Source organism: Podarcis muralis, chromosome 8, assembly GCF_964188315.1.
Source record: "Podarcis muralis chromosome 8, rPodMur119.hap1.1, whole genome shotgun sequence".
NCBI lineage: Eukaryota > Metazoa > Chordata > Lepidosauria > Squamata > Lacertidae > Podarcis > Podarcis muralis.
The window spans coordinates 90,136,374-90,208,221 of NC_135662.1; the positions used below are offsets into that span (position 1 = coordinate 90,136,374).

The window sequence follows — 71,848 nt, forward strand, 5'->3', positions numbered from 1 at the left end:
TTGCAATTTCTTAATTTGTCTGCCCCAAATCTCAAATCAGCCACAGTCAAAGCAGCCAGAGCAGAGTTAAGCCTCAGGCCCAACATTATCTTCAAATGCTGGGAGAAGAGAATTGTTTTTATGAAACAGCTGCCTAAAATTGGGCAATGTAGGTACTTGGTGGGCCCTTTGGGGGATGGTGTTCTGAAACTAACGCCAAAGCAGCATTATTCTGATCCCCAAAAGCTCCGATTCCCCAAAAGACCAGAACCCTGAGCAAGGCGTCTGTTGCCGGTAGATGCCAAAGTTCTATGAGGTTCCAATGGGAGAATGACATTGCAACAGAATTGCTCAGGGGGGCTGGCCATTTAGGACTATATAGTTAATGAAGCTTGCATTTTGTAAATATAATTGAATGAAGTTTGGGTCGCTGAAGGAAATTAAGCATCCTTGATGAGTTCAGTGGGGGGGATGAGTGAGATTTCCCCACTTGCACTCCAGTCTCAGACTCATGGCAGGGGCTGAAACACTTTGGACTCAGAGACTCAGTGCATCTCAAACCCATTGGAATTAATGGGCCTCTGAGTATGACTACCATTGGATACAGCCAAGAGAACGAATGTGGCATTCCGGGTTAACCACTAAGCCAAAAACAATGATGGTCTTGTACAAAAGGGAAGGGAAAACAAATTCACCCACAGTGCGATGTAGGGGTCAGATGAGGGAATTCAAAGGAAACCTTGTGCTACATCCTCACCCCCCCCCCCCCAGGTGTGGAATTCCTAAGGGCCAGGAGGTGGGGGATGAATTTCTTCCTCTTCTCTCTGCCCCACAAGTTCCCCATAGCTTCCAACTTGTTTTATATACTTTCTCTCTGTAGGGGATTTTTATTTTTATGAGTTTTGGAGACATGGTCTGGTTTTACTGCTCTCGTTTTTGTTTTTAAAATCTGTAAACTGCTGTGATATATCTGATGAACAGCTGCACATAAATAATTTTAAAGAATAATAGATAAACAAAATAGAGCATTGTTGCCATTGAAAAGCAACTTTTATTCTTTTATCTTTTCCTTCTGCTGTTTCTTAGTGTTTTACTGTTATATTATATTTTTTTTCAGAAAAAGATATTGTTAGTTGCCTTGCTCTGTTGAGGAAATATGAAATATAAATGTCTGTTGATAATAATAATGTGCAAAAAGTGTAATTTGCTTGGGCTATGCTTTTCTGACTGTTGTCAACCTTTCACTCCACTCTTTAGGGAAGACAGCCCACAGAGCATAGCTCTCTGCTGCTCTTGGTTCTTTCTTCGCTTGACCCAGAGCTGCCCGGCTATCTCAGCTGTATAACATGCGTCTTTGCAGTGTCCTAGCATGCAAAGGCACAGATTTAGCCATTGCATCCAGGGAGACTGCCATAACTTTATTAACAATAATGATCTAGATTGGAAAAAATGAATCATTTGACTCTGGCATTTCAATAACTTCTTGTTAACATGAATATTCAAATGCCATCTGTATTTTGTCCTTATTTGCTTCCCCTCCAGTTTTAATTTCATATTATGAAAGAGTCCCATTGCAGCCATACAGACAAACACAGAATTCACACCCCCTATAAAAAAAGTTTTCCCAGCATTAAACCATTACAGAAGAGGACATTCAAAGTAATAAGCCTTCTTTTAACAATGATACAGTGCCTCATCTCAGATTAATATTTCAGATAAGTAGATAGAGACTCGCTGAAGGAGGACGTGGTTTAAACAAAGGTTTCTGTTGAGCAGGAAAAGGTGAAAGACAGATGGGTTGTTAAACATTGCCAGCATACTTTACGGGTGCCATTCAGCGGTCATTGCTAATGTTAACAACTCCATTTGCTAATTTCTAGGACTGAGCCAAAACAGGGGGAAGCATGTTTCTCCCCCATGAAAAGTGCTCATTTTAGGCATTTGAGAAGACAGAGAAAGCAGATAAATATTCTCATTGCAACACCACTGGCTGTACTCCTCTGCACTTTCTCTGAGGTGACAGCAAGACTCCAAAGTGATCCTTTTCTCAGCTCTGATCTACTGCCACTTTGACACCATTACTTTGTTCAACTCTGTTTTCTTCTTCGGAACAGTAGTGCCATCACAGGGCCAAGGGAGGGGGACCATAGACAGTCACATTTGGCTACATAGACAGATGTGTCACTGACCGCAGTGGCCTCACGCTGAATGAACTTTATTTCACCTACCCAAATCTGAATGGCTGCATAACAATATCAGTGTCTGCAGGAAGACCATTTTGAAATTTAAAAATGGCACCTGGCTGGGTGTTGAGATCTTCCAAAGAGGCAATTCTCTGTCTCCATCAACATCTGGTATGTGTTTTGTGCACCCAGACTTTAGAATTCCCTAACAAGGGATGCTGGTCTAGTCCCTGCATTGATGGCCTGCTATTCACAGGCAAAATCACTTTTATTGAAAATGGGTACTTTGCCTACCCAGTTGTTTTATTATTTTCTGCTGCTCTTTGTTTTATTTTGTACTGTATTTTTAATTTAATTAGGATTTTAACTGGCACCAATTTTGGGGGCTTTTTATCTGCTCTTATCATGTTCTGGTAGTCTTATTGTGTTGCTGCTCTTTCTGAAATGCATATTGGCTAGTTTTAATTGTGGAATTTATTCTTGTTAGCCTCACTGGGCATTTTTTTATGGGGAGGTAAGAAATAAAGGTTTAAAATGCATGTCACATCCCCATGTGATCTAGCCCCTAAATAAGCAAATGCCTTCCAGTTTTGCACAGATGAAACAGGAGCCCTCTGTGCTTCTTAACCCCTCTGTGTGCTTCTTAACTGTTCTCACACCAAGGATCATGGCCTGAGCCTCAATGCTCCCATTCTTGTACAACTCTAAGGCTGTTTACCACCTGCTGTTCATTTACTCTGCAATAGCTGTCCTGCTGCGGCTTTTGAAGCAAGCTGTGTTTGTAAACTGATCCTCACAATTAACATTGTCTTTATCACTTGTAGTTTTGACAGAATAGCTGCAACTCAGATACATTGGGCAACATTTACTAGCTGCTGGACACACAATTATAGAAGGAGATTCTATGGTATTCTGTGTTTGGATGTGTGCATCCATCTGCACTATAATCATAAGGCATTCACTGCACCATCATTCAGAGGATAAGGCACTGCATACATGCTATGAATTTGAAGCACATTCGAAGCATATCCCCCCCCCCCCAATGAATTCTGGCCGTTATAGTTTGCTAAGTTTGATGAGAATTGTACCTTTGTGACGGGTAAACTACGGTGTCCGGAATGTTCTTTAAAGGTATTGTGCGCACAAAGTATTAGAGTTCAATCCTGTATCCACTTACTGAAGTGTAAGCCACAGTGATAACAATAGGACTCACTTTTGGGTATACATGGATAGGATTTTGCTGTAAATTTCCATATACACAGAGGCTGGGGGGGGGGCCCTCTAGTACATAAAGTGGTACCTCAGGTTACATACACTTCAGGTCACAGACTCCACTAACCCAGAAATAGAACCTCGGGTTAAGAACTTTGCTTCAGGATGAGAACAGAAATCGTGCTCTGGCGGCGCGGCAGCAGCGGGAGGCCCCATTAGCTAAAGTGGTGCTTCAGGTTAAGAACAGTTGCAGGTTAAGAATGGACCTCTGGAATGAATTATGTATTTAGCCCAAGGTACTACTGTACATGAGGGACGCGGGTGGTGCAGTGGGTTAAACCACAGAGCCTAGGACTTGCCGATCAGAAGGTCGGAGGTTCGAATCCCCACGACAGGGTGAGCTCCCGTTGCTCGGTCCCTGCTCCTGCCAACCTAGCAGTTCAGAAGCACGTCAAAGTGCAAGTAGATAAATAGGTACCGCTCCAGCGGGAAGGTAAACAGCGTTTCCGTGCGCTGCTCTGGTTTGCCAGAAGCGGCTCAGTCCTGCTGGCCACATGACCCAGAAGCTGTACGCCAGCTTCCTCTGCCTATAGAGCGAGATGAGCGCTGCAACCCCAGAGTCGACCACGACTGGACCTAATGGTCAGGGGTCCCTTTACCTTTACCACTGTACATGAAATATAATATTCTCTCTCTTTCTCTTCAAAGTGTTCATATCTCAGTATGGAGATATGAATTAAATAATCCTTATAGCAACCTTGTAAAATAGGTTGGGATTATTCTTCCCATACAGGAGCTTGTCTGCCAGGGCTCAAAGTAGATGTTATATGGAGTTCTGATGTTTCCTCTCCTCTTTAAACCCAAAACAATCTGGGCAAATGGTAGCAGAGCTGAAAAATGGCAGTCAGGGAGAAGCTGCTCTTTCTCCTCTGATCATTTTGCAGCTCAAAATCACCTTGTCCCAGCTATTCTTTGTTTTTCCTTTTACATATGGTGGAAAGGCGGTGGAGGAAATACCAGGATACTGCAACACACACACACACACCGCCTTAGGGTGCAGAGGATAATTTTGAGCTGAAAAGGAACAGGAGAGGAAAGGGTTAAGAGCCATGGGACTTTCATGGCTCAAAGTGCTTTGAGTTAAACACATATGTACGTATATGCACATGTACACACATGCAGCCACACACAGGGAGGCAGAGAGGAAGATTCCCAGAAATTTGTGTAATGTGTAGTTTTGAGGCTAAGATATAAACTCCTAGCCCAAAGTTTAGTCTCTTAGCCACAGTGCTATATCAACTTTTAATGCAAAATAAATGCATTATCGGGGGGGGGGGGATAGTTGTTTCAGATTAATTAATACAGAATGAAGAGGTGTGACCTGGTGGACAAGCCCTTGTGACAGCTGCCATTTAATGATAAGGGGAGTGGTGGACATGTGCAATTAGGTCTGGGATGAGAACTGTCACTCAGTAATGCAGGAAATGGCCAGAAGATGGATTATTTGTAGCGTTCAGAGTGGCGGCGACGGCTGCCCACCATTCCCTCTCCTTGCTCGCTGCTTCCAGGAGAGATGAAGGAGGAAGAGCTTGAAAATCTGAAACAGCATTTCAGAAAAGCTTGAATCCAAAGCTGGTTGCTCTTCTTTATTACACTGGTATTTATTTATAGGACGTAAGGACAGATTTTCTCCAAGTCTCTCAACTGCCTCTCCACTGAAGGCCAAACTTCATGTGGCATTAAATTATCAATTAAAAATAAAAATTGTGAATCCTTTTTTGAAATGGTGGCCATCATCCATGGCAGGAGACAATGAGGACCAGGACCACCCTTTCTTTACAGTCCATGATCGCAATGGAAATCTCTCTCACACGTCCACACATCCTTTGGACCACACCAGCGAGGCTGAGAGGTGGGTCTGGTCATCTGCACAGCCCTGGGCATGCCTACACACTGCCCAGGCTTGTGCCCCAGGGAGGTCACTTTGGTGCTGCTAACACGGAGGTTTGACTTCCACCCCAGAGGCCCACTCCATTGTCTCTCAAGATAAACAAATGCCAACAACAAGACTTACAAGCTGCTATTGGGCACAGGATGGAAACTGCCAGTCAGATTGGCAATATTTAGGAAAGAATTAATAGTTTGGATGTATACACCCTTCTAAGCAGGAAAATGGCCAGAAAGACATCTCATTCATGCCCGAATGATTAGACATTATTCAGGCACAGGGATCTTACAGGGTTCCCACTGTTTGGACATGCATCCGCCCAGCCACTTTGTCCCCAGTCAAGACAAGACAAGACACAAATGGGGAAAAGTAATGCCCACAGTAGTCCTAGGTCAGAGGTCCTCTGTCCTAGGTATGTTGCAAGAGGCTGGCTTATATTTGGATGCTATGGGTGCTGTAAATTCTTGCACTGAGCAAGGAGCTGGATTAAAAAACAAAAGATCCCTCCCAACTCTAAAACTTTAAAGGTTGGATCCAGTCTAAGTGAGCTTAACTTGGGTCATCATGAAATTAATGGGAGTTAAGTTATGACTAACTACTTCCAGTGATGTAAGTCCAACTCCTTTGGAACAGAGTTTGGAATAGTATGGTGGTATTCAACTAAGTTTTACTCAGAGTCAGAGGCACCAACTTCTCAAGATGACTGAGGGGCCCCAACACGACGTCCTGACGTCACACGTGTGCTGTCACAAGGAGCCAGGGGCAGATCTGGACACCCTCTAAACATTGAGGGGGCCTGGCCCCCTAAAAAAATCATGGGGGTGGGCAAAAGGCACATTTAAATTAATGAACATGACTAAGTTTCAGTAATTTCAATGGGTCTGTTCAGAGCTGGCTTAATCACTAGGCAAACTAGGCAACTGCCTACAGTGGCAAATTTTCAGGGGTGCCAAAAAGGGGCAGTAAAATTCAAAATTTGGCAAGCAATGCGAGGGAGGGGGGCCACTGCCAATCCCAGTCTTTTCCATTAACTGAAATGAGGAGCTGCCACCAGGCTGACTCAAAACAGATTTGGGGGAAGTGAAGTCAATACCCCTCTCTCAGTGCCCAATATAGGCTCAGTACCCAATACAGTCATGGAGGACCCAGTACTGGCACCTTAGACCTAAAATCGATGGGGCAGGGGAGATGAGGTGGAGTCTGGCGTGGCAGCTCAGGGTGGGGACTTGCATCCCCCCCCCCCCCAAAGCAATGGTCTCCCCTCCATTTCCAAGTTTGAGCAATTCATGCTATTTCCATGTTCTAAGGGTAGTGGGCAAATTGCTCTAGAATAAACAGAAGAACTATTCATAAGAGAAGAGTGGGGTAGAAACTCAGAGATCACCTAAGGCCCTTATGGGAGCACTGGGTCTACTCTGAGTAAAACTGCTGAATATGACCTGGGTAAGTTACACTGGCTCTCTGTAGTCAAGATTGCTCTTATTGCTTGGTTCCAGCTTCATGATTCAGTGCTCATCAGTCAATGACTGCAGCATCAGGTGGTAACTTGCACAGGTGAATGAGCCACCGCAGAGCAAACATCATCTCACATCACACCCAGCTTTTCTATGGAGTCAGATCACACTTTCAAGGGAGGGTCAGCAAATAAGCACTCAAGCAATCCCCCGGGGTTAAGGAGTCCCATTTTCATTTTAAAATTATGGTGGTGTAAAGGCTTATTCTATCTATCACAGTTAATCTGTGGTTCTTGAACAAGACTCTTTTGTTGTTTTCTCAACAATGGGAGTAATAGAATGACTCCTTGCAAGTTTTATTTGTGGCAACCAATCCAAAACTAGAAGATAAAAACATCGATGAGGTGCGCTGCATGTGTGAATAAGCCAACACAGATCATACTTCAAGTAAAGAACAAACTCTGAACAATAATTAGTCTGAAATATGAATATATAAGAGGGGTGTGCATTGATGGGGGGGGCAAATAACGAGGTGAATCATGGTGATTCAGGTGTCTATCCCCTCCTGAGTCAAAGTGCAAAATGCAATTTGGCCCCAAGTCAGAGCAGAGCTCCCTCAAAGCTTTGTCTTGCTTGTTCTCTGCTTGTACTTTTCTGTACCAATAGAGCTCTATGTTTCCCAAAGCTCTGAGCACATGTGCTTTGCAAGAAGTGAGGTGATCCAAAATACCACTTGTGGGCATTGAAAAGATACTTACCATTTCTGCTGAAAATTCATGAGCTGCTATTACAAACCATCTGCCCACAGGGCACCCAAGAATGACTCCCATCTTTTGAGCTGTGTTACAGCAGTCTTTGAGTGAAAGCACCATTGAACCCAATGAAACTTACTTCAGACTAAACATGCATAAGAGATTGGGTTTTGAGCCTTTGATTTGGTCTATGATTCTTTGAGGCACCTTCTGTTTTTGCTTTCTCCGGTGTTCCCACCATTTCTTAAAAGAACAGCCTCCTATTCAATATCTCCTCCCCACTTGTTCCTGATGTAGATCTTCACTCAACCCTTCTTCCCTGGGGGTGGGGGGGTGCTATTGTGTAGTTTGCCTCAGGTGCCAGCCCTACAAACAATGCTGTATTGTGTTGCTGTTCTAACAAAAGCAGATTTGTCTTTCCGTGATCAACAGTAAAATGAATAGAAATCAAATTATAATATTAGCAAATGTTTTTCTTTATTTTAAGCAAAGAAGCCATGTCACCTAAAGGGGGGGGGAGACACTTAATATTGTATTGAAGCCATAGCTATTCATATCTAGTGTGTGTGTGTGTGTGTGTGTGTGTGTGTGTGTGTGTGTGTATCTCAAATGCTTCCACCAGCATACAAAGTCATTGTGGACTATCTGAACAGTGATCAAAACATTGTTCAAACCCAATGTGTAAGGTAAAGATTTTCACCAGGAACTCCCAACCTTGCAGCCTGGGCTCAAATCAAACTTGGACACAAGCAAAGACCCTCCCCCAAGGAAGAGGTTGATATTAAACTGCTGAAACAACCTTGGGGCACTTTGGGGCTCTGCTTGTTCTGGTCATGAGCACAAAGCAGGTCACCTTTCATGGGCATTCCCATTTAGTCTCTGAAACATCATTCAGTTGCCAGGTCTGTGGTTCAAGTAGCAACTAAGAACAACACCAAACCCACACTGGGAAATGGAAGGTGAAGGATCCGCCCTGCAAGTCATGGTTCATGCCTATTGTTGCTTTGGAGGCACCTTGATTCTGCTTTGAAGTCCTTCAGGCAGACGCCTTGCCTACTTTCTACAAAGCCTGAAGGTCATGATTTAGGCACGGAACAAATTGTTCAAAAGCAGTAGAAAGGGTTTGGCAGGTGGGAAGGGAAATTAAATTGCAGAATTTATTGCAAATTGTTTTACAATGAACATTTTCAGTTGTCCTTTATTAACGTATTTGAATTGAAGAAACAATTAAAGCAAAATAGTTGCTGCCTTTGATATCAATGTGGGCTGTTCAACATAAGGTACAGTGTTTCCCAAACATCTGCTAAGTGGGGCACACTTTTTTCTGAGTTAAAATTGGAGGCATGTTTTAGTTGTACTCCTTGAGAGCATTTAAAATATGAGCTCAAATGAGCCCATTTCCATTTGGCTTCCCTATGTGCTGCAAACTGGGCAACCAATGAATCAGAGATGACTGACTGATCCAATATACGCACACCCAGAGCAGTGGCTCATACTTTCTTTGCTTTCCCCTGCTCTTCCACGTGTACTATTTTGTTATTCTGTAAATGAAGTTTCTGTAACATAAGTTTTCTACACACCTCCGTATGCAGAGGTATTTGCAATCCCATAAATTGGCAGGTGAAATATGCAGATAAAAGGAACCATCAGCTGCAATCCATGACGCATGTTCCAGGAAGAAACGCAACTTACTTCCAAGTAGACATGACTAGGGTTGCACAGTGAGTTTCTTTCCTTGATGTAACTCTTTATGCCCTGGGAAGTTGAATTGACAGAGAGGCGTGGCATGGCAAAAAAATGAAATGTGAATTTAATCATGGAAAAGAGTACCTCCAGAGAAACAGGCATCATCTATATAGCTCCACAAACAGTGAAGCCAGTCTGGACTTTGCATAGCACAGCATTTTGTTATGGATGTGCTGTGCCTCTAGGTCTTTTAGTCCCCTTTAATCCCAAAATGTTAATTGATCAGACATTCTCTCCAACCCATCAAAGGCTGGGATAAACCAAGCTTTCTCTTTATATGACAGACATCCCTAGCAGTTCAATTATAGAAGGTAACCTACAGGAGAAAAAATACTGCCAGCATAATTTCCTTGAAAAATGAGGGAGGGCTGGTTATTCATTTTAGATATAAAAACAATGACTTTGAGCTACTTGAAAAGAGGTCACGTGGGACAGATGCTTCAACAAGCACACTAATCAGAAATGCCAGATTATCTGACATTTTGGAAGGTAACTATTGCCATTTTTAGACTAGGAATTAAGTCAGACTTATTCTTGGCTGCATATTAGTGGGGTGCGGTTGTTCTGCACCACTGCATTTTTAATGAAGGTGCAGAACGGAAGGGAACTGCAGAGTGGTAAGCACAAGAAGAGGGTTTGGTGGGGTGGGGAACTGGAAGCGGGGAGGGGAGCAGAGATCAGGAGACATATGCTGGAGCAGAATAACCTCTGGGACGCAGAAAAATAAGCGGGGTAGTTGAGAAATGGTGACACAGACAGACCTGTGGAGAATTGGTGGGGTAGAGACTTGGTCCAGAGAGACACAAAGGAAAGAGGGCAAAGGCTGTGAAGCACAGAGAAGAGACCAGGCATTATGGGATGGGAAGAGAAGGAGGGATGACTAAAGGGGGCAGGCAAACATTTTGTGAAGTAGTGCAGAGAAGGAATCAAGTGTATGCTTTAGGGTGCAGAAAGATAAAGAGGGGTAGCAGAATGGTTTAAAAGAAAACACAGAGGAAACACTGCATTTTTAAAAAGGCTTTCCAGCACTTGAAATATTTTATTTGTTTCATTCACAAATGTATACCCTGCTTTCTCTCTCCACAAAGGGGTTGCTTCAACCAGTGTACAAATAAAAAGCAGGCATATAAGCTCCAATGATCCAACCAGCCCTCTCAAGTTAGCTAAAGTGCGGATGGGACTCTCTGGGTGATCTGAGCTGGGTGCTACTGCAAGTGCAATAAGCCATTCTTATGGCTCCAGAATAGGGGACGCAGGTGGCGCTGTGGGTAAAACCTCAGCGCCTAGGGCTTGCCGATCGCATGGTCGGCGGTTCGAATCCCCGCGACGGGGTGAGCTCCCGTCTTTCGGTCCCAGCTCCTGCCCACCTAGCAGTTCGAAAGCACCCCTAAGTGCAAGCTGATAAATAGGTACCGCTTTATAGCGGGAAGGTAAACGGCGTTTGCGTGCGCTGCGCTGGTGCTGGCTTGCCAGAGCAGCTTCATCACACTGGCCACGTGACCCGGAAGTGTCTCTGGACAGCGCTGGCCCCCGGCCTCTTAAGTGAGATGGGCGCACAACCCTAGAGTCAGACACAACTGGCCCGTACGGGCCGGGGTAACTTTACCTTTACCTTTTATGGCTCCAGAATATGCTTGACTATTATTCCTCCCAAGGAGGAGAGCAGGAAGCTGTCACAGAGCAATAATCTGATGATGAAATAGTAGTAGCATGATTCCTTGCGGAAAATCAGCCTTTACCACTAATGAGCCTTGCAGTCTCGCCCACAGTGGAAAAGTCCAGATCCTGCATTATATGGTCAACTGGCAGAAGCCAGAAGAGACTGTCATACACACTCCTAATACATTATCCCTTTGTGTTGAATTATAATTGCAGTGTGGTGCTTTGGGAGCTAATCTGGGCTGAACAGTGCGAGTGTAATTTAGGACTACAGCAAACACTTCACAGCTGCCTGAAGATGGCAAATTCAGGGAGCAGCCAGCTTGTTGCCTTGTCCTGGGGTATTAGGAACCCCAAACCAGTTCATGGGATGCAGAGGTGATCTCCTTAGCAGTGAGCTGCAGAAACATCTGCTTTTCTGTTTATTTAACATTTTAATGTGTGGTGGCAGGCTGCTCCTATCTCCACTCCAACACTTTGAAATGAAAGCGTGGCCATGTTTCTCCACTCCCCGTTATTTCCGCTCTCCCAGAGGATGCCGTCTGCTGCTAAGCTCATGCATCTCCCTTGTTCTACCTGAACCAGAAAATCAGTTGAGGCCAGCAGCACTTGCAATGGCCACCTACCCCTGTTTTGGAGGAGGGGGGAGTAGAGTCAAAGTTCTGCAGCAAATGCCAGCGCTTTTTTAAGTGCCCCCAACCTAAGTGTTCTCTGTAGAGAAGTATTTTCAAACTTCCCCTCTTCAGAGAACCCTTTCCATACTGACTTGCCTACTGAAGAACCCCCAACGCATCTGTCCTGTGCTGCCCAGGATTTGGGCTAACATTCTTAAGCACGATTCTTGTGAGATGTTGGCCAGGCCTGTTATCCATGATGACTGAAACCTAGAACACACCCCAATCTCCTCCAAAGCTGCAGTTTGTGAGGGCAGATTAGTAGGGGTGGGCAAGCAGTTATTAAGGGAAGATTGTCATTACAGGTCTTTTGATTTAACAGACCTCTAAAAGCTTACACAATTGATCACAAGATGCAGTGCGCAGGTCCTGGCCCACTCAAATATTTTAATGGGGGGGGGCAAAGGCACTTGGCCCCAAGGAGTTGGCTCCAATGCCCCTCAAAAACATAGTTTGGAAACCACTGCTTTATTCCACATGCTTTATTCACAAGGCTCTGTACCCCAAAGAGGCAGAAGGATGCATGAAGGTATGTCATTTTGCTTACAGTATAAAACAGAATGTCAGCCTCTGTTAAGGAAACCTTTCATGGCTCTAAATGCACAGCCTCATCCACTGGCTCTCTACCATTCTCTTCAAGGCTCACAGTTGGAGACCCTTGAAGAGTTGAGTTCCTGACCCAGAAAGGGCCACCTTGCCCAACCGTTAAGGCAGGGCAGCCTTCTGCCTGTCAGAGGTAGAAGAGAGTTGCAATGGAGGCTATAAATAACTTGCCTAAGGGTCATGTAAAGGCTTGTGCGCTGGAATTGCACTTGCATCCTCAAAGACAATGGGGCCGTTGCGGTTGATTCCATTGTGCTGGATCAAACCCAAAAGCCTGTGATCACAGACAAGCTTTGAACCTTTTATTTTCTCTGAAGTCCCAGGTGCTTCATCTGGAAGTCACGTGTCTTTTAAGAGATCTGAATGCATTTATTCCATCAACTGTGTTTGTGAATGAGCACCTAGAGCTGGCAGGAAACAGTACAGGTTTGTTTTCATGAAAGCACCAACATTTTCAATTACTTTATTCATTTTCTTCAGTATCATTGCCACCCAGTGTAAGAGGGCAATAAAGTCCACAGCACTTTTTTGTTCCTGAGGCTTCAGTAGTGGAGATGGTGTTAATTCTTTTCTTTGCATTCTCATTACAAAGCTTGTCAACAAGCCAACTACCAAAACCACAATTGTGACTGTTTGTTTGTCCCCCAGGTTAATAGAAATGGGTTAAAATGGAGCAAGAAGAATTTTAATCATATTTCATATCCACAGACTGAAGGATTCTAATGGGACAATGGTGTTGTGTCAGTAGGGGTTGCTTCACTCTCAATTAGCTTAATTCACATTTAAAAAATGATTGGGGCATAAGAAATGTTTTGAAGGAAGTGTCATTTCCACCTGCTGGATCCAGTTGATCTTTTCCCTCTCACTCTCTGCCCTCCCTCTTGATCCAGCCCTCTCATCCCATTCCCTCCAACCTTTGTCCTTTCAACCATTCCCTCTCCTGCAGCCCATCTCCCCTTGAGTTTGCCATTCTCTCTCGTTTGGATCCCCATTCCAGCCTTCTTCTTGTTTTGCAGTTTGTGTGGAAAACTCTTTTAGACTGGCCCAAAAACCAGAACATCCAGCTTGTCTTTCTAGGAGCTGCACAAACTTGTTCTATGTTGCACCATCCTAGAGAAACCAAAGAACTTTCCTTCCTGAAGAAGGGGAAGGGCTGTAACATGGAAGTGGTATTTGGTGCAGTGGAAAAGAAAAGGAAGATGGCAGGTCTTTCTGGTGATTCCTCTTCCCAGGCTGCACATAAATCTGTGCATTGACTAGGTAAAAGGTAAAGGTAAAGGACTCCTGGATAGTTAAGTCCGTCAAACTTGACTATGGGGTTGCAGCGCTCATCTCACTTCAGGCCAAGGAAGCCGGCGTTTGTCCACAGACAGATCCGGGTCATGTAGCCAGCAGGACTAAACCACTTCTGGTGGAATGGAACACCATGATGGAAGCCATGGAGACACTGTTTACCTTCCCATTACAGCAGTACCTATTTATCTACTCGCACTGCTACGTTGGCAGGAACTGGAACAGAACAACGGGAGCTCACCCCGTCACGGGGATTCGAACCCTTCTAAAACATACATAAGAGATTTGGGCTGTTCAGTGTCACAGGAGGTTTTAAGAAGGAATCACACCACTAGACATTTTGAGCATGAATTTGATGTAAAGATAGAGTAGAATTTAAAAAATAATAATATAAATTAGAAGCTTACTCTCCTCGTGCCTCAGTAAATAACCAAGTTTTGCCTTGTCATCAACTAGCTCTTTAGAATGATACGGCTGACATACCAGTCACATAATTCATGGCTTTAGTTTCTACCTAACCCTCTATCAAAAATATAAATGTGCTGATACAGGTATCCTTCCTTATATTCAGGGCTTATAAATAAGCATGATCTTGTCATGACAGGATGAGAAGGCACACAGACTTCTCATAACTTTTTACATAAGTATCTATAAGGGCTGAGGCAGAGGGGACAATTTCTATATTCCATCACAGGGTTGAAAGGCACCTCTCCTTTCAGTGATTTCTTGACGTTTACTGTGAAAGGGCAGATAAGTATTCACTTATTCCAATGATATCAGCATGGAGCAAAATATGATTGGTTATGTTGCTCTGTTTCATCATCATCATCTTCACCATGTGATCTCTCCTTTTCTAGAATGGTGACCTGAGAAATGTCAGGTGAGAATTCAACCTATGTGTTACCACCAAACTCTGACTAAAGAAATGAAGAAACTGCAAGAAGACTATCAGCCAAGGAAAATCCCCTGCATAAACAGGCCTCAGCTGGTCAGGTGATACTTCCTAACTATAAAAAAACAGCTTCCAAATCAGATTGCCCCTCCAGCCTGAGCAGAGGGGCCGACTCTAAGAGGCCCCCAATGTTGAGAGCAATCCGTTGCAGAGGAGGCCTATCGCAGAGCCAAGTGCACCAGGGAGAGCCTGGTGGCCCCTCCTCTTCCTCCTCCTGCCATGGAAGGGAAGGAGGGGAGAAGCAGCCCTGGGCTGGTGGTGGTGGCAGGAGGAGGAGGAAACTGAGCACCAGAGAAGACAAGCCGCCAACCACTGAAGCCATACTGCCCCCTGGCTTCTCCAGCACCTCTGCGTCCCTGCACCATGTGTGTGTCATCGTGCACACGCATGCCCCCCATCTTTTTCTCAAGTTGGCGTTTGTGAATTTGAGACACTAGACAAAGGGAGCCCCTTTTCAGTTTGCAACATGGAAAACAAGGGAGCCGGCCATGGAGGAAGATCACTCTTTTCTTCCATGGGAAATTTGCTGTGCTTCTGTGCTATGCACTGAGAAAGGGGTACCTTTATAATCGGGCAGCATTAAAGTCATAGAATCATAGAATCATAGAATCATAGAGTTGGAAGAGACCACAAGGGCCATCGAGTCCAACCCCCTGCCAAGCACAGGGGGTCAAATATGTGTATGCATGAGAGAGAATGTGATGTGTCTATGTATATGTTAACAGGGGGTGTAAATTGAACATTTAATAGTCATAGCAATGAGCCATTGTATGAATTCACCAAGCCTCATGGGGAATGTGCACTTAGTCTGCCCATAAAGAGGGAATCGTGCACATTTCCTGGTCAATATACATAAAGTGTTGTGGAATGTGCATAGCTTGACTGAATTTTTTACATGCTCTGGGTAATGTAGAGTGTCCATTCAGTATGTTACAGTCTCAAAGAAACATGACTTTTTTCTAGCTATAGTTCAGAATTGTGCTTTCTAGAGCAATGTGAGTTCCATCTTCATGTTAGATATACATTTTCTCACAACCACTGTGACATTTCTCATGTGTAAGGAATGCAGGTAAAGCCCTCTATGACACATGCTGCATCATCTAAAACCAAAGTCTTGCTTCAGGACTATTGTTTTTACTCATATGCAATGGTGGAAATATAACTGAGCAATCCATCAGCAAAGCCGCATTTGATTACAGTGTGCTGCAAACATTCTCTCTCAGAAATCACATTGACGTTGCATACCTTTGCTAAGTTCAAAAGTCAGGTGTGCTAAGAATGGTACTCAAGACTTCGCCTCTTGCTGCAGTCCTTGACTGTGGACTGAAGCAATGCCACTTCAGCTTACTTCCTAAAACAGAAAAGGCACATTATATCATAAGAAAGTACAGGGGAACCCTTTTTTGGCAGTACATTTGAAGAAATTGAAAATATAAATGCCCCATTAAAAAAGCAGAGAGACCCCCCACCCACACACACACACACACACACCAATCAGGAGTTTAATCTGCTAGCTGATGGAGGCGTGGCATTGGTAATGAAGCCTCTGGCAGTAACTGATTGGCTGAACTTCTCCAATCCTTAGATGATCAGAGTAGAGAGAAAGCTCTAAGGGAAAAGAGGTACAGGAGTCCCAGCCTGGCCCCACAACTGTGGGTGCCTGGGGCCATGGGTGCCCAGCCTCTTCATGGGGAACTTTGTGGGTCCTCAGGCACACAGGCCCTCAGGGAGCTGGCACCTATGAAGGGGTAGAAGAAGTCAGTACCTTATTTCAGATGTAACTCTTCACTCACCCCTTCTTTCCTGGCCAGGGAAGGGGGCACCATTTTGTGGTTTGCCCCAGGTGCCAAAACGTCTTCGGCCAGCCCTGGGCAACAGTATTATGAGCTGCGGCAGGAACATCTTATGGAGTGAAGAAAGGAGACAGAAGAATATTTGCTTCTCTAAGCTTCTAATACCCCTTAACCACTAAGGGAAGGGAGCTAGGAGCATTGCAGTTGATACAGCCTGAGTATGGTTTTTCTCATTAACAGCACCTGGTAATCTGAAGAAGGTTGTTAAAGAGGCTGCTCATCTCCCTGGCTGCAAGAATCCTCTTGGATTAGCAGGATATGAATACTTCTCCCGTGTCAGGATATGTTTCATGGGATTTGTCAATCTCTGTCGTTACCCACATTTAACTCTGATCTTATTATTGAATGATATAGATTGTGTGGTATACAGATATTGTAAAATTAAATGCATATAAAACATCCACACCATAGTTTAAAGCCCATGGCTTCCCCCCAAGAATCCTGTGAACTGTTGCTTGCTCCCCTCCACAGCGCTGCAGCACCCTTGACAAACTACAGTTCCCATTATTCTTTGGGCGAAGCTACATACTTTGAAGGTGCGGTGTGGATAGCCATAGATTCTGTGCCCAGTCCTGCCTATGCTAGCATGGAGCTGAAACCAGCATTCCAGAGGCCAGACTGGCATGTTGACTATGCAGGTGAGGCTGCTTTATATCTTCAGGAAGTGAGGGGGGCGAGGCGAGTTTCCTGCCAAACCTGTTGATGTCCTTTCTATTAGGAGGGTTTCTTCCAGCCCCGCTCTCCAATCCTTTTAGAGCTTATATGGGTTTTATCTAGTTTAACCCAAGTGGAAATCCCGATTAAAACCCTATCCTGATCATGTTTATTAAACATGCACTTGACGTAAGTGTCACCCCTAATTTAAACGCTGCATAACTGTATTTGCTCCTTTAATTCAATCATTAGGGACTCAGCAGTCTCTCATTGCCTCCTGTTTTGGAAATTAGCATCATAAGTAACTACCTATAAAGATCATCCAGCAATCATTATGTCTGGTTAATTAAATGCCAGAAGATAGTTCTGCTTATTCTTCCTGAGAAAGTTCAGCAGCCTTTCTGAAGCTGATTTGCTTCTGAGGAGGAAAGAGTCGTTTTTTTAAAAAACTGCAAAAATTAATATTAGATGCTGCCATTGGTTCATCACTACGGTTAGTATTATTAACTTGCAAAATACTATCGCAATACACACCACAGAATTGTAGAGTTGGAAAATACGCCCAAGGGTCATCTAGTCCAACCTCCTGCAATGCAGAAATCTCAACTAAAGCATCCATGGTAGATGGCCATCCGACCTCATTTTGTTAGTTTTGGCCCAGTTCTCCAATCTGTTAATAACATCTTGAATCCTGATTCTGCCTCTATGGCATTGTTACTTCTCCCCCTAGTTTGGTGTCATCTGCAAATTTGATGCGCATCCCCTCAATTCCTTCATCCAAGTCATTTATAAAGACGTTGAACAGCAACACCCAGGAAAGAATCCTACATCACCCCACTTGCCACTTTTTCCCAGGATAACGATGAACCTTAGTGAGTCCTCTTTGGGGTCAGTCAGTCAACCAGCTACAAACTCACCTGACAGTGACCTGGTCCAACCCACATTTTACCAGCTTCTCTTCAAGGTTATCATGGGGGACTTTGTCAAAAGCCTTAGTGAAATCAAGATATACTACATCCACAGCCTTCCCCTGATCCACCAAGCTTGTAACTCTAGTTTTCAAAAAGAAATAAGATTTGTCCGGCATGACCATCATGGCAGATAACCTCTATGCTGCAGGGATGTGGGAGCATACATGTGGGGGAGTGCATACATATATTGCACTCCCCATGGAGTGTCTCTCAATGAATGCTGGACCTTGCATTATCAGCTATGAAGTGTGGGTAGGAAGGAGTGGGCAATGACTATGGGCCCTTCTACTAGTTAGAAGAGCAGGTTTTGACACAGTTTTGCCAAACTGAGATAATTTCGTCTCATGAAACTTATAGGGAACCACTAGGAATGAGGGCTGGTCTTAGCATAGACATCTAGGGTCATCTTTCTTGGTCATGGTAGAGTGACTAGTATGAGGTTCTAATATGGTCTCCCATCCAGGCACTTGCAAGATTAAAGTCACGTAACTTTAGCAGGGTTGCTACACCATAGCCCTAGAGAGCATGACCTCAGACTGATTGAGGGATTGCATATTGTTATGAATTGGGGGGGGGGGTAAGGCTATATGCTTGAGTCCTCTTCTTGGATTCAGCACAGATTCAGTTCTAGAATAGCCAGGCTACTTTCCTGGTGAGGTAACATCCCTCTAAGTATGGGCCATTGTCAGGGAACTGCCATCAGTGCTGGAGGGAGAGAGAGAGCTCCAGAGGGATCCCAGAGAGCGTCCCGGGCTTGGGAGAGGCAGCCCATCTTCTGGGGAAGGGAATCAGCTCAGCTCCAGTGGAGAAGGGGGGCAGATGGGGGAATCTGAGAGAGAGTCACATGACTCATTGCAGGGAACCAGCGGGGGGAGGAAGGGTCCTCCGCTGCCTACGCTCTCCTTGCGCAGAAGGTTTCCGCGCAGGGAGAGTAGGAGGAGACTGGGTGTGAAAGAACTTCTATGTTGGAAGAAGTTTAAGAAACGCCCACTGACGGATTCTGCCAGCGATTGAGACAGCTGTTGTCTACGCGGGCTGAGGCCCCTCCACACGTCCGTTTGTCCTGTGATTTCAAGTGATTTCAAGTCATGGGTCTGAGGGGGTTTGCTTTTTGTTAAAACATGTATATGCAACCCTTCATCCTATCTGGATTTCAGAGTGGTGTACAGTGTAGATAAATACAATAAAACAGAATTCTTGGAAGCAAATGAAGATTTGCACAGATAAAAATGCCTAGTCAAATAAAAATGCCTTTGGCTGGCACCCAAGAGATTATTGTGACGCTGGTGCTGAATAAGCACACACTCTCTACTGGGAGAAGGTATAATTATTCAAAATAATATATAAAGAGAGACACAGCAAGATAATGGATATGCAATATATGCCGCTGTTTGTTGGTGTTTTTTGCTGGTAAAATCAATTTAATCTTCTTGTTTTTGGAAATAATGCCCAATCCCATGTACTTCCACTACACTTGATTAAATAAAATAAAAAATTCCTTCCAGTAGCACCTTAGAGACCAACTAAGTTTGTCATTGGCATGAGCTTTCGTGTGCATGCACACTTCTTCAGCTGAATTATTTATTTATTTTTTGTTTCGACTATGGCAGACCAACACGGCTACCTACCTGAATCTTGATTAAATAATTTGTGATGCCACCATCATCCCAAAACAGGTATGGTGCCTTCAAGGGACTCCTTCCTCCCTTATGGTGGAGCTACATATTACTCAAGACATGGAGCTGTTGCTGAAAATAGCATCCTTATGTCAAGCTCTCCTCCTTTCCCAGATAAGCGGCACATATTAAGGTTTTGTTATCATTTCAGGTATCCCCGGTCCCCACCAGCAGCAGTTATGATGTGGAGGGGGAGGGGGAAATGGTACCTTGCAGTGACATCACATGAATGATCTGCTATATTAGGAGGGAGAGAAATCACATTGAAATCCCCCCGCCATAGCAGCCTCATGTTTTGCATAATGTGAAATTCTGTCCTTTAGTGAGAGAAGCAAAGGACCTGACTAACAAGTTTCTACATGTGGATCCCCTTGATGAATGAGAAGCCCCTGCTCAGACTGGAGGTGTCTTCAGGACTACTCAGGATGTGGTGACAGAGACAGAGTGGCCAAAGATTTCCAGCCACATTGGAAGTGAGCATCTGAAACAATGTCTTGATCAGTGTATGACTATATCTGGGTCAGGGCTGATGTGGGGGTTTTCAAAGCACTTTTAGAGATACTCTCCACCCCCCCACCCCCCACCAGCCAAGGACCCTATCTCTGTGGGGGTAGCTTGGTGCTCATAGAAGCAGGGGATAACTGGAGATAAACAGGTGCTTTCTTCTTTTTAGAGGCACGTGAGGTCAGCTGTTAAGACACAGCAGAGGACAATAGGAGTTCTTTTGCCTTTCAGCCTTGCCTCCTGACCACCCAGTAGAGGAAAAATCCCTGCAGTTTCAGAGGTTTTGCACTGGAAAAAGTCGTGCGCAAACATTGTGTTTCCTGTGAGGTTACACACTGACTGAGAATGTTCAATTTGTTCACAGTAAATCACTCTCTCGTGTTGCTTTTAAAAAATGACTTTCTACCTCATTCTACACTCATTCAAGTTTAATTAATCTTCTATTTTTTATTTTTTATTTTAAAAAAAATGATATTTATTAGTTTTCCAACAATTTAAACACAACACAACAAACAAACAAAAAGAAAAAAACAGAAAAAAGAACAATACAATACAATACAAAAACACTAAATAACATAACCAAACAAAAGCAATTTAAAACACTTTCCGTATCTTACCTTTCATTCACTTATTTCCACGACCTCCTCACACCTCCCTTTTTGTATTCCACTTCTATTAATTGTTTCAGCAATTCCTTTCCATCTTCCTCTGTTTTCTATCCTATAATTATCTTAACACATTCTAACCTTATTTTCCCTTTAATACCCTATTAATCTATTTATACTTATTTCCTTATAACATTTCTACTGAAGCCATATCACTTCATTCCAACATTCTTCTAACATTCATTAATTTTACAGTATTTCTGTAAATAGTCTTTAAACTTTTTTCAGTCTTCTTCCACCGACTCTTCTCCCTGGTCTCGGATTCTGCCAGTCATTTCCGCCAGTTCCATATAGTCCATCAACTTCATCTGCCATTCTTCCCTGGTGGGTAAATCTTGTGTCTTCCAATACTTTGCGATAAGTATTCTTGCTGCTGTTGTTGCATACATAAAAAAAGTTCTATCCTTCTTTGGTACCAATTGGCCGACCATGCCCAGGAGAAAGGCCTCTGGTTTCTTCAGGAAGGTATATTTAAATACCTTTTTCATTTCATTATAAATCATCTCCCAGAATGTCTTAATCCTTGGGCATGTGCACCAGAGGTGAAAGAATGTACCTTCAGTCTCATTACATACAAGTTTAATTAATCTTCTAACAAGCTATCTGGGATTTAAATTTGGAGGGAGAAGAGCCCTATGTTTTTCACTGATGTTATGCTGTAAAGCACTGTACATTGGTGATACTATAGAAGTACAGCTTTAAGGTCAAGACATGGAAACCTATACAAAAGTCAGCACAAATGCTTCTTATGTTGGTTTACATGAAAGGCAATTTCCCTGGTTTTTATTCCACATAACAGATCATTAGTAGCTTTAGTATTTAAGCACTCCATGCAGATCTGACCAGAAATCAGATACTCAGTGAACTGGAAGTTCTGGACCAAATATAAAAAGCTAACACAGGAGTCAGACCACTTGCACAAGTCCACTAGTGCAAACAGTTCACATGTTGCATTTTAAACTGTGGTTAAGAAAATACCAGAAAGAAAATAGCAAAATATGGTAACAACTATCATAATACTCACACGTAACTATTTACATAAATGTAAATGGTTGGGTTTCCCCAATTGTGGGTGGTGTACAGATACTTTCATTACTGTTGGTTCTGCATTCTTGTGGAAGAATGTGCCCATATCGCACTGCAGTGGCATTTTTCATGAAAAACAGCATATAAATCTTTTAACGTAGGAAAAATATGTAAATGCACACATACCATTCATTCACAAACAGGTGGCACTGTATGTGTACTTGGGACATTTACATTTTTAATACCCCAAAAATCAATTCAGTTTTCTATATGTGAACCCTGTGTTTTTTATATAACCCTGTGTCCTCATGTATATGTATCTGTGATAAGTTATTTTGCATATGTGGAAGCATTATATGTGAGGGATCTATAAAAGTCTGTGTGCATATATAAGCTATCGTGTGGGTGTTTTTTATGTGCTGGCAATTACTGAGCAGGAGGGGGGTCCATTTGACACCCACCTACGCTGCATGTTTCACACCACATATGATTATTATTCCTCAGGAGAATTTTATCTGATTGCCATATAACCACCTCTGAAATCTCTTCGCTTTTTCAATGAAGCACGAAATAGGGCACTGCTGAAAACCCATTACATTCCTATTCAGTATGGTAGACTGGCATGGAAAGTGTTTTCCATCCTACAGACATTTTTTTAGCACTAAACAAAGAAAAATTAACCGGAATCTTGAGGACTTAAACCTGCAGTCTTATGCACATTTCATGAAATGTTCTGCAGAATGGGCCTCATCCAGCCCCAGGTAAACACTGTAAATGGCGGAGACTGTGTACTACTCACTCAAAATCGACAAAATTGATATTGCTTAATTTTGGCTGGAACACTAACTAAGCAATTTTAGTGGGGGATCTGGTTAAAACCTCTCTGTGACTCTTTCCATCTCTCTAAGAAAGCAAAGGAAATGGGAAGTAGCACAAATACGACAAGAAGCTGCAAAAAAAATTTCTTTTTCTTTTACAGAATATAGTTCTCATTTCGGAGTGGGAAAATGAAACCTACATTTTTTTAAAAAAAAAATAGGACAGGAACTTATGCAGCAAATATATACAGTAAACATGAATGGAGACTTCTGTGAATAAAGCCAGGCCCAAAGTTAGCTGGACTCTCTGCAGCTGTGTTCTTATCTGGCCGAAGGAAGTAGAAGAACAACAAAAGAGGCTAAGAAGCCCTGGCTGATGCATGGGAAAGCCATTGGCCAGCAATTGTGGCTGCCCTTCTGCTGAGCAAATAGTTCAAACTGTTCACTCCCATCTCCCATTCTCTCCCTGGGACATTGTTTGTGTCCTTGCATTTCATTCTGCAAGGAAGATTGCTCTCTGGGCCTATAAGCAAACAGTCCAGAAAAAGAGCCAACTAGCCGCCTCTTTTCCCTGGAGAACTAGCATTTTTAGTCCCAGCTCCAAGCTGTCAATGAGCTAGAGAGTTAATGTCAGTATCCTGAATTAATTGCTTTAAGCTGCAGCAGCCAAAATGTGTGCCACCAAATGTCCAGAAAATGTCTTTTAATAATGTTTCCTTTCATTTCTGTTTGGGGTTTCTATTGTTGTTTTTGCTCCAAGCATACAGGCCCTCCCTCTCCACTGGAATTGCCTCCCCAACTGTAGGTTACGCTGGCTAAAAGCAAAGCACTTATGGTGAATTACAGTGAACGGCTGGCAAGGTATCATCAAATGGAGAGAGAAACACTTACGTGTTCTGGGCTTGCAGCTGCCGTTGTCATCCTATCAGATATTTCACATTAGAGCCTTGACTATAGGAAGAAGGTGATGGATGAGAGAGTTAGGAATAAACAAGAGCATGTTTACATGTAAATATCTTTGAAAATTAACTTCCCAAAATGGTGTGGAAATTACAAAGGGGAAAAAGGCGTCTGAATGGTAAATCAATTTATGTTTAAACATGCTATATTTTAAAGTGCTCCCCTGTGCGAATGGCCCTCTTTAAGAGAATGAAATAATAAACCAATTTATATACCAATAGAGAGCTGAGATCCTGAGTGCCGTTGTGTAAATTTTCCCCCTTGACTTTTCATTATCTACCTGTGCAAAATCAATCTATATGTATGGGATCAACATACAATTGGAGAGATAAAAGGCGAAATAAAATGTGCTTTGCATATCCCCAAGATAACAGGCACGGTTCCTCATTCTCCTTTGGTTTCCAGGCAGATGCATCCCCCCACACACACACACTTTTTTAAAAAAAACATCAGATTGTAAAGGTAAAGGAAAAAGAGGGGGCTGTGTGGTAAGTGTTTACTTCTTCCCCAGAAATATTGATTCTGTTAAATGAACTATGATTAATAAGTAACCAAGGAAATACCAGGTTAATTTTGCACATAATTTATTGTACTTCAGGAGAGTGAAAGGTATCTCGTATTTTAATTTTACAGGGTATGCTGCATGTGTTTTAAAGGAAATTTCTATAAAACACAAAGCAAGGGAATAAATCACTATTACAAGAGCCCCATCTACTGCAACAAGAGAAGTTCGGCACATGCTTAAGTCACTACGCCTGAAATAGATTTGACATAAATCTGCACAAATATAAGATGGAGAACACCTGGCTTGCCCATAGTACATGTAAAAAGGATCTAGGGGTCTTGATGGACCACAAGCTTAACATGTGTGATACAGCAGCAAAAAAAGCTAATACTATTCTAGGCTGCATCAACAGAAGTCTAGTGTCTTGATCAATGGAAGTAATAGTACCACTCTATTCTGCCTTGATCAAACCACACCTGAAATACTGTGTCCAGTTCTGGGTGCACAATTTAAGAAGGACATTAACAAGCCTGAGCGTGTGCAGAGGAGGACAACTAAGACGATCAAGGGTCTGGAAACCAAGCCTTATGAGGAACGGTTGAGCGAGTTGGGTATGTTCCAACTAAACAACAGGAATAACTTTATGACAGTAAGAGCGGTTCGACAGCGGAATGACTTTTAAACAGAAATTGGATGGCCATCTGTCATGGATGCTTCAGTTGAGATTCCTGCATTGCCAGGGGTTGGACTAGATGACCCTCCAGAGTCCCTTCCAGCTCTACAATTCTGTGATTCTATTCTGCTAGATTCTGTCCTCTGCTACCTACGCACTCACAGCAATGCTGTGTTCTCAGAGGATGGGGAAACACCATAGGTCCATTGTGTTCAGGCTCCTAAATTTCTTGGCCACTTTTGAAGGTCCATTGGGCATTGGGAACAGGAAACACTTATAATCAGTTCTCACATATATGTTCATGTTTGGTAGTAGTTGTTGTGTGAAAGAGCATTCACAGATCGAGCACCAGAAAGGAGTGAGTTAAGCTGCAAGGCAGCAAGCATGCAATGGCTAAAAGATACATCAAGAGGTATATCAGCATTTGTGAACTATATCATTATTTGCCCCTTAGAGTGTGTATGAAAATAATTGAACATGAATCAATTACCTAGTTAACACTCTAGAGTGTGTTTTTAACACGCCCATTCTTACAGATCACTGCTGGGGGGGAGCGGGTTCCTCTCATGCACAATTCCACAGCCCTGAGGTCTGCATCTAGATAGGAAGCCTCAAAGTGGAGTCAGTCATCTTGGTCCTTCCCACTCAAACACCATCTTCCCTCTCAGCAGGACAGCATTTCAGAAAGACATGGGCAGCTGGTGGCTCCAGTACTGCAATGTACTCTGGCAATACTATATCACAATACTACATCACTGCTGGGATGTATGAATCAGGCGTAGTACAATCAGAGTGGTTAAAGCATGTTAAAAAGAGAGAGAGACCTTTCAGTTAAGAGGTAGGAATTGTTACATTTGTGTTAAGATGCAAAGGTGAGACCTCATGCATGTAGCCAAAGCTCCACACTCGTGCACCTAAAAATATTAGGAGACACAAACTCACACAGGAAATTATAAATATTTCAATAAAATAAATAATATAAAAGAGAGTTGTGCCATTTATTAAGCTCCACGAGCCAGAAGCTGCCCCCACATACCGGTGGTTTGAAGTCTGCAAATCTTTCCATTTAATTCTAATGGGCCTGAGATCTTTATTTTCAGTGGTTTCAGATTCCTCCTACACTGGGCTTTAAAACTAGAACACTACATGCATCACCCAGTACTTGAGCATTTGTGAAACTCCTTCCATCTTTCTTATTTGCTTCTTTAGTCTGCAAACCTGCTTTGTGTCAGTCTGGGGTGTGTGGATTGGCTCCCTGCAAACTTCCATCAGCCATCATCACTTCTTGGGATTGGAGTTTCTCATTCCACCTGCTGAATGTGTGGGTGCAACTACAAAAATATCTGAAGTGGGACATGGTGGGGAATGACTGAGCCAGCCTCGCTGTCATCACTTGGCAACATCAGTCTTCATTTGGGTCCTATTGATGCGCCAACTCCAGGATGGGCCAGCTATTTGCCTGCCCACTTACCTTCTGCCCTGGCCGACATGAGTGATGGGGCTGCAGGCGTAGTAATTTCTCCAACGGTCCGCCATGCCCCACCACTGCAAGGCCAGGGCTTGGATTGTCCGGTTTCCTACTGAGGGTGGAATCCAACATAGTGCTAAGGCAATCATTCTATCAGGTGTATTAAGGAATAAGCTTTCATGGGCTACAGCTCAGCATCTGGTGAGGTGGGCTCTACTCCACAAAAGCTTCTGCCAAAATAAATCCAGATGAAGTTGTGCTGGCCCAATTGTGTGTGCCCTCCACAGCCTGGGATGCACACATGTCTTTAATGCATTTATTCATTCATGAAATTCATCTCCCACCCTTCCTCCCAAGGGAGCCCAGGGCAACATGGAGCCTTGTCAGACAATTGGCAATTGTGCTGATCAGCTGGCTGGTGGAGAAGTGGGGCAAGCGGGGCAAAATCCACAGCTAGACAAATGACTGCTGGTTTTCTGCTTGGGGAAATATGAGTGCAGCCGGAGCATCTGCGTGGGGATTTGGGGTGAACTACGCAGGCAAAACCAGTTTGCATATAAAGTTCCTTTTCCAACAAGGGATAAGCATGTCAAAAGCCTGCCTCACGTGATCTGAAACTCAGGCCACCACTTTTACTTTCTATTGTTTTTTTACTGAGAGACTTACATGGGGGATGTGCTTCTCAGCTCTGCCCCTCAGGTGAATTTAAAAGTGTCAGACTTTGCTCATTGTTCTATTCATGTCTATTTAGAAGGCAGACCTGTTTATAAATTTAATGATGAGAAGCTGAGGCTGGAGAATTTTGAACCACACCACCTCAGTCTGCAAGTGAAGGTCACATTTCTGAATGCTTCTTCTCTCTGTAAAATGCCTCTTGCCTTGACCAGCACACCAAGGAGACACCTATACGAAGCCCTGCCTCCTAATTTTCTACATGCAGCGAGGTTTCATTTTTAAAAGTTCAGTTCTGTATCTGTGGTCTGAAGTGGAATACTCCAGAATTCAACTACCTTATTCTGTATAAACGGTGGATATGGCTCTATGAGTAAATGGGCATAGAATCGCAGCTTCAAAGGTCAAACCCTGCACTTTTAGATTCTCTACATAAAATAAAGGTTACCTAGAAACTCTCCTTCAATACCTGCCCCCCAAGCAGACACCTGCCACATTATGGATCGGGTGAAATTTTTAAACCCGTTTTCAAGAGCTGGCCCATTTTAGATGTTTCTTAAAATCTTATGCATCCTCCCTAAATGACAGTGACTGAAAATCACCATGCCTTTATTGTAGTGCAGACCTGATTAAATTCATTCCTTTATTTATTTGAACTATTTATAGAATTCATTTAAGGGTTCAAACCTGTCTTTAAATTGTTGTATTGAAAGGTTACATAAATTGGGGCAAGGGAGGGAAAGATAATTAGTTCTGGAATGGAAGGAGCTTTGCAGGTTCACAAATCAGACTGACGGGTTTGCACCATTTGAGAAATATTCCCATTCCAATCCAAAGCCTCAAAGGCAATAAACACAATATTCTCCTTCCACTCTACATCCTCTTTTGTGGTTATTTCTCCACATGATCATGTGTATTACTGTGCAATTATGATCCTATTATGATCAAGCCTTCAGTTTTGTGATTTCAGAGTTGACACCCTAAAAATAAAAAGCCTAATCCAGCGCTGCAATTTAACTTTTGGAAATGTGGCATTATCACTTGTCCAAAGTGCTATAACAAGGGTTTGGGGTTTTTTGTTTAGGTTCTTTTTTGGCAGTAATTCAAAGCTGAGAAGCTTTCAATGTGAAATATTATTCCAAAAAAATCAAACTGCAATGCTTTAGACTTGATTGCATCCCTTTGTTTGTTTGATTTTGGCTGCTCCCAGTTAAGTCCTGACAAACCCCAAATGCTTGCATGTCAGATTTCAAATGCTGCCAGTTACATAAAACTAGTGTATATTAACTATCAGATCTGGTCAAAATGCTACATATCATATCAGGTATGGAATATAGTTAGATGCTTGGTGCTATTGCACGTCAGCTATCAAACACGGGCAAGTGCTAAATAGGTAGTTAATGACGAGGCTGGAGATTTTTGAACTGCACCATCTCTAGGGTCTTGGTGGTTTAATGGCCTGACTCTGCAGAATGTCAATCAATGAGTTGTAGTTTCTTTTACCATTTACTTGCAACAGAGAAGATTACACTCTCATGGTTTTGCTTGTTTGCCCAATTCAGCTGAGTGGATGCGATCCTCTTCCTCTGTCAACCCAGCTACCAAAGCAGAATCAAATGCATCTTATCTGCTGTTAACTCAGGCTGTGTTTGCAATATCTGGAGCCACACATCCAAGACATGGGAGGGAGAATCAAGATACAGCAGGTGGGATTGCAGCCCAGAGATACAGCTAAATCCTACCCTCAGCTATAAACTGCAAGTTGCAGGAGGGGCAAGTTGTTCTATAGCCAACAGTGGGAAAGCCCTGGCTGTACAGTTGCATGACTGCAGCCTATAATGCCTTCTTCACGCAGGGCTCGGCCACACTTTCTCCTGTGATTTCTTTGGTTTATTCCATAATTTCTAGGCACAGGTTCAAGAAGTTTTCTTTTGTCCCACCACTTTCCCCAGGAAAACCCACTCCTTACTGCTGAAACAGAAGATACATCAATCCTCAAAAACCTGATTGTCATTTGTTCCAATTCAGCAGTAAACAGCAGGCTTTTCCTGGGGAAAGTGGCAGGACAAAAGAAATACCTGTGCCTGGAAATCATGAAACAAACAAACAAACTATTATTATTATTATTATTATTATTATTATTATTTAGAAGTGTGGGTGAGCCCTCAGTATACATTTTTTAACACTTTCCCAGTTTATTTAATTGTATTGTGATCCCAGTCTGGAACTCCTGTGATTCAGTAATGGGGTGTGGGATCTGTAACAATCAAAACCTTGGACTGCCTGATCCCTTACATCCCTGCCCGATCTTGTAAGATTTTTAGGGGAATCTCTGTTGGTGGCCTGCCATGCGTCAGAGGCATGCCGGGCGGTCCTGAGACTAGACAGGCCCCCTCTTTGCTGAACTTCAGGCACATGGCAAATATTTCAGCAGGCATTTTCAGACAGTATTCGGGTTTCACTTTAGTTTTATGAAAAAAAAATCGTTGTTTTATTCTCTGTATGGCTTATTTTTATGTACTCCACTTAGAAATGCTAAGTGGTCTATAAATGCCTTAGCTAAATTAAACTAAACTGTTATTCACAAAATTGCAGTTCCTAGGGCTTAGGTGGGAGCCAGCTGGTCTCAGACCAAAATCTGTGTCATAAGAGCTTGAATTTCTACCAAGAATTTTCAGCACCTTCAGAAAAACCACAATTTTCACTCTTCGTGAAAAGGTGTCTGTGACAGTTACACTGGTTTCAAATGAGTTTTACAATGTAAGGTCTTACTCTTAAATGAGAACAGGACAATTTGTTAGTGAAGCTATAACAAATGCTAACCCTGCTTGTTGGTTTTTCAGTATTTGCATCCCACCTTTAAAACAAACAAGCAAAGAAGTAAATAAATACCATGGCTGATTACGATGCATCATAAGCACACAGCACACAGATGAACTGAGCCATTGAGCAGGATTTATGCCTCCACAAGCACAGCCCAAGTCTGCAAGGGCACTTGCTGACAAGAAGGTCAGGCAAAAATGGGACACTTTTGATTAAGCAGCAGGTTCCAAAGTCAAATGGCTGATACCCTCTTCTCAAAGAGATGAAATAACACTAGCTTGCTGTGCATATAATTCAAATCAGAAAGATACCCCGATCAGCACCTTGTCTTAAAATGGGGGAGGAATGTGCTGATACAAATGTAGGGCTATGCACTGTGGCATCACCTCAATAGTGTAACAGGGTGGCAAATATGTGGTGAACTGCCCTGTGATCATCAGATGAAGGGCAGAATATATATGTAATTAATTAATTAATTAATTAATTAATTACTTGCCAGGGCTGCAGGCCTTGAAGTTTCCTTCCTTCTTTAACCACAAGCATTGAACGCCACTCTTTCCCCCTCTCTGGCCATGCGTCTTGAGGAAACGTGTCATCATAATATTATATAATACAGGGCAGTACCTTGGAGCAAGTACAGAGTGCCTGTCCTTCACACTCGTAACAGAGGAGCAAAGCTTCCTTTCAGAGGTAGCAAGGCTCCCAAGAGGTCCTGTAACATCTCTCTTATTTAAAATGGAAAACTCCACTTGGTAGCCTTCTGCAAACACTGCCCAGATATTCATAGGCGCCGACTCCATGGGGCTTGAGGGGGCCCGAGCCCCCTCAAAAATTCGTTTGGGGGGGCTCCGCCCCCCCAATAATCTCCGGCGCCCCTCCAGCAGAGCGCCATCGCCGCCCCTCCCCCAGCCCAAAATGCACAGGGAGGGGCGGGCTGCATGCCTCCTGCCCTCCCTCCCGAGCAAAAGCTCCACCCAATTTCCTTTGGAGCTGATTAATAGGCGCAGCACGCTCTCCCCTATTCGCTCACGAGGAGGCGGCGCCACTTTATTTGCATATTCATGAGCTTATTTATTATTCATGAGCTTTCCCGGGCCCCCCCAATATTTTTTATAAGTCCGCGTCCCTGCAGATATTACAACTTTGGCTGCTGCTCTCATAGCACTGCTAAACATCATGTTGTTGCTCCACACCACAAGACTTGCCAGGGCAGGCATGGACCCCAGGCAACTCACCTCTGTGGAACAGCCCCTCTCTGACATGACCAAAAGCAATTTATTTATTTATTTAACAATATAAAAACACAATACATACCTTAAAGGTAAAGGAACCCCTGACCATTAGGTCCAGTCGTGACCGACTCTGGGGTTGCGGTGCTCATCTCGCTTTACTGACCGAGGGAGCCGGCGTACAGCTTCTGGGTCATGTGGCCAGCCTGACTAAGCCATGAGCCAGAGCAGCGCACAGAAACGCCGTTTACCTTCCCGTCAGAGCAGTACCTGTTTATCTACTTGCACTTTGACGTGCTTTCGAACTGCTAGGTTGGCAGGAGCAGGGACAGAGCAACGGGAGCTCACCCCATCGTGGGATTCGAACTGCCGACCTTCTGATCGGCAAGTCCTAGGCTCTGTGGTTTAACCCACAACACCACCCGTGTCCCTCAATACACACCATAGTAACAAACAAAAACAATACCACGGGGGGGGGGGAGCAGAGTTAAAATGGCTCAGGACAACAATACCTCAAAGATCACTTCTTCCATGAAAGGCCCAGAGGGTGGCAACATGAGATTAGGGCCTTTTCTGCATTGGCTCCCTGTTTGTGGAATGCTCTCCCCAGGGAGGCTTGCCTGGCAGTCTCGGAGCAACATGCTGCAGCCCCCAGAGCGGAGAACAGGCATAGGCGTGGCTGGCGCGCATCCCAGGGGTGTGGTGTGTCGCCTGCGGGGGCAGTCATGGTGGCACCCTTTCCCCAAATGGTTCCCAGTGCAAGTTGCTGCCCCGCCCCCTTCGTACGCCAGTGTTGCCTGGCACCTTTGTTACACAACTTTTGGCTAAATAATCTATGACCTTTATCGTTGTTGTTGTTAAATTTGTATCCAGCCCTTCATCCATAGATCTCAGGGCAGTTCACGGCATAAAAATACAAGATAAAAATATAAAATATATAGTAAGAACAAGAACAAAACAATAACACCCCCCCCCAAAAAAAAAAACCATCCTACAAACATATTTAAAGGGTATAAGATGTTAATCAGCCCAAGGCCTGGCTGAAGTGGAACATTTTTACCTGGTACCTAAAGGTATACAATGAAGGCGTCAGCTGAACCTCTCTGGGGATTGTAGAATGAAGTGAGAATTTGCATGCTTTAAAGCTTTTGGGTGGGGACCACCATGGGAGGGGAAAGAGGAAATACAAGGTCTGGCTTACCTGGTAAACCCATGCCTAGGGTGTAACTACTTTCCCATTTCTGGGAATCTACTTCAGGCTACTGAGATACACACACACACACACACACACATATACACCTGCACATAAAAATTAGCACTCCATGAATGGGCTTTGGCTTACTTGCTAGTTCTCTAAACAGAGCTGGGGGGTTTTATGAAGGAGTATTTATTTGTGTGAGACCTACCTGTAGTAAAAAAAAAAGTAAAGGTAAAGGACCCCTGGGTGTTTAAGTCCAGTCAAAGGCAACTATGGAGTTGTGGCTCTCATCTCGCTTTCAGGCTGAGGGAGCCACCGTTTGTCCACAGACAGCTTTTCAGGTCACGTGGCCAGCAGGACTAAACTGCTTCTGGTGCAATGGGACACCATGACGGAAACCAGAGCGCATGGAAACACCGTTTACCTTCCTGTCACAGCAGTACCTATTTGTCTACTTGTACTGGTGTGCTTTTGAACTGCTAGGTTGGCAGAAGCTGGGACAGAGCAACGGGAGCTCACTCCATCGTGGGGATTTGAACTGCTGACCTTCTGATCGGCAAGCCCTAGGCTCTGTGGTTTAGACCATAGCACCACCTACGTCCCCTTCTACCTGTAGTCTGAAGTGATGACCCAGGCAAAACCACAGTAAGAACTAGGCCTAAGCTGAACCTTTCTCCCCAGCCTGCATTCCACAAAACCTCTCTGGAGAAGCACTATAACCATGTGATGCTGCCTGAAAAGGGATTTCGCTGCTTGAATTCAACCATGCAGCCTGATTCTATTGAGCATGTGTAGCCCCCCTGTCCCCTGGTCTCTGGGCAAATCAAGTCTCACACTAAAAAGAGATGCAAAGGGACTGCATAGAAAGGGAGGGGCATGAAGGCAGTGCTGATCCTGGTGGCCTATTTGAAAATGATGGGGGTGCTGTAGCTCACTTGATAATGGAAAGCACTTTTATATTCCATTTTTATTTTTTAAACTCTGGTGGTTAGCCATAGTGAAACTCCTGAAGCAGCTATCCTAGGCGTAGCTTATTTCAAAATAAAGGACTTAAGCAGTTTCCTGCTAGCCTGGTGCATCTTAAGGGGAATTCAGAGACTGTATTTTACCATAACAAACTTCAGACATGGACAAAAGGCACAGAAGGGTAGGGACCATCTCCAGCAGACCATCTACAACCAGGTAAGATTTATTGCCAAGAGCATTGTCCTCTCAGGTCTTCCTGCACCTTAAGCAAGAAAACACACTAAGGAACACTTTAGCACAGATTAGCGAGGCCTTAATTGCTTTTGCTTTGTAAAATTTAAGCACCTGGGTAGACAAGGAGGTTTCCAGTTTAAAATAAAATAAAGTAAACCTGGCAAGACTGAAATCACACCACCCCTAGAGTAGACCATAAACCTGCTACACTGAAGGCACACCCCTAGGCATATTTACTAGGATGCACGTCCCCTTGGATTCAGTGGGGCTCCCCCCCCAAAGAAGTCTGCATAGGATTGCAGCTTTAAACAGGTATTGTCTTTCTTTTCTTTTTCTAAAAAAAAAAACAAAAAAACAGGGATCGAACTGTCTGCGTGAAAACTATTTAAGCCCGTGCTTAAGTTTTCGCTCGTGTCATCCTTGGTGGAGCACGTTCGCGGATGTCAAGTCAGTTACTAATGAGCTAAACAATTGCGCCTAGCAATTAGCCTCCCGGTAATTAAATCGCGTTTATGGGATTAACGCCCCGCGGTTCGAAACAAAGCCGAGACATGATAGGGAAATGCGTGCGTCCCGAAGCCTCGGCTGGATCCGAATCGCCTCTTGTTTGCTTTGAAATCAGACAAAGGATGCGGACAAGAATGTCAATTTCCCGAGACGCCTCTCCTTTAAATGCCGCGCCGCTTCCAGCGAGGCCAAGCGCCGCTTTCGCCTCCGTCTCCCGCGACCAGATACCAGAGGCGACGGGGGGCAATAAACCGGGAGATCTCTGTTTTGCAGGCTACTTATTACTTCTTCTGGCTGATAAAAACTTCTACTTTCCACTAATTTCACGGCGGGGACCGCGAGGGAGGCTGCGGGGGGAGGGGGCAAGAAATGTCAACACAGAACTTCCCGGGAAGACGCGAAAGTTGATTCAAACGGAAAACGAGGAAGTTGGGATTGTGAGAAAGAAGACGGTTCCGCTGTAGGAGGAAGAGCGATAAGGAAGGGAGAATTAACAGCGGCTGCTTCTTTCCGATGGACTTCTTGCCCAGTATCTCCAACGATCTCCGCTAGGGTGGAAGCAATCATTTAAAGCAAACGACTCTTCTGGCTGAGAAAGGAAGGCTACGATCCAGCCATGGCTGAGCATTTTCAATTGCCGAGGCGTTCAGTGGAAGAGAGAAACAAGCGTCTCCGTGCCTCCCACCGAAATCCGCTGAGACGCGCAGCCCGATCCTATGCGTGTCTCTTCAAGAAAATCTCGCCGGATTCCACGCAGGTCGCTCCCAAGTTAGGGTGACAGGACGTGGAAAGTGTTGACTTGCGCCCCAAAAGGCATTGCGATTAAAACACCATAGAACTCTGATAACAAAATGGTGCGGAAATCTAGACGCCATTAAACCGTTCTCAATTCAGCCGAGATGTTAGGTTTCGTCGTGAACTTTGAGCGCTGTGGAGGCCCGTGTCAAAGGAGAGCACAAGCTTGCATAAGAGATGCATGGATCGGGAAACAGCAGGCCGGGAGGAGGGCTTTGGCACTTCCTCGCCCTTTCCCAGCGCAGGTCACGAAGACAGATGGAGCCAAAGCCTGGTTACTCGGTTGCGCGAGCGCGAGCGCTGCAGAATGCGGATTCATTGACCTCTGCACACCTGGGCCTTTACCCGCGCGGCCTTAGCTCGTCATTGAGTTGCGGGGCTGGTTTTCAAAGAGGGAATTTGGAGGATAGGTTTATGGTCAGTTACAAGTCACAGTGGTGAGTAAAGAGATCCTGCCACAGGCAGAGCCATACTGAGGCAAATGGCAGGCTTGCCCGCTCTTGGGGGGCATCTGATGAGCCCCCGTTGGAAGAGCCAGCAAAGCCCCCCCCTCTTCTGCTCCCAGGGTTAAAGGAGGAATAAAGGACGGCCTTCCTCCCCCCCCCCCCCCCCCCGCGTTCCAACACCTTCGTCTGAGTGCATTCTAATCCGCGTGGAAGACTGATTCACACAACTCGGGGTAGGCATAAAACCGATTAATTACATCGCAGGAAGAGAGAAATCACCACCTAAATGCCTCTTCCTGGGGCGACATTATGCGTGTAGAGCGGTCTTCCTTTAAAACTATATTAAGGCAATACCTTAATGGCTATGTCAGCTAGGTCAGCCCTCTTTGATAGGGCTCTCCAAGGCTTAGCAGCTGGAGACGTGTGTGGAATAAAGGGCAGGTCTGTAACAGTTTGCCTGATAGAACCTCCCTGTACCTCTGAGCAGGGGACCCTGGGGACACAGAAAGGGTGGGCTTTTACCTCCATGCAACCCTTGTAGGCTTCCTAGAGACATCTGTCCTCCTTTGAAAACAGAATCGCTGCTTGGGTGGCCCTTGGCTCTGACTCAAGTGCTTCCGTTCATCTGTAAACTGCCAGAGATCCACTGACAGTCAACTGATGTCCTTCAGCCATGTGGTCCCCACTGCCAACACAGAGCTTAAGGTCCACAGGATTATGAAAAGCCTCATCCTGCAAAGCAACTACAGATGAGGCAGTCAACCTCTACTTCGAACCTTACATGATGGAATGTCTCCTTCCCTGGCAGATGCATAACTAGTATATCTGGTCAGAAGTCTCCCTGACATGCTTATTTTCTACCTACAGGGAGTCACTTTCCAACACAAGTGCCTCACCTGCAGTCTGAAGTGGTATAGCCCTGGCAGGGGTTGCCGACACCCCCCACCCCCAATCTCCTAGTTGTGAGAACAGGGAGATAAAATCCAACCTGTAGAAGTAAATCTAAAAGATTTACACTGTCGCTCAATCTAATTTGACAAGCAAATTGAATTAAAGTGGACTGTGATTCACTGTCGCCAGTTAACAGGCTTGGGATGACAAGAGAATTGTTGCTCTCCGGAGGGCAGTGAAGAAAAATCAGGAAGAACCAAATGAGGAGAAAGACACCATAGAAGAACTTCTTCATCTAGGCGATTCCCCACCCCCTTTTCCCTGCGTAGTATTACTATTTCCAGAATATTCATACCCTACGGGATACTTAAAATTCCTTATTCATTTAAACATGAAAGGGATCTTCTTATTCCAGATGCCAGAATATCTCCCATTTGTTGTAATTTCATCAGGAGATCCTAAAACAGTTGTATATCATCCTTCATTGTTTGGGGGATATCAAGGTGGTATACAATCAATAATCATAATAAAAATCAATAATAAAACAATTAACTACAGCCTCCTTGATATCTGTAAATCAACAATAAAACAATAACCACAGCCAATCAAAATCAGCCTAGAACAAAAGAAGGTGCTTGCATCAAGGAAAACTGGTGCTGGAGGGATTAAGTAGACTAATACCCCCACTTTCTTCTATGGAGCTTAAGGTGGCATACATGGTTATCTCTTCACCAGTTTATCCTCACCACAACCCTGTGAAGAAGGTTAAGCTGAGAGTCAGTGACTGGTCTATGTAACCCAGTAGACTTTTTTATGGCTGGACGAGGACTTGGACCCCATCTTGCGATTACATGGCAGCTCTTGAAGGGGTGGTCCTAAACAGGGGTGCCACGCCTGAGAAAGCATCCTCTTTTGTTGTGGGGCACTGTTTCCTTTCCGATAAAGGAGGTACCCAAAGCAAAGCTGCAACAGAAGATCTCAAAAGCGTGTCAGACAAAGCAGAAGAAACATGCAGCTCCAGCCTATGCAAGGCCCTTTTTGCTCAATGCCGCTTATTTCAAAGTGTGGGTAGGATTGCAGCTGTAGGGAAAGGAGCTGTTTGATTACTCCTTTCCATCAATGGTACTCATTGAGCATTGGGCTCCCTTGGAGACAGCATGAGACTCTTCATCTCAGGGTTGTGGGTTCAAGCCCCATGTTGGACAAAACAGCCCTGAGTTGGACTAGATCAGTGTTTCCCAACCACTGTTCTGCGGCACACTAGTGTGCCGCGAGATGTTGCCTGGTCTGCCTTGGGGAAAATTCGAAAGATTATTATTTTTTTTTGTAAAAGTCAAATTAGGTCCTAATCTATCCCTCGAGCGCCTCTTGTCCGTTATTGTGACGCAGGAAGCGTGTTCCCACCCACTCCCCGCCCTCCCTTGCTTCTCTCTCTCTCTCTGTGGCGCTCTCCGCCGCTTCCTGCTGGGCATGCGCAGCTCGCCTCGCGCTTCCATTCCGGCCCCTCCTTCCCCCGACTACCCCGCCGCTCCGTTCCTTTCTCTTTCTCGCGTGTCAGAGAGCGGCGGCGCGAGCGCGGCGGTTCCCTCATGGCTGACGGAGGGCTCGAGGAGGAGGAGGCAGGACGTGGAGGCGGAGAAAGCGGCGGCGGCCACCCCCCACCTCCGGCTCGAGGCCCGCGTAGAAAGCTGAGGGGGAGAGATAGATAGAGGTGGGTGGCGGCGGCGGCGGCGACCACGACCAACCGCCACAGTAGTTGTAGCGGTGGCGACGGCGAGCAGGGACTCCCGCTCTCTCTCCGTCGTGTCTCTCTCTCTCTCTCTCCCGGGCCCGTCCGTTGAGTCTCCCGCGCGCCTCGGCTACAAGATGAGCATCGAGATCCCGCCGGGTCTGACTGAGCTGCTGCAGGGCTACACGGTGGAGGTGCTGCGGCACCGGCCGCCGGACCTGCTGGCCTTCACCGCCGGGTACTTCGCCAAGCCGCGCTCTCCTTCCTGCCTCGCTTTGCTGCCTCCTCCCCCCCACCCCCAAAGCTTGGAGGTTCCCCTGCGCCGACCCACAGGTTTGACCCCCTTCTCACACCTGTTCGCGCTCCTTGCACGGAATGGGGCGGATGGGGAGGAACGGGGCTCGCCGCTGCCTCCGCTCGCCCTCCCCCCCTCCGCCGGCGGTCCCGCGATTCTTGGCTTTTTGGCGGTTGGCACAGAAGGAAGGCAAGGGGGAGGGGAAAAAATGGAATCTTACACTTTCGTGCGTCCCTCCCGGCGTGACGCTGCACGCTGACGTCACGGGGCTGTAATGGTGGTGTGCCTCGAGATTTTTTTCATGAAACAAGTGTGCCTTTGCCCAAAAAAGGTTGGGAAACACTGGACTAGATGACATTCACAGTCCTTTTCAACTCCACAATTCTGTGAAAGGCTCCTCCCACCCCGTTCCTGATTAGAGAAAATGATTTCAGAACATCTTCTAGCCATTTCCCAGCCTTATATTACAGATTAGAGTAAAAAAACAATAGTAATGAGCTGTTAACTTCTCCTGGGTGAACATGGTTTTCAACTATGAGATTTGAATTGTGGTTGATCCTCTTTTTGAACAGAAAGTGGGAAAGAACCATTTGTTTTATTAATCATTACATTTATATCCCATCCTTTTCTCTATGGAGCTCAAGATGGCATACATGATTCTCACCATCCTCTTTGAACACCCACAACAACCACCATGAGAGGTAGATTAGGTTGAGAGGCAGTGACTGCCCAAGGTCACCCCATGAGCTTCGTGGTCAAGTAAGGATTTGAACTCTGGTCTCACAGGTCTCCAACAGTCTAACCACTACATTGCAAACATCTGCAATGCAAATGGACATTCGGGGGATTATTTTCCCCATTTTCATTATAAACCATATTATGTGATGGCAGTGCACATGTTTGCTCAATAAGATATATAGACCACAAAATATGTTGGTATTAAGCTTTGTGTGAGAATACACGTTTGTTTCCAGCTTGGGACATTTGGGCCACCCTCCAACTCTTTGCACAGGCTGTAATAATATTATACACAGTAAGTCCAATTGGGAATGAAGTCGAAGCAGACTTAGGGTTCCATTGTTAGTTGCTCTCTTTTTTCCCACGTGCTGAATGGAAGGTGTACATTCATGAGAAACTTCAACACACAGGTGCAAAAATAATGTTGGAGGGCATGTCAAGTGTTAATTCACCCTAAGGTTGAGGAGCTGTCTCTGTGGTCCATCAGAGGTGCTTGGACTGCAGCTCCCAAGATCCTGAACCCTGGCCACTGGAGCTAAGGGATCCTGGAGTCTGATAATCTCTGGAGGACCATGTTAGCTATTCCTCACTAAGGGCAGGGCCGGCCCACCCATGAGGCAAGGTGAGGCAACCACCTCAGGCAGCAGGATCCACAGGGACAATAGTTCCCACTGAATATCATAGAATCATAGAATTGTAAAGTTGGAAGGGACTCTGAGGATCTTCTAGTCCCATAAGGGGATTGAACCTGCAACCTTGGCATTATCGCCACCATGAGCTATCTTCATTCTCCCTTTGTTTGATGTGATCTTCATTCCATCTTTCTTCTCTGGTGGGGAGGCACCATTTGGTGGTTCACCACAGCTGCCAAAATGTCTTGAGGAGGCCCTGCCGAAGGGATTGGCCTGGAGGCTTTCGGGAGCATTGGTAGCCTGTAAGTGAGCTAACATTTTCAGAAACATCACTCAAGCCCCCAACCCAACCCTTGCTGGTCGCTCTCCCAAGGGAGACTATAAAGGAGGCAGCTCCGCTTTTTAAGAAATTGAGGTCCTGTGCACACACGTATGGGGGGGGGGGGAGGTGCGTTTCTTTTGCAAACCATGGAAGTTAACTGGTTATTTGCAAGTAACTTCCTTATGACTGTTGATCTCAACTACAGTACCTGTTTCTCGATAGACTTCCAGAACCTGGCTTATGGTCACAATGAGCAAGAGGTTAAAAGTCTGTCCAAGGGAGTTAAATTAGCTTCGTTTGGCCTGGATCATCCCATGCTTAGTCTTAAATAGACTTTTCAGTGCTACCATTTAACATTTAACTTACTCTTGGGGTCGGCGCTTCTCAAACCTCATGAGCAAAATGTCAGCGTTATGTTTCCTTTCTCGCGAGAGCTCCGCTAGGTTGCTACACCTCTAACTAGGTCCTCCCTCTGCGGCTTCAATTGGATTTGCATTTGTTAAAAGAAATGGTTAACATTCAATTTCATGCTTGATTTCTATTGTAAATACTGAGCCCCATCTTCGCTCCCCCTCCGTGCTCACTGGGCCTGAACAAGCCGAAAAATGCTTTTCGGAAAATCACGTTTCGGAGTTTGCAAACGCTGCTATCAGCAGACTCCACCTGAAAAATAGTTTTGCAAGACGGAGCACATCCCCAAAGACATAGTCCTCCTCTCGAGCGTAGCTGCGCGCGGCACTTCTGCGCAAAGCACTTGGCCGGCGGGGGGTGTGGGGGGTGTCGGGATCGCTCTTTTTAACCCTTCGGTAGTCTACGGCTGGGATTGAGTCCAGCCCAACCAGTGGCTGCAAATAAACCTGGATCTCTCCCTCTTGCCAGCGCTTGTCTACGAAAAACCGAGATTTTAAGGTTGAGTTTGCTTGGAAGGAAGGCCCGGGGACACCACGAGAACCTTACCTCCAAGAAAGCTTAGGAGCGCCCACTTGAAGCTGGTGAGACTTCATTGGCAGCAGGGGTGCCAACTTGAATAAATTAGCGGGGGCAGGTAAGCTCCATCCCGCATAATCGATCACATAATTATGCACACGCACACCATTTGAATGGCAATGCCAATCAACTGGGGGGAGCGGACCCCTCAAATATTTTATTGGGGGGGCTGGGTCTTCATAGGAATTGGCTCCTATTCTGCGCAGTAAACAGCACTGCCCGCTCGTCGAACCTCTCCATCTGGCACAGGCGAGGCCTTCGCCACGGTCAGCGCCAGCCTTTGCCCGGGGGCACTTCCGTCAGCTCTAACTGAACGAGCCAGCTAACAATGCCCGATGGCAGGATCCCCGCTGCAAACGATGCGGAGAGGAACATTCTGGAAAGGAAGGAGAGGACCTGCAGTGGGCAAGCGTCGAAACTGACGAGACTGTGCCTGCGCTTTAGGGGGGGGGGGCGCCTTTGGAGAAGAGTAATAGGACGTGGGTAGGATGGCAATTTCTGTGCATGCCATTAGTAGTTTTGGAGGAGAGGGCGTTTGGGCAGGGACGACCTATCTGCTCCTCAGCAAGTTGCGGTTGTGGTTGGTGTTATTTATGCCCTTTCTAGACAGACCGTCGATCCTCAGATTCCTCTGGGAGGAGCTCCAGAAGTCGATAAACCACACAGATCGAATCGATGAAACAGTGTGGAAATGTGAATGTTCAAAGCGAAAAGAGCCTTGCCCTCAAGTCCAGACGAACCTTTTCCTACTGACAACGAAATGCGTTTCGAAGCCTGAGCGCCGCAATTCATCCCTTGAATGGAAGGGGTTTTAGAGCTGCCCCTTTCCACCCACCAGCGAGAGCTCATGTAGTAACAGGCCACGGAGTACCCCGCCCTTCAGAAAGGACTCTGCAGCAAGTTCGCTCTGAAGGGGTTGGAGAGCTAGCGGGGACCAGTGATGCAGCTGGAGCTACGCTGGGCAAGTCCAGGCCGCCCTCGGTCAAATGACCTCCCAGAGATGCTCGGGGCAGCACTTGAGCTGGCCATGCCGGGCTGACATGATTCCTGCAGCACCTTTTCTTCTTCCTTTTTAAAAACGCTTCCTTTTTCAGTGGGCAGCAGACAGGGCAGGTCCACATAGTTAGAGATGTCCCTCTTATTATGTTTGCTTTAAATATACATTTCCTCCTGCTTTTCTCCAGCAAAACGGTGATTCTTCCCAATAACAAAAACCACCAGTATGGTCCTTGTGGCAACCCCCGCCAGCACCGCCTTCTGTGGGTCTTGCTTCAATAGAACCGAACAACTCCTTTTTCAGTCCGTTGAAGACTGGCGGAGAACGAAATGAGCACCCTCGAGCGAAGAAGCAGCTCGGCCTGAGAACGCAGATGTTAAGTCCCACCGACTTCCATGCAGGGTCTTCGCCTCCCATAACGCCCACCGTCAAGACTGGATTCTAAACCATTGTTCATTTATTAAATTTGTATACCGCTCTTCATCTGGAGATCTTAGGGCGGTTCGCAGCACAAAAGTACAATATCAAAACACAAAATACATAATAAAAACAAAACCATCACCCCCACCCCCACGGATGCTTTGGTTAGTTGTCATCGGTCTGTCTCGGGAGACAATGGAAGAAAAGTGCGCCTTCCGGGGTGAAGTCAAACTGTTGGAGAGTTAGGGCACTTTAATGGGTCGATTAATCAGCTAAATGTCCTGATTAATCGGAGGAAGCCAACCGGCCAGGACGAATTTTAATCCCTGGCTCTCGGAATGAAGCGCATACCTCTGATGATCCCTAGATTCTGTTGTGTTACTTGTGAAAGGGAGTGAAAAAGAAGACACTAAAATGATTTTTAAGCTTTTCCCTGATAAACAACAAGCTCACCCCCACATGGCTTAATATGCCTAAGGCACCTATATTTTATTTAAAATGTTTGCATACCTTTTCTATTTAAACCTTTTAAAGCTGTATTGATTAATGGGATTTGGGCAATATGCTGATATAAAAAGAAAGAAAAAAACAAGCAATTATTGTTTTTAATAAACCGTAATTATTATTAATACTTTAATAACCCGTAAAGTATTTAGTTGTTAAGAGCCCTGGACACTTTGACGCCTTCACAACCCAGATAACCTCCCCACACAAAAAGTTCCACATAAGTGAGTACCCAAAATGCTTCAACTATTTGTTATCATCATCCTCCTCATCACCCTGCTACAGTGGGTTTGGTTCATCCTGACTATTACAGCTCTCTCCCTGGCTTAGCAAGACCCGTTGGGATTCAACATACGTAACAGGGCTGCAGAATTATCCGCTTCTCTGGCATCAGCACGCGCGCGTAAAACACGCGGAGGACCCCTCATTTTTTTTTTCTGGCTGCAAACGCTCCTTTTGCAAACCTGCGCCCCCCCACCGCCTTTGGAAGTAAGCTGGAGACCCCATGAACGTAACACCTGCCAGTCAGGTGTCAGAGCACCCGCAGCAGCTCTAAATGCCCACCTGCTGGATCTCTCTCACACACACGCACATCCATGCACCCCTCTTTGTCGCGAGACGTTTTAAGAGGCAGCGACCTCTCGGGTGAGGGGAGGTGTCGCTCGCTGCAAGTGGCTCGGTTGGGGGGGGGGGAACGAGGCCAGCTCCTTGGCGATGTTTACCCAGAGAGGGTGGAATCTAAAGGACGCTCTCGACAATCAATGGAGCCTTGTCTCAGGTTACCGAGCTGAGCTCCCCTAAATGAGTCCAGCAGGCTGATAACCGCAGGTTAAAGGCACCTGAGATAAACGGCTTCCAGTGGCTTGATGTCAGAGAAGATAAGCAATGGCGGGGGGATGTGCTTTTTATCTGCTGGAACTAGAGCAGGTTTCATTCACCGAGTCGCGATTAGGGAAGGATGAGAGTCTTTTGTAAGGTTGCATAGGACGGAGGCCAAGGAAGGACAGCATCGCAATTCCCCCTTCTTCTTGGGGCTCCATGGAAGTGAGTGGGGCTGTCCTCCTGAACTACAGCCCCCCACTCCCTGCCTACTCCTAGGGGCCGAGGTCCCTTGCTCCCCCAATAGGCGACAGTCCCATGGGAAGACCCTGGAAAGCGCCTGCCGGTGGTGCGAGTAAGTGAACTCGACAGGTTCATACGTTCATGATCTTTCCGAAGACCATGCTATGGAGCGCTTGGAAGGAAGGAGATGAATCTCTTGAATCACTCCCATGAAGTGTTCAGACCTGCTCCAACTAGCCTAACGCTGTCACACTTTTAGATCTCGCAACGACCTGATTCAGCGTTCAGCAAACAGTACCTGCGTGCAATCCTATGCATATTTACTCAGTGATTAATCTCATTGGCTTTGATTGGGTAAGGGTTTGATTAAGAACCCTTACCCCAAAAAGTTGTGGGGGTTTTTGCCTTCTGCTCAGGGTTGCAGATGGCTGGCTACTGAACCGGCTAGCGCCTGCCATTTACTCCGAAGCAGACGAATTGACTTTGGCTCAGACGTCACTTTGAAATGAATAGCTTTGCGCGTCGGCGCTTAGCGGGCCCTCTATTAAAGTTACGCAGACTTACATTACTTTAAAAGATTCAATCAAAACATTTATTTCCTCAATAAATATCTGAACTACAATAACGGTAGTAGTTATAATAGCCCACCAAATATAAGAATTGTTAAGGCTGTAATACTATGCACGCTTACTTGAGAGTAAATCCCAATTGATCTCACTGGAGTTTACCTTCCAGTAACCATGCGTGTCCAGTTTATTATAACCTTGTTGTGTCCAACTCTTATATAATTGTATCAAGTAGACTTAAGATGCTTGTTTTGGGGTGGGATGTGGCCCTCAGCATCTAAACTGTAATCCTGTGCACACAAACCTGAGTTTAAACGTCATGGGACTCTGTGAAGCTTACTTCCGAGTAGACTGTTGGTCATAATCTGGTTTGTCCTGCGAGGCAAAACTCACTTGGCTTCAGGAATTTGTGTCAGATCCACATTTGTGGATTATCTTCTCCCCACCACCCGAATTTCGAATTCTAGTCAAAGTCTAGGGACGCGGGTGGCGCTGTGGGTAAAACCTCAGTGCCTAGGACTTGCCGATCGCATGGTCGGCGGTTCGAATCCCCGCGGCGGGGTGCGCTCCCGTTGCTCGGTCCCAGCTCCTGCCCACCTAGCAGTTCGAAAGCACCCCCGGGTGCAAGTAGATAAATAGGGACCGCTTACCAGCGGGAAGGTAAATGGCGTTCCGTGTGCTGCACTGGCTCGCCAGATGCAGCTTGTCACGCTGGCCACGTGACCCGGAAGTGTCTGCGGACAGCGCTGGCCCCCGGCCTCTTGAGTGAGATGGGCGCACAACCCTAGAGTCTGGCAAGACTGGCCCGCATGGGCAGGGGTACCTTTACCTTTACCTTAGTGAAAGTCAGCCAGATAGGGGCTGATGTTTTTTCGGAAACAAATCCCGCTGAGATCCGTAAAATTCACCTACAAGTCTATAGGATTGCTGCCGGTATTGTTTGCATATACCAAATATGGTATGAAACCTACAGAAAGATGGAATGGGTTTCACACACCTAGGAGCTAAAGCATAACTTCGAAGCGATCCATTGATTTCCACGAAACATTCTTCCCTATTAACTTGCTTAAAGTCTCCCAGAAAGGCGAAGGCCGCGCACAGGTGGAAGAGAAAGTGAGGGACAGCAGAGCCGAAGCTGGATCTAGAACGCAAATGAATGAGTGGATTATTCATTCTGAACGGCATTGTTAATTAAGGCTTCCAACTTAAACATACTTTACCAGAAATTAAGTCCCACTGAACGGCTCCTGCATGCGACTCAGTCCACAAATCTGGACTGATGCTGCGGCCACAGACTACATAATATTTCATCGTAATCGTGTGTGAGGACGCCAACTCTTCAGCGGGCATCTGTACCTGCACTTTTAACAGCAGTTCCGTCTGCAGCAAATTGAGATGAATTCCTCTCACCTCCACGAAAGAGGGTTGCAGATCAAGCCGCTGTTAGAGGCACAGCAACCAGATCTGATTGCAAAGTTGGCTGCCATTTATATATGAGATTAATTTTGCTCTAAATAATTCTTGTTCTTTGGGTGCTTGTTTGGCAAGGCCTCTTCCCTGCTGGTAGGAGAATTGCTTCCCTTCTGAATTTTAACTTTTCAAAGATTTGGGGAAAGCAGTTAGAATGAAAAAGTCAGGACAGACAATCATGGCTTTGAGTGCAAATTAACCCAGCGCCTCCACCTTTAAAAATGGTATCAAATTGCACATGGCCCTTGATTTATTGTCTCTAGCCTGGGGTTTTTTAATGCATAGCTTACTATGTTTTAATTTTGCACCTGTTTGTTTGGGGGTCTAGAGGACTTAATGCTGGAATGCAAACTTTTTATTTTCTTTTCGTCTTCTATCATACCAAACTGACAAAGCGAACTGGCTAGAAGTATCAGTGAAATGAAATTGCTTTTTTGGTATTGATAAGGATTAAGCAATTGGAGGGAGCGAATAGGTATTTTCATTATTTACTTTCTAAAATATATGAATTTCTATGTTTTTATTGCCAATTTTGCTAAAAATAGTTAAAAAAATCCTCGTAGCGAGTTCAGTATCATGTAGGCATGTAAAGTATAACTGCTGAAACCAGTTGGCCTTACTTCCGAGTAAGAGTAGGAAGGATCAGACTTCAAAGCTAGCTGACCACTTGCTTCCGTGGGATATGAAGGATTCCTAAACCTGGACTGGATAGCAGGGTGCGAACCTACATACACTTTCCAAACAGTAAGTCAATGCGGCTTACTTGCGAGTAGACATGGGTAGGATCGCACTATTGCAATACACTCGTATGCATATCTACTGAGAAGTAAAGGAGAATTAAGTTCAATTAGACTTACTCTCAGGTATATGGGTATAAAACCAACTTTACAACGCAGCTCTATTTATCTGTTCAAAAGAAAGGCCGATTTAGTCTGCCAAATAAGTCTGCTTACACCAATTGCCATGTACACTAACTCAGGAGTCAGTCTCACTTTGTTCAAGGGCGCGTATCCATTTATTTTACTAATTAGATACATCCAAATGAATTATTATATTTTCACTACACACACGCGCGCGCGCACACACACACACATTAGTAGCAAACTGCTCAAACCCTTCTCAAATTGACAGAACAAGAATAAGGCTATCAAAAGAAAAATTCTCGCTTCGTTCACATAATAAAATAACAGAGCAAGGGACCATAAATCACCGAACGACATATCTCCCCGTTTAATTTTTACTTTTTCGAAGGTTAGACGTTGCCGAGGTAGTTAAACTGGTGGGGTGAACCCCTTTTCTTTCCGCCCACCCAACCCACAATTATCCGGCTTCCTTCTATGAAGTTTCTAGATTAATATCGGTGGAGCGAAAGGCGAGAGAATTCCCCGCTTGAACGGCAGGATTAGGAATATTTCTAGAAGAAAGAAGAGGGTGTGAATTGACTTTAGCCTGCAATCGTCTAAAGCGGAATTACAGCTTGTAAAATAGGTCTCCATCAGTCTCCCGGGAGACGGGCTCAGTTCGACTTGGGTGTTCCAGCTCCTTCTTACCCCTCGCAATAATTAGCTCCATCTCGGTCCCAAGCGTGTGTCTTCCCCACCCCCACACCAGTGTTTCCTTATCCCCAATAAATGTTGTTGCTGTTTTGCTCGGCCCCCAAGTCCAACAAACTTCTGGGGCACCCAAGGGACTTGCCCTGTTTACGAAAGGGTGGCGGCAAAAGATGCAAGATGCGAAAAAGAAGAAGGTTTTGGGTGCCCAACTCAGAGCTTGCGGCCGCAATTGGGGGCTGGTGGGTTTGCCTTTAAGAAAGGAGAGAAGGGAGGGGGCGAAAGTGAGGAGTGTGACTTTCTTATCAAAGTGCGGGAAATGTCATTTTCTTTGTGCTTTGATGTCTGGTTGTCTTTCAGCCCATCCTTGCATGTCATTACCAGACTCCCAACAGAGAAAGAGGTGTGGGGCTTTTTTTGGTTTTGTTTTGTTTTGATGGGAAGTAAAGAAAAGAGTTGGTGGGGGGAGGAGAAGACGAGGATAAAATAGGGATGCACAATTAGATGATTTCTGCCCTTCTATTACAGCGGTGAATGGCAGAATTCTTGACAGAGTAGCGAACCGGCGGGTCTATTCTTAACTGGTTGAGTTAACATATACGGGTGTAAAGCGCCAGGGGCGGGCGGGCGGGCGAGGTTTCTTGTTATTTCCCCCCTCAGGTCTTTTTCCTTTAGAGAAAGTCGACTTCTGAATCAATTTCATCCGTTAAAAAAAGGAAAGGAAAGGGGAAATAGTCTGTTGGATCAATATTGAAGCAATGTTGCATGAAACCAAGTCAGGATTAGTCCAGGGAGCCACGTTGTTTCTGTGGGTTCAATTCAGCCACCCCCAAATCCCAAAATATTGCTAGTCTCGCAGATTTCCAAAGAACTAAATCCCCTCCAGTTGGGTGCAAGTTTACCCGATCAAAACCGTGATGAATTTCAGTTCAGATCAGTGGAGCTGACTCCTCAGTTAGGACACTTGCTTGGGAGTAAACTCGGTTGAGCATATGGAGCCTACGTCTGCGTAAGCATGCATAGTTTGGGGCTGCAAAGCTGCAGTCCTTCACCCACTAACCTGCGACTATTGAACTCAAGAGGCATTGCATTTTTGAGTCCATATGCTTACCTGGGGCTAAGCCCAGTTCCACGGGGTTTCCTCCTGAGTAAACACGCATCAGTGGAGGCTGCGTGTCAGTTCGACTTCTCTTTCCAGAAAAGGTTTTAAATGTTCGAGACTGCAAAGCTGCCTGGCTAATCCCCTGACAGCCGAGCTTTCTGTATACATGGCATTAAAACACATTGACGCAGCGCAGCCGCAACGCTCTTTTCTCCTTCAGGATTAATAGGTGTTCTGGACACTTGGACTTAGGGTGAGATGTGTTGAAAAGGAAATAAGACTCATAAACCTCTATGAAAGTTTGAATCGCTGGATAATGAAGAGAACAGGACTCCTGCACCTTCAGTTGCTCCACAGAAAAGGGAAATTTACTAACTATAGGTTGCATGATAAACCATAGCAGCTGAAATGTCCTCTCTCATGCAGCAACTAAAGGGGCACGAGCGCTGCCTTCTTGGTTCACCTGACCATTCTTATTACTAGGGAAGTGCATCCCATTGAAATCCATCTAACTTGCCTCGAAAAAACTGCGTTTCCCATCTGGGGTGCGTCTTTTGTGATTCAGGGAACTCCTTCTTTGCCAAAGTCTTCCGCCACCTTACGGTGCCGCGCCGGGTCCCCAAAAGGAGATTCCTAGGTGTGTGTGTGTGTGCTGTGGGGGGTTGGGGTTACCCTGAACTGTTCATCGAGGAAAGTCTCCAGGCAGTTAAAGAGGGTCAAACGCTGCTTACACTTGTGCCACCTAAACAGAGAAGAGCAGGAGGCCGAGGGGCATCGGCCGGGAGATGGACAAGGAGGGGAGTCCTGAGGACGGAATGGACTAAACTGCCCTAAGGAGGGAGGCGGTGGCTTTCCGCTTTATAGACAATGCTAGACACGGTTGCCATAGCGGCGAGGACGCCTCAGCATATGTATGCTTCTTAACGCAGCAACGAGGGCGCAGGGGGGCACCGAGGAGGAGCGGGGCCGGGGACGCATAGGGGAGTCGTGGGGCCTCGTCCTCCTATCCCATCTACGGTTAGCTAGACGAAAAAAGGCGCAGCGCGCTTTCTGGGTCTTGGTTGATCCACGTCGCCTTTGCAACTAAGCGCCCTCCGCCTCTGGAATGCAGCGTCGGATTGTTCCTTTGGTGGATGGAATGGAAATGTTTCTTTACAATCAGCCTAGACGTTCCCACCCCCTTCCTCGTTCTACCCCCCTTGCAAAATGCTGCCTTGCGAGCTCTTAACCCTCATTGTATGTCTCCTGTGCCTGCCTTGCGCCTCTCGCCTCTAAATTTAGGACAGGGTTCAACTAAAGATAGGCTCCCGGATCCATCTTCTACCACAGCAGGAGATATTTGGGAGATCTGGTTCTCTTTGGCTTGAATGGGGCAGAGGTGCAGCATCCGGTACTTGTAGGCCCCCTGACTATCTCCGCCGCCCCCCACCAAAAATGCTCTAAACTGACCTCTTGGAAGCCTCCGGGCTTACAAGTGCTTAACTTTGGCTTGGAAGTAAAATTGGGGGGAGGGGAATGAAATTTAGATGGTAAACTCCTTGGGGCGGGGACCTAATCCCCTTTACTTATGTGACTCTCGGCTATGTGACTCTTGGTCGCCATCACATTATGACGCAAGGGTTAAAAGGACGTGGGGGGTGGGGGTCGAACCACAGTTTGCTTTAGTTCCCTCCAGAACTAGAGGGGATTTCTAAGATGAATAACTCTGTGGTGTCTTCTGCCTTGACGGCTCTGCCTACTCCACCTCACGCCCCAATCCTCGGTATGCTAGATGCTGGTTGTGATTATTCAGTTCCTACAAAAAACAGCACTCTGAACATACGGTACTCAGAAGTGATGTGAGCATGTTCCAGAGCGCAGCCGTGAGACTGGGCCCAAATTCAATAATTCGCTGAATTGTCCGAATTAAATTTTATTAATAATCATTGAAAAGGCCGGCGGGAGGGTGTTGCCAGCCCTGCTGCTGTGCTTTTAAACTGTAGCCTGGCGCAGTGGATTTTAGCGAAGTTTCTTGGTCTGGCTGCACAGGAGCAGGAAAAGAAAATGTTGGCAATCTTGTTTCGAAGGGGAGATTGGTTTCTGCCTAGACGAAGTATGTTTACTATTTATGCACTCATTTTCCTTTTTAAAAAAATCTTGCCAAAAGGAGGATAAGGATCGGGAACACAAAATTGCCCATTTGGCAGATTAAATCTATTTCCAAGCGTCGGCTCCTGGCGCTTTCTGCCAGCCTCTCGCCCGACTCTGAAGAAGCTGCACCTTGCCTGCCTGACCGCCTATCACAAACACTGAGCGCCTCTCCCAGCTGAGATCAGGCTGCCTGAGCTTCTTGGAGACGAGGCTGGAGGTGATTTTCTTCGCTCAGCCCTCTATCGAAAGACCCGAAGGGAAGGACGTGGATAGACACTCATTTAATGACAAGTAATTGACAAATCCGAGAGGCCGCATTACGAGTGGTCTAGGGGAGTATTAATTATTGAAAAACCATTAGCCTCTGTGTGTGTCCTGCAGAGATCCCATCTTGTTCGGGAAATATAAGCTGTCACGTCAGTTTAGATGGAGGGGAAATCAGATGAGGAACTCCTCCCCCCTCCCTCTCTCCGCTGCAAGCCCCACCCGGAGGGAATCGGAGACCGCACCGCCAGCACACAGGCTTCCTACCGAGAAGACCTCTCGCTTTCTTTCCCGAAGTAGCTCCTCTGGATCTGCTCTCCTTTCCCCCGACACTGCTCCCCAACAGTTGTCGTGGCCTTGGATGGCGTTAAAGAGGGAGGGGGGAAAGGCCTTGCAAGTCAAGGTCACCGAGGCAAGGAGAGTCAAATCCACTGAGGAGATATGGCGTGTCGGTCCACTTTTTCCTAAAATGCCGCCCCCCACCCAATAGAGATTACGATACAGAAAACAGCTTATCCCCTCTACATCTGATGTTCTGAGGGGCAGAGATTGGTCGACCAATTTAAAAGATACTGAAAGACGTGGGTCCTAGCTGAGGTTTTTGGGGAGATTACGACTTCACTTCAGTTTTGTATCTGTAAAATGGGGGGAGGGGTCTTTAATAAAGATATATGATAAATGGGCAAAGGGAGCAAAAGCCGAAGTTAATCTCCTTCAAGTCAACGTTGCCTGAATATGCTTGGCTGGGCTGGACTGAATCTCGCCCTTGTTGTCGGAGCTTTCCCCCCGTGCTCAAAGCTCTTTACCACTCATCTCTCCGTTACTACACAACGTGCGGCCTTCGGGTGGTGTTGTGGGGCAGAAATAATTCCAAAGCACTTTTCACACACGCACACAAATTGAAAAATACACATTTAACACTCTTTTAACCAGAGCTACTTCGCAAAGTGGTGTAGAAAATTTGGAAATGCAACCGCCCTGCCCAGGGATCGTGGCGGCTTCGCGCCAAAGGTTCGCTTCTCTGTACTGTATAAGAAAGAGCAGGATCCAGCGGGAAGTTCTGAGCAAACCGAATCGGAATGAATGAGAAATGGGCAAAGGTAGCGCAGACAGGAGGACTTCTCGGTGCGCAGCTGAGAGTCCCAGTGCCTTGCAGACTACGCTTTGCCCCAAAGGCCCACGTGTCCAGGGGTTGCGACCTCAGGCTTCCGCGGCCACACAACTGTCCCATGAGCCGCCTCCATCCCGTTCAAGTCCTTTGCAGTCTTGGGAATTTCGGTTTAAAAAACCCAATTTTAAAGAAGTGTAGTAACTCTTTTCAAGCCATTTCCCTGCAGTGCGATCCTATGCCGGCTTACTTGGAAGAAAGTCCAAATGTCCTCATCTGGGCTCACTCCCAGGTAAGCCTGCACAGCGTGGAGTCCTGCTGCTTCTGAAGCGTCAAGGAAGGAAGGAAGGAGTCGGCCGAGGGCGGGTGGCTGGCGCAGAAGCCGATAAGAAGAGCACAGCTGTTAAGAGCCGCCAGCTGCTCCGAACGTCAACGAGGTCGATTCCGAAAGAGAGGCGAGGCGGGTAAAAAAGCTCGCCTCTCCCAAGCAAAAGAAAAACCTGCTGGATCAGGCCCAACGGCCCGCCAGAAAGCCCACTGAGCTCAGTGGCACTTGCTTCCGAGTAAGCCTGCATACTCATGCTGCATGATAAGCCAGCACCTCTCTCTCATCCACTTTTTCTGTTCCGCACCCACTCCTTCCCAGAACTCCAGCCAGTAAAACTTAAACAGCCCAGGAGGCCGCTTGAGAATCGGGTCGCCAGGACCTTTAGGGGACGATCCCGGCTTCCTGATGACTATGGGGCAGCCCCCAGCTCACATTCCTCCGCTGGGGAGGAAGGTTTCTCGTAGCCACGGGGAACCTAACGCACATTTTCAACCTGCGGTTCTGGGGTCGGGGGAGATGACCGCTGCCCCCCCTCTAGGCCTGATTCTGACCGGGGATCAGCAGCAGGTAGGAATCAGGCAAGACTCTCAGCTACCTCTCCCGCCCGCTTCCAGCAGCGCAAAACCACAACGACGCGCACCAGCACCTCCAAACTTAGAAGTCCCTACCTGATGCCCCGGAGCTGCCGGTGGCAGAAGCGACGGTGACGAGCCCAGGCGCCCCGCTGACTGCAGCTCGGCGGCAAGGCATCGCGGCATTTATTGGAGCGACTGTTGACTTTAGCACAAAGCAAAGATTTCACTGCCCGCTAGTTTAAAAATGAATATTTTACCAAGATATCGATCAGCGTTATAAAATTCAGTTAAGCACAATGGCTCGAAAGGAGCAGAGAAAACACACGCACACGCACACGCATGCACGCACACGTACACACAGGCAGAAGCATTCCTAATATTTGTGTAAATTTGCTGAAGAATGACGTGCTGCGTGAAGTTTCCCTCCTGGAATTTGGCGTTAAATATTTAGTTATTTATTTTGTTGTTGTTGTTGTTGTTAGTTTACTGGTTTTGCCTATTCGCAGATGGCGGGGACTTAAATCACCAGCGGTTCAAAAAAAATAACGGGAGGTGGGGTTGAATGAGGAAGGCAGACCGTGTGGTCCTTTGCAAAGCGACCCCGATCTAACGCGTGAAGAGGATGTGAAAGGCGGCCGAAGAGGAAAGAAGAGACCTCGACTCTAAACGACATCTACACGCGCGCACACATTCCTCCCTCTCTTTTTTCCTTTTTAAAAAGGTCTTTTGGCAGAGGTATATATCTTATCGCTCGGGATCAACGGAGTGGGAGGCAGCTAAGTAGTTTAAAACGACCGCAGGCGCGATGGGACCGGCCAGGTTAGAGCATCACATTCGCGTCCCATTGTCCGCGCAATCGCTGCCATTCCAGGCCTCCATTCTTCTGCGCGACGGGAGCCTTTTATGTGGTAATGAACACACATTTTCCGCTTTGCTTCACAACGTGTGTGTCCTCGCGGGACACAGGCGGGCGGCGGGGAAGCGCGGCCGAATGGGGTCCTCTCCACCCACAGGCCTGTTTTTTAAAAGGTGCCTTTTGGGGGCCCCCAGTCTTCCAGAAAAAACAATGAGGGGGATTTGAGAGGGATTCGCAAGTTTAGATCACTTCTTAAATCTATAAACGTTGTGCGGGGGGTGGGGGTGGGCGAGGAGCGGACAGACTGTTGTCCGGAGCGAAAGCAGTTGATATTTTATTTAAATAAATATCCAAATAAAGCTGCTTCGACGATGCAGCCTGAATTAATAAAATTAGAATGTGGGAATAAGGTTGGCCGACGGGCCAGCTTTCTATGCTCTATACTGGCGATCACATTTTAATTTATTTTTGGATTTCAAAAAGCAATCGCGTCGCCTCCTGCAGATTGAATCTGAGGCCTGTAGAGGGAAGAGTCGAGAGAGGTGTGATCACTAAGGTGCAGATGATCAAAGTTTTGATATGATATGAGGGATAGACAGGCAAATATTGGGGCAGAAGAGAAATTTACTAGTAGTCTTCAGTCTGAATGTTCCCTTCATTCCTTTCATGGTAAAAGAGCATTAACCAGATTGTTGGAGTAAATGTAAAAAAAAAAAGTATATTTCTCACATTTCAGGCTAGGCCTTCTACAGTCCTAAGACATTCTGCTGAACATCAGGATTCACCATATTTCTAACAGTTACCTTAAATGTACCCACATCTATAGATCAATATCTATAAATTTGGGCAAACAACTACACAGGTGGAAATACAAAACTTCACAAACTAGCATCCAGGTAGGAGTGGCACTTTCCTGACAAGGTATGGCTTGCTGCAGCCACCCAGGTAGGCCTGGAGCACCGGGGAAGGCTACATTTATGAGGGCCGGGTGTGGTTTTATGGGCCGGTTTTTGTTTTGTTTAAATGCAACTGTGTTACAGTATTTCTCAAGTTTGGGTCCATGGTGTCAAGTCATTTACATCTGCTTTGCATTTAGTCAAAAATTCCAGCAGTAAAACTGAAGTACTCAAATGTCAAATCTTCCCCAAAACAGGGAACCTGTGCACCAACTGGGTTAAGCCACTGAAGGTCTGCCAAATTCTCCTTTACAGTCAGCTTTCCAGCAGAGTTACTTAGAAGAAGCTGGTCATCCCCTCACGGGAAATAATCTGTTCAACCAGGCCTTGGGCTGATTAACACTCTGTGGTTTTTTAAAATGTGTTTGTGGGAGGGGCGCTTGTTTGTTTGTGTATTTTGTATTTTCATGTTGTGAACTGCCCTGTGATCTTTGGAAGCAGAGGAGTATACAAAATTGATTAATGATGAGGATGATGTCAATTCAAACAAGTAGGGGCATACTCCCCAGGAAGTTTACTGGCAGATATATGTATATTGTTCTCTCTGCATTGGAAGGTGAAAACAAACAACTATTACAGGTTATTATTTGTCTATTTATCCCAGGGTGGCTCATAATAATTTAGGGAGGTTAGGGCAAATGAAAATTTGACTCCACACAAGTTAAAAAGTGATGGCGGTGGAAATCTGTAAATTACTTGATTCTGTATGTTGGAGATGTACACTAGAACAACCTGGATCCATGTGGTGCTGTCACATTTGGTGGTACTGCAAAAGTGTGAGCAGGCTTTGGATTGGAGTAAGAGTTACTCCCAATGGCATTTTCTAGAAGAGGGTCATAATCCTCCACAGGCTAAGAGCAGACTTTATGCATAGTCGACTTGAAGACTATGGAAGACTACTGGAACACCAGCCGCTGGCGTGTCTTGGCTGGCACCATAGAGGTACATTTCCAGGGGTTAGGAAAGTTAAATCTGTGGTGTTTGATTTGCAGAGGTTCGCAAATATGAAGCTGTCCTCCCCACTTTCTGACGAAGAAGACGATTATTTCCAAAAGGCGATCTTATTAAATTCCGTGAGAATTACTTCCAAGTAGAGATGTAGCTTCCAAGTCCTGGGAAGGAGATGCTTTTTCTGAAATAGTTCTATGCACCAAGTCTACTACTGTTCGTTCTCTCGTGTGCGCCACACATCACTGTCTCATCCCAAAGTCGAGTTATGATTGGCATGGGGAAATCCGACGCCCACACATTTGTCAGGGAAGGATTTCACCCGCAAGTGAGTGTTGTATATGAAACAACCTTTAGCGAGAACGCAATCGGATACTGATCTTTCAGAATGCACTCCGGAGGAAGCTGGAAGGCTGCTATAGAGCTCTCATTTGCTTCCCATCCATTTATTCGTGCAGCAAATGACCCCCTGCGAAATGAGTTTCCGGATCCTAAACATATCCAGTTTAAAAGCCACATGTTCTGTTTATACATCCCACTTTAACCAACCACCTTTAGACTCCCAGCCCTATAATTACCGGTACCTACCTGGAAGACCCATTGAACTCAGTGGGATTTGACATATGTAGGATTGGAATGCAAACCTTCAGCAGAACTGCATTGTGCGAAGCGCTCTCTTTAATGAATTTACGCGGCGCCCTAAGCCTGAATACTCGGAGGACGACTCATTTCCGTTAAAAACTGAAATTCTATGCATGTTTCTTCTGATGGCGTTCAGACCAACTTCTGAACAAACATGCAAAGGGCAGGATGGGCTACAATCCTAGCAAGACTTTCTGGTAAGTACCAATGAACTCCACGAATGGGGTCGGGCTGTTCTGTGGGAAGGGGATATACGTTGCCAAGTGTGTATTAAAATAGCACCTTGTCCTAAATCGTATTTATTCACGTGAAGAACGTTTCACCAAATTCAGGAAAGGGGTTCTTCTTTCTCTCTCTCTTAAAATAAATTTGCAACTCTAAAGACTGCAGGGACCAAGGCTTCAAAAACTCACCTACTGATCTGGGAGCAAGTCCCACTGATTTAAAGGACACTTATTTGTGGACGATGATATTTAGTGGCGCTCTCTTTGAGTAACTGTGCTTAGAACCTTGGTTCACCTGAGCTCCAGTCAGGGAGCATTGGAAGAAGATCTCAACTGGGTTCACGCAAGCGCTTGCCTGAATGCATGTAATGGAATCTTTGAGGTGGTAAGAAAGAGTTGCTGTGGTCCGATGGAGGCCACAGTCCGCACATGCAAGTCGTCACATGATGAACGGAATCAAAGCCAACCCTTCACTTCTAAGTAGACGCCTGAGTAAAGGTTTCCGTACGCTCTGTGCATCCATCCATTAGGCTGCCCGATTTTGCATTTTCCTCCTTTTGTTCTCGCTCCAAGTGAAATGTCTCAGAACATCAGTCTCGCGCCCTACAGATGTGGCAGAGGCAGAGCACAGTGGCTAGCAAAAAAGAAAAAAAAAGAAAAAAAAACGCCTCAACCAATAGGTGTTTAGCGAATTGCCTGACATTCAGTGGACCTTACTCCCCGGTAAGTGCTCATATCCGAGCAGCCTGAGGTAGGGATGAGGACCTCCCCTCTTATTTCTGCCCTGAATTCCTTAAGTGGCAACTTGTGATGTTAGGATAATACTGACCTACCATGCCAAGCTGGTGTGAGGATTACAAGACAGAGTATTATGTGAACTGCTTTAGAAACTCTAAAGTTGTGCTAGAGGGCTGGGGTTAAACTATTGAGTTATGCGCCACCGGCCGTTTGGGGTCCGGAGTGTGAGTGCCTTGGACGATAGCCTGGGAGACCAGGGCCAGAGTCCTCGCTCAGCCGTGAAGCTCCCTGGGTGACCTTGGGCCAGCCACTCCCACTCAGCCTAACCTGCCTCACAGGGTTGTTGTGTGGCTAAAGGGGGGGGGGAGCCATGCTCACCACCTTGAGCTCCTTGGAGGACAAGGTGGCATATGAATGCAGTAAATAATAATAAATAAGAAACGAAGTTTTGTTTGACTTCCGTTGGCCAGGTCATCTTCTCTACCTGAGTCTAGTTGGAAACCTTGGGATTCAACCGAGGTTAGTTCCCATGAAGCCTACACCTGCTTCTTGGGAAGAATGCCCAGTTTATTCCAAGTGGATCGATTCCTCCTCCTAACGAGGCTCAGTGCTGCGTCTTTGAGATCCTGCTAAGCTATGCTCTCGAAAGGCCAACACAAAACCCCCCTTCCTAGGGGGGAACTAGCATCAAATGTCTTCCTTCCGGATGAGCCTTCTGAGCAATGGCGCTGCAGCCCAGCTAGAGGTGCGGCACAACGCGTAGCTCGCGTACTCAGAAGTAAGTCCTCCGCAATTCAATATGTCTTACTTCCAAGTAAGTATCATAAGATATTCAAAGGCCATTGAAGACCTTACTCCTGAGTAAAATATGCATAAGGTGACGCGCATCAGTTTCACTGAAAATCAATTAAATTCTTACAATACTCCGAAGTTAAACTTACCGTTTTCAACTGTTTTCAGGATCGGTGTGAAAGGGAAGAATATAATTGGCTACCTTTGAAGAACTGGTTCGAGATCCACCACCGTCCACCACAGGACTGGGCGAGAGTGCTTGTAGTCAGTCGAGAAAATCCACTCTGCCGACTGAGTTTCATTTGGACTCGGCAAGCGAAAGGAAGCTCGTAACTCCCCTTCGCCTTCTGACCAGCTCCTGCCACAGGCAAGGCCTCTCGTGTGTATGTGTTGTCACTGTTGCGCGTGTGTTGTGCGCAGATTTCTGCATGAGCAAGATGGGGACTGATTGGAATCCCATTTACTCATCCCTGTTCTCGCGTCGCTAAGAGTCTCCAAAGAGGAGCCCCGAAGTTTATCCAAAGACGACTTAGAGGAAGAAGACAGGCCTTCTCAGTGAATACGGCTCTGGAGGGCGGACAGAAGAGGAGGAATATAGGAGCATCGAGCTTTCAAACAACTTCCGAATTGCCCAGCATAAGGTTAAAGCCGTCCTTCTTGCTAACTGCGTTTCAAGTAAGCTAGAACCCAAATCTTTAAAGAAAAAGAAGCTAGAATTTGAGTCCATCTAACCAATTTGTTTTAAAAGTCCCGAAACTCTTAACCCAACCAGGCGTGTTTTGGTTTCCACTAGGCACTTGAGGCTTCACGCGCTTTCTCTGATGCAGAGAAAGGTTCTAGCAAGCCACGCTTAGTTCATTCTGAAAGGCAAGAGTAGTCTCGGTGGGTGATAGTCAACGTTCCTCGTACTCAAGAGTAGACCCACTGAAACCAATGGTTTTTGCTTTTCAAGCCGCCACCTCCCGCGTGGAGTATGATAATATGGCTTTAATAGCAGTTGTACTTCAGGATTGCTATATTGGCTGCGATTGTGTGGAAGGCAAGGCTGAATATCAGGTACAGTCAAAGATGAAGCACTTTTAAGGCCGGAGATTGAATGAGATATGCGGTTAACATTATAAGTGAAATCAATGAGTCATAAAAATACTTTGGCTGAATACTGTGCTATTATGTAAATGATTCCACTATTATCATGATGCCCAGATGTCGAGAATACCCCTTTTAACAGAGGCTGCAATCCTAGTCGTGGACGGGAGTCAGCGGGGATGTCTAGGCAAGTATAACTCGATTGCCTTCCCGATTGCAAATGTGTAAGGTAACCGATGGGTTTTCCTATCAAGTAATGTTCACAGGATCAAATAAACAAAGCAATATTTAAAGTCAAGTAGGCAAAGCAATAATATACATACATAGAATAGGCAGCATCTATATATATAGGCCTCGACTGAGAGCCTAACAACCCAGTCACAGAATCATAGCATTGTAGAGTTGGAAGGGACCACGTGGGTCATCTAGTTCAACCCATTACAAGGCTGGAGTATTTTCTTTTTGTCCAACCTCTGCCGACAAGAAAGCCCCTATTTTCAGTCCGACTTGTCCTAGGACTTCCATGGGCTGCAACTCAGGGAGTTGGCAGACTTTAGGCTTTTCTGATCTATTTTGCTTTTTACTAGAATCCCAAGATCTACCAACCAGATTCTAGTGCCTCTGAGCCCATTCCGGGCCTAGGAGTTGGTCTGCAGTATCAGAACTGAGCTGAGCTCACAGTCCTTTCGCACAACCCCAAAACAACCCCCCAGCCCCCTTCATTTCAGCAGTTTACTTTGGACGAAGCGGGAAGTAATTTTGCTAAACAGTTGGGAGTCTGAAACCAAACTGCTTGTGAATCTAGTGCATATCAGGCAAAGATTTACCATAGATTCAGCTCTGTCTTTACTTGAGAATAAAGTGTATATTTGGGAGTAAGGTTGCAGTCTTATTCACAGTTTAGACGTGGAATGGTAAGCGTGCCAACAAGATTTGATGATGTATGAAACACGATACTCCAGGTTCATATGTGCATTTTAAATACGCATGTTATTCATACAGGCCATCTTGGAGGGGGCCTACTCTGAGCACAGTAAGCCCACTGGCAAGCAATATCAAGAGCTAAAATTAGTTCCTTATCTTTCCCGCATCTCTTTGCATTATACTAGAAAATAACAGACAGGTATTATTGTTTAAGTTAAGAAAGGGGGAAAAAAATCTCCAACAGCAATTTAATATATGGTTTGTGAGAATTTGGTCGGTCCTTACCAGAATACACATCTATAAACCATAAATAAAGCGTACAAAAACGATAAATTAATTCGATCGGAGTCCTTTACTCTCCCGGTAACATCAAAACTTCCTGTGTCAAATTACAATCTAAAGTCCATCTTTGGGTACCCCCCTCCCCCGAGTTTACAACGCTACAGTCTTTTTGATCCTCAGTTTTGAAATCTAACACCGGTTCACACACACACTTATTTCTGTGTCACTTTCACACCCAAAAATAGATATATTTATAACTCCCCGCAACAAACAAAATAAAGAAACAGACAAGGAGACTCCTAAAAGGAAACCTCCAACTCATATAAAATTTAAATCGGTGTCTGAAGAAAAGTGACGGTGTTCAAGAGCCCGCGGATGTTTTCCACGCCCCACGGTTGTTGGAGATCAATCCTGTTTTCCCGACGCCGGCGAGAAAAGAGTAGAAGAAAAAGGAGCTTTAAATTACACAACAGCAAACGTCGATTAAATATTACTGGAGCCTTTTCAAAACGAGGAGCGGGGCGCGAAGTCCAGGATTCTTTGCCAAAAGTGGTGCGCGGGAGAGGTGGGGTCAGTGCGCTCCTCATAGAAAGTTGTCTTTTTCATTTAAAAAATAGGGCCAGAGAATCTTTAGTTGATACAAAGGCGCTGGAGCTCCCAGGTAGTGGGTGGAGGCCACCGGATTGTTTGAGTCCGATGGGCTTTGGATATGGATTGGGATCGGGAGGCGACGCCGTGGAATAAACTGACCTGGCTTTGGGCACAGTTTGGATTCTTTCGAAAGTCTACATCATATCTCAGATCTCCTCCTGCCCAGAGAAGTCTCGGGTTTGTCCTGGGGAGAGAAAGAGGGCATTGGCCCTTAGGGGGTGGGCAGAGCCGAAGGGTGGGGTGCCCTTTAGGAAGAGTTCATGATGGGCCTGGAGTAGACCCCTTGGTAATAGGAGGCGTCTCCGGCCAAGGGCGAGGTCTCCAGGGCGCTTTTGTTCGTGACGGAGCCCATGGCCAGGCTGCCGGGCACCGGCGAGCCGTAGCTGCTGTAGTGCATCACCTGCTCGTAGGCTTTGAGGTCCATTTTGTGGTGCGGGTGGTGCGGGTGGTGCGGGTGGGGGTGGTGCTGGTGCGGATGGTGCGGATGGTGGGGGTGCTGCTGCTGCTGCTGCTCTGTGGAGGACATCAGGTTGGTGATGGAGAAGGGGTGGTTGAAGGCGTAATGGTGCTCCGCCTTGAGGTGCGCCTCGTGGGAGAGCCCCGCGTGGGCGTGATGCTGCGCCAGCAGGTGCTGCTGCTGCTGCGCCGGCGACGGGGCGGGCTCCGGGTGGCCCTTCAGGTCGGCCAGGGCGCGCTTGTGCTCGTGGCAAGGGGAGGCGCTGGAGTGCGGCGATTCCGGAGCCCCGTTGGGCAGGTCGCGTTCCTGCGGCGCCTGCGAGGCCGCCTTCTTGCCTTGCGACGGGGCTCCCGCGGACGAGGCAGGCGAGGCGCCCTGATTCTGCTGCTGCGGCTGTTTGGAGCCCGGCGGCTTGTCGCACTTGAAGCGCTTCTGGCGCCGCAGGTAGCAGCCGTTCTCGAACATGTTGCCCGAGTCCGGGTGCAGAGTCCAGAAGGAGCCTTTGCCCGGCTTGTCCGGCGAGCGCGGCACCTTGAGGAAGCAGTCGTTGAAGGAGAGCGAGTGGCGTATGGAGTTCTGCCAGCGCTGCTGGTTCTGCCGGTAGAAAGGGAACAGGTCCATGATCCACTGGTAGATCTCGCTCAGCGTCAGCATCTTGTTGGGCGACTGCTGGATGGCCATGGTGATGAGGGAGATGTACGAGTAAGGCGGCTTGGCGTGCGTGTAGCTCCGGCGATAGCTCTTGGCGTCGCGGGAGCGGCCCAGGCCCGCCGCTTGCCCGTACGCGCCGCTGCCGCCGGCCCCGACGGGACTCAGCGCCGAGTAAGCGCCCAGCGCGCCCCCCATCGAGCCGGCCTGCGCGCCCAGCGGGCTCAGGCTGGGGCTCAGGTGCGCCGCCATGCTGGCCATGGCCCCCGCGCCCGGAGAGAGGTTCATGCCCGCCGGGCCGGCCGCGTAAGACATGCCCATGGAGCCGCCGGAGGCCACCGTCGTCATGTTGCCCGCCGTGCCCATGGGGGGCATGCTCATGTAGCTGTTCATGCCCAGCCCCGCGTTCATGGTGGAGTAACCCTGCAAAGGCGACAAGAGCGGGGAGCCCAGCGGTTAGTGGAGGTGGCCCACGGGTCGTTCCACCCGAGACCCCCAACTCCCTGGCCACGGGATCGTGGGCAACCCAGCCCTCAGCCCCAACCACCGCGCATTTCGAGGGAGCTTTCTTTGGTGTAACGGTCTCCTTCGGAGTCTGTGTGATACAATGCTGGAAGGTGAAAGTACCCAGCGCCCCAGTGAACATGGTCCAGGCACTCTTGGGCCCTTGAATTTAAATGGAAGGCTACAGCAGGTGCTCGAATCTGGGGGGGGGGGGCAGTTAAATTGAAACCGGTCAGATTTACATCCGAGTAAACACGGCCCGGAAGCTCTACGCCGGCTCCCTGGCCAATAAAGCGAGATGAGCGCCGCAACCCCAGAGTCGGTCACGACTGGACCTAGTAGTCAGGGGTCCCTTTATCTTTACCTTAAACACGGGAGAGGATCGGCTTGTAAATCTCGCCAAATACAATGGGGCAGGGGGAGCGCCTAACTTAGACTCGATCGTGTCTATGGTTAGGATAGGGGTCCAAGCATTGCAAACTTGGATCCCAAATGCGCTAAGCTGATACAGGTCCCAGTGAAATCGATGGCATACAAAACAACAACAACACCTGTTAGGATCTGGACCTTAATGCCACAGGAGAAAGTCGACCAGTCTGGTCATAACAGTATTCCTGCACCCTCATTTTAAAAATTCCCGTTGTCTTTAATGAGCCTTTGCCCAAGTAGCGTGTTTCTTATTGCGATGGAAGAAAAGGAGGACCCAGGTGGGTGTTTAAAATATTTCCTTGTTTGTTGGCTGGGGAATTGTTCCTGTTAAAACCCAAGTGCTAATGCAAATCTACCAGAAAGCAAGCCCGCTCTCTACCGCACACACTTTCCCGGTCTAACCGTGCAATCCTATGCTTTTACTCAGAAGTAAACCCCACTGTGTTTCGCGGGACTCACCCCCAGCTAAGCGCGCAGAGGATTAGAGCCTCAGACCCCCATATCTGACTACCCCGAAGCTTTTCGGTTTCCAATCCTTAGTGATTCTCTTGGGTTTCAATGCAATTTACTTCCCAAGTCACTTGTGTTATAGTTTCTTAACCCAACAGAAGCCGGGTCCATCAAAACGACTCGATAGAATTTGTGTTTCGTTTCGGTAGGATTCGATTTCAACCCGAATTTCTCATACACTGACTAGGGAATATCCGTCGTGATCTTCCGACAACTTTGTTTCTTTACTGCGGGGGAGGATTGCATCGAAATCACTCGGGGGTCAAGACCTCAGCCCTAGGCAGAATTAAACGCCATGGAAATCGGCGTGGGGGCTCTGTTCAAAATCCAAGGGTAAAAATGGGGCTGACGGCTCCAGGAGGGAACCTGAAATGTGATTTGACTCAAGGAGGGAAAAGATCTCGGTTGTCAAGACCCGGCTGTTTTCTGGAGCAAAGGAAGGAGGCACGCAGCCTGGAGAGCGGCAGGAGCTTGTGCGTAAAGCTTTGCTCCTCTCATTCAAGAAGGAATTCTTGTCCGGCTTTGGGTTTCATTTGCCCCCAGACTCCGAGCCTTCCCAGGGCGAGATTTCGAGCAATAAATGCGCCCCCTCTTCCCCTGGTTCCTTATAGCTCCCCCCTCAAACGCCCATCCTCTCCCCCCCCCAACCTCTCTCTGCCAAACACAACTTTGTTAGGATAGCGCGACTAGGCATGGCAAAGGATTTGGAGGCTTCGCAAGTCAATATTTGATCACAAAGTTAATATTATCTCAAGGCTAACACAGTGTTGTATAAAAAGAGGGCGAGAGGGAGAGAGAGAGAGTCCTGTTTTTTAGCGGGAGGAGGAGGCTTGGGGATTGGGTGGGGGACCCACACACAAACAGAGAGAGCGAGAGAGACACCCACCCACGCAAACAGACAGAAGTTGCCATTTACCTCCGGCTCGCCGTAGTAGTTGCTCCACTCCGTGTGCTCGTGTCCTTCCATTTTCACGACTCCTAGCATACTGGAAGCGGAGTGCATGGCAGTTTAAAATTTAACAGCCACAACAAGCGACGACAGAGGGAGAGAGAGCAATCCAAAAAAAAGGGGGGGGAGAAAAGGAAAACACCCTCCTCGATAGCCCTCCCTCCTTCTCCTTGCCTCGTTCCCTCTCCCCCTCTCCCTCCCTCCCTTCTCCCTCCCTCCCTCTTTCCTTCCTTCCTTCCTTCCCTCCCTCCCTCCTTCTTCCCCCTCCCTCTATGTGTGTGTTGGGGGAGGGGGAGGGTGGGCTCGCTTTGCGTGGGGTTTCTCCCTGCCCGCTATTGCTGCTGCCGCTGCCGCTGCTACTACTACTGCTTGGGTGGGTTTCGCTGAGAAGAGTTGCCCGGAGGCGAAGGCGAGGAGGAGGAGGAGGAGGGTGGAAGGAGGAGGAGGAAACGAAGTGGTGCAGTGACGTGGGTGCCGGAGTGATATAGCAGCCAGAGGCCAGGCTAGCCTCCAATCCCCAGGTCCTAGGCAGGCGATTTGAATAATCAGCTCCCACCTAGGGCTCTCCTCGCCAAGACGCCGGCTGCTGCCCTTGAGCACCCGTGGGCGCAACCTGGGGGGAGGCTTTTTGCCCCCGTGTTCTGGGACTAAAATCACCCTCTTATGCTATACCCTGGTCATGAATTTGGAAGGACTACCTCCCGGTTTCCTACTGACTTGGATAGTTTCAGTGCTCTACCATCCGCACGCCTCCAGGCCGTGCTGCTGAAGAACATTTCTACGGTTGCTTTCATGTTTTGCGGTGGATTGCTCAGAGGGGGCTGACCCTATATATCTAGGGATTTTATGTTACGATCGTCATCAACAATCACAACAAACATCTTCCTCCAAGGAACTTGCGAGGTTGAATAGAAATGCTTTAAATGTATGTATGCATACAATATAGTCAAGCCAGGCACATAGTTCGTTGATTACTATGGGGATTTAGACGCTTGCTTAAGGTTGCGCAGTCCTATGCACACTTAGTAGGTGGCCCTATTGGAATGTATAGAATGTATAGGATTGAAATCAATAGGACTGAAAAGTCCATGCCTTAGACTGGATCGCACCATAGGCAGAGAAAAGAAATAAAGTTGATGCTTTAACCATGGTCTGTTTCTTCAGAAGGTAACTAAGGAAAACTCCGGCAGCCACAGTCCATACTTTCGACTTCGGTTGAAATGCTTGGATTTCAAAACTTCCAGAGGAACTAGGCTGATAGTAATCACATTGGCCTAGCCATAATCATTCCCATCCACTTCCCAAACTATTCGCTTGGCATAAAGGGCGGGCGGGGGTCGTAAGGAAGGCATTTCATTTCCCCAGTTCTAACTCTGCTAAAGATTTCAATAGAAGATTGATTGGTTCGGTGACAGCTAAAATGGAACCTCTGCGCTCAGGAGCAGTATATCTTTGAGTACCTACTGCTCTGGACAACCAACAGGAAATGGCGTCAGAAACAGAGCGCGGCCCTTTGGTGAAGCAGCAAAGCAGTTCTCCTGCGGCCCCCTTGCGCTCCTGGCCATCCGGAAGGGCCTCGCGCCCTGGGCATCCACCGCCGCCCCCGACCTGCCTTCAGAGCAGGCAGCCAGCAGGAGCTCGCCAGGTGTACCCGGCACCCTAAGGGCGACCCATCGCCAACATTTCGTAACTAAAACAAACCGCCTCGAAGTCACCCAGCTGGGCTAGTGCGAAATGTTCCAGGCGAACCGCTGAAGAAAGACTGGCAGGGACTCGGTCGGCCAACCGCACTGAGGCGCCTTGGCAGCGAGCGCAAGCGAAGGAGCGGGCGCGCACGAAGAAAGGAACGGGCAGGCGACCCCAGAGCAAAGGGCTTCAGCGGATTGAGGGAACCAGCTTTAAGCCGGCAGGTCGGCCTCACGGAGACCTTAGCCCGGCGACGTTCAAGGGGCCCGAGGCTCCAGGATCGCCACAGTTAGCTCTGTTGGCTTCTAGGAACGCAGGAAGCGTCTACAGAGCGTGACTCCCCCGGCAATTTCTGTTGAAATTGTCGGGACGGGAATGCGCTTCGGAGCTGCGCCATCGTCCCGCACGTTTCAGCGGGAGACTTGGGCGTCTCTCTGCGTGCAAAGGCTCCGTGGGACTTGAAAGTGCTTAGCGTGGAGTTGCACCCTGTGGTGGGCCGGCAGGCAGTGCCCTCTCTTCCGCCAGAAGCAGCTGAAATGCCCTCTTGTTTCAGCAGGAGAGAAACGTTCCATCCCTTTCAAATCCGAGGCCTTCAAAGTACCTCGTTCTGGCTGGATCCCGCACTAAAGCATGTAAGCTCTCAAGGAGAGTTGGGGAAACGGATGACCTCCAGGTGTCGCTGGACTCCAGTTCCCACCGTCCCTGACCATTTGCCGGGCGGACAGGTGCTGATGGGAGATGGAGTTCAGTGTCACCTGCAGCGCCACAAGGCCCCCTCCTTTGGTCTAAGATGAAGGCCTGCTGTTCAGGCAGGTCTGGTAGTCTATTCCAGAATTATGATCAAGAGCTGCTGTCGCCGAGCAGGAAATGTATTGCTCAAAGGCGCTTTTTTCTTATTCCTAGGGAAGTACTACCAGAATCAAGGCTACGCATGGAAAAGATGCTGGAGCTTTCTCGGATGAAAGGAGCAAGCGATCCAGGGTTTGCTTTAATGGGGAAATGTCTGCTCTCTTGTTTAAAAGATGGCATTCGTGTGAGCAAGGATGCCACTGGAAAGCGAACTCTCCTCGAATGTGGCATTAGCGCTTTCTTCCCTTCAAAGCGCTTCGCAGGCGCGCGATCTCAGTCAGAAGTCACCCTATTATAGCAATGCTTTCCCGGCGGTTTTAGAGGGCAGGAGGCTGGGTCTTGGCGCGGACCCTTCCCGAGCACCAACCGAGAACTTCCTGGCTCGCTCCTTGATCTCCCATGCATTCAGGTGGACTTAACTTCCAAAATCAACCTACAGTATTTGGGTTCGTGCGCAAGGAAGAGGCCACTTCGGACGGGGGAGGGATTCAGAAACTCACCAAGCCCTCATCAAAGTGAACGAGCTTTGTTCAAAAACAAAGCAACAATAAGTATTTGTCGCCTTTCTGTTACTATATATATATATATATATCACAGCAAAGAATAGACTAAAGAATTGACTAAAACGTTGGGAGGACGGGACGGCAGGTAAGTCCCGCCCTGCCTAACCGATCACAAGACTTGGCGCACGTACACCACTTGAATGGCAGTGCCCATCAACTTGGGGGAGGACGGCCACCTCAAATATTTAAGGGGGGGCTGAAGGGATTTCGGTCCCTAGGAATTGGCTCCTCCGTATAGACTCCACTGTGCAGTTCTCTTGCGCGAACCCTAATGATGCGTCAAAGAGGCGCATCTCTGATCACTTTAAGTGTGGTTTGAAAAGAACAACTACACGTGCGCCGACGTTATCAACCACCTATTGGGGGATCTTTCCTTTCTTTTCCTTTAATAATACGGATCAGTATGTGTAGGACATGTGAGCAGCTCCGAGATTTTGATGCTCCTGAAGTGGAATAATTATAAATTGTCTGAAACACTCTGAAAAGCGGATCTCCCCACCGCCGCCGCCGCCGCGCGCGAAGCAGAGCCACTGGGTTGGCTGGCTTGTTGGCAGGGCAATTGAGCGGATGCATCAATGGGCAGGTGCTGCTTCTGCACCTGGAGCACCTGGAGCTGCAAGGAAAAGGGTGATTCTTCAGAGAGGAATCCCATTTGTCTCCTTCCATTGTTCAGACACGGCAGGGGAAAGGCGGGCAGGCAAGCAAGCAGCGCTCACTACAATTTGCCAGGTGCCGTCCACTGAAAAGAAGGGAGCCCTGTCTTTTTTCCCTTACCTCAGTGCCAGCTAGGAAAGGAACGGGGTCCCCCTCTGGTTTTTCTGAAAGGGCCGCTCCACCTCATCACTCCCTTGCACATCAATGAGCACCCGAGGAACCTATAGCTTGTAGCATGGCCCTGCCAAAGCAAGCCTCTGAAACTCAGGGGTCATCTCCACATACATACATACATACATACATACATACATTTATTTATTTATTTATTTAAATTGATACACCCCTTGATTTCTTTTTAAAAAAAACACTCTTCAAAAATTGCCTCAGTTTTCTGAGCAGCTGGGTAGGTGCCAATCCCATAAACAATTTTTTTTTTGTTTTTTAGGCCAAGAAGTGTTTCCTTTTGTCTGGCCTAAACTGAATCCCAATTCGCTTCCCTGGTGACCCAGAGCTCTCCTCTCCCAAATAGCCACTGTAGCCTTCATGTCCATACCACCCATGTGGCTTCCTGCTGGTTTTTATTTATAAAGACATAAGTTGTCTAGTACAGGTGTGGGCAGAGTTCAAGTTTGTTGGAACTACGGTCCCCCCCCCCCACCAGAACCCTAGGATCTACCAACCAGAGCCAAGTGTAAAAGAACAGGTGCCTCTGGACACATTCTGAACCTGAACCTGATCAGTCTTTCCCAACAGAAATCAACTCCTGGTTAGCTGGTTAGCTTTCCTCATTTCAGCAGCCTAATTTAGATGGGAGAAGTTATTCAAAAAATTAGTAGCAAGAAACTATTGCAGATCTAGTGCCAATCACTCAGAGATCTACCAGTAGACCCAGATCTACCTCCTGCCCAACCCTGGTCCAGAACCACGAGGGTACCTGGGGGATCCTTACACTCTCTTATGAACCAACCCAGGAGCTAAATTCTTCAATGACAGTCTTCTCCAGATGCCACCGCCTGTCTGGCCACCAGGGACATGGCCTGCTCAGGTTGTGAAAGTCCAGTGGCTCACAGCGACCCACTTGAGAACTTTATTGTTATATTTTAGGTGCCAAGTAAAGGCTCTCTTGTTTCTTTGGGTGACCTATTTGGTTGCTGGGTTTTACCGCATCAGATGGTTGCATTTTGCCTCTTTGTGACCTGTTGCTTTTATGGTTTCTTCTGTACTATAGTGTGGTTGCAGTTATGCAATGTGTACTTTTGTGACATTGATTTTCTGAAAGTGCTATTTACAGCAGGGTACAAGTGTTTTCAAACAAATAAACCTGTATCAGCTTCAATGAAAATTTGGAACATTTGTAGCTGAGGCTGGTCTGGGAATCCAATTCCTTTTGTAGATCCAGTGAAGGTAGGATCCATTTGTATTCATGACACCACTCATATCCTTTTCTTTAAATGCATGTGAAAGTTTAAGAAGAAAAGAAAAGAAAACGCCCTGAATTTTCTCAATCAAGAAAATGGATCTCTGGCAGGTGTGAGAAACAAAGCAATTGCAGCAGGAAATTTCAAGCCAAGCCCCCTTTTTTGGTTGAGGAAGTGCAATCTTTCAGAGTCCCCAGGGATCCTCAGAGGTGTTAATCTCTGTTTTCTTTCCAGCAGCTCCATATAGTGAATCTGAGATCCACATCTACAGTGTAGTGTGACTGTTCCAGGGAGTCTCTTTTGCAAAGTGTAAGAATCCATAATGGCTTTCCTGTAAATGGTACCTAGGGACTGATTAATCCTGTTATAGCTTTACATTGCTGTTAGGTCCCAATAAACACTTGTGGGGGGAGGTTTAGCTCTCTCTTTCAAAAAGCTAGAACATCACAGAGTGGGTGGAAATTGCATGCTGATAGGCAAACCTTGAGCTTGTCCTGAACTTTGGAAGAAGAAAGGAAAAGGAAACTATGGGGATTAATATACAGAAACCACTGATTACACTGGATTGTGGAGTAGCTTCGATGAGCAAATTGAGGTTGTATCTATTAGCATTCATCTCCTAATGTCTTGCCAGGAAGCTTTCTTTTCCCCTAAAGAAAGGCTACCAAAGGCTAGTGGAGCCCATGAATACCTTTACAAATGCTTCAAAGCTCTTGGGCCTGAGCACAACAGAGTCTCAGCTGCTTTAACATCAAGCTCAGTAAACAGATTATTAAAAGTTTGAGATTTAAGAAAAGTTTTTTTAAAAAATGATGCTTTTAATTTTAATATTCTTTATTTAAAAGAAAGAGAAAAGGCAGATAAAATTCTAGCATGATATTAAAATAGCATACAAGGAGAAATGTAACCTCAATAGAATTGCCTTGTACCTTCTCTCTGATACCTCCAAAGGTTTGCTCCAAAACACTGCTGTTGAGCAGTTCCTGTTCCAGTAATATATATCTGAGAATTTAAGGGGTCATTCCTGAGCTGACACAACCCCTTCAAAATACAGGGACATGTGGGGTGTTTTTAAATCCCTATAGTTTAAACCAACAAGGGGCCGGGCTGCCTTTGCATTGTCATCACGGACCCCTCGGCTCCCCAAACATTTGCCTGATCAAACTGATCAGCTCACACATATCAGTGTTGGCCCACTCAGCATAGAGTTCACGATTATAACTCCATCTTTGTTTCTTGTAACTCGGAAACATTTCTCATTTTCTGACAGGTGGAACAGAAGGGGAGTGTCGCAGGGGGCGCTGCAACTATGATGTAGAATGCAAGGTGAGAGGCAGGGTGTGCACACGCCGAATTTTGGCATTGCACAGGTTGCCACTGAAATTTGAGACCCCAAGGTCTGCCACTGCATCCAATGAAGCTGAATGTTGGAAGATTTAGGACATATAAAAGAAAGTACCTTTTCACACAAGGCATTGTTAGACTATGGACTTTGTTTCCAAGAGAAGCAGTGATGGCTTCAAAATGGGATTCAACAAATTCATGGAGGTAAAGGCTATCAAGGACTACTAGCCAAGATGCTTCTGAATACCAGCTGCTAGAAGCCACAGGAGGGAAGAGTGTTCTTGTGCTCAGGTCCTGCTCCTGGGCATCCCACAGGCATCTGACTGGCCATTGTGAGAACAGGATTCTGGGCTAGATGGGCACTGGCCTGATCCAGCCAGGCTCTCCCTCTGTACTTATGCATAAATGGTCAGCTGCTACCATAGTTTTTTGTCCTGGATGTTCAGTACAGAGGAACACAGGAAATTGCTTCATACAGAATCAGACACAGCGTTGCATGTCTCAGTATTGTCTACGCTGACTGGCAGCAACCCTTTCAGACAGTGAGTATCCCCCAGCCCTACCTGGAGATGCTGGGGATTGAAGACGGGACCTTCTGCACGCAAGGCAGACGCTCTTCCAATGTGCCCTGGCCCTTCCCTGAAAAGAATCTCATAATGTAGTGAATGCATGGTCAAACAACTTACATTGTTACATTGGCCTACACCTTCACTGCATGTTGAGATGTTCTGTTCTGTCCTGAATCTGTATTCAGACCATTTCCATTGCATTTAGGATGTTCCCTCTATCTTCACCCACATTGTAGTGAACCCAGCTCCTCAAGGTTCTGCCCTGAATGGCTGGTTTAGATGCCAGAAGTGGCCAATAGCATTGGGAAGCCACTGATGGCGTTGGTTGCAGGAGCAGCAGCTGCGGCAACAGCAGCAGTTCCATGAAAATAATTGTAAACAAATATCTGTCATTAATGTAA

The 71,848-nt window shown here is 46.5% G+C and overlaps 1 protein-coding gene and 1 long non-coding RNA gene across 2 annotated transcripts; both read right to left on the reverse strand.

Annotated features, from left to right (window-relative positions):
* Nucleotides 1-20,577: 20,577 nt before the first annotated feature.
* On the reverse strand, nucleotides 20,578-53,259 carry LOC144328768 (uncharacterized). Its single transcript, XR_013394077.1, has 2 exons — nucleotides 52,862-53,259; nucleotides 20,578-23,573 (listed from the first exon to the last, which is right to left on the reverse strand). It is a non-coding gene; the product is annotated as an uncharacterized LOC144328768 (long non-coding RNA).
* Nucleotides 53,260-59,278: 6,019 nt separating this feature from the next.
* FOXA2 (forkhead box A2) lies at nucleotides 59,279-64,552 on the reverse strand. The gene is made up of 2 exons (XM_028738383.2): nucleotides 64,332-64,552; nucleotides 59,279-62,395 (listed from the first exon to the last, which is right to left on the reverse strand). The coding sequence occupies exons 1-2, from the start codon at nucleotides 64,416-64,418 to the stop codon at nucleotides 61,115-61,117; spliced, it is 1,368 nt and encodes a 455-aa protein (XP_028594216.1). The 5' UTR covers nucleotides 64,419-64,552; the 3' UTR covers nucleotides 59,279-61,114.
* Between the last annotated feature and the right edge of the window lie 7,296 nt (nucleotides 64,553-71,848).

Excerpts from the sequence above, each read along its gene's own strand:
- FOXA2 (XM_028738383.2), bottom strand. The coding sequence starts at position 64,418 with ATGCACTCCGCTTCCAGTATGCTAGGAGTCGTGAAAATGGAAGGACAC. Across the intron at positions 62,396-64,331 it reads ACTACTACGGCGAGCCGGAG|GGTTACTCCACCATGAACGC; the intron begins GTAAATGGCAAC and ends TCGCCTTTGCAG.